The sequence below is a fragment of the Microplitis demolitor genome, chromosome 7, assembly GCF_026212275.2.
Source record: "Microplitis demolitor isolate Queensland-Clemson2020A chromosome 7, iyMicDemo2.1a, whole genome shotgun sequence".
Taxonomy (NCBI): domain Eukaryota; kingdom Metazoa; phylum Arthropoda; class Insecta; order Hymenoptera; family Braconidae; genus Microplitis; species Microplitis demolitor.
Window position 1 is genome coordinate 11,519,673 of NC_068551.1, and position 72,089 is coordinate 11,591,761.

Consider the following 72,089-nt stretch of genomic DNA (forward strand, 5'->3'; position numbering starts at 1 on the left):
GCTGATTTCAATTCTTTCAGATCTTTGATAACTTCACTTAATTTGGGCATGACTAAATCGCGAAGATTTCGGTGGTTTTGTTGTTCAAATTTATTGAGTAAATTTTCTTTATATGATTTATCAATAGTTGATTTTTGTTTACCTTCTTTTGAAATCAGACCTCTTGATGATCTAGTACCTGACAATGAAACCGGCTTTTTTCTAGGCATCAAAGGAGAAAAAGACAGTGAATCGTTTGCCTTTTTCTACCTCCAATAAAATTGAGAGAGCTCCTTGAAATCGAAATAGTACTCATATTTATTGATTACGTATGAATTATTTTCTTTGAGTTTCAAACACTGAATTAAATTGATTCATTCAATTTTCGTGATATTGTTTTCACTATATAATACTGTCAATAAAATAAAAAATTTTTAATTGTGAGCAACTATAAACGGAATGCCCGCATATACAACGAGTCATCAAGTGAATCAATACTGTTAATACACAAAGAAACGAACTTGTATAACGTAAACCGTTTTTCTTTTCACGACGGAGACGCAAATAAAAACCGGAGTCGTATGTGGTCACCTACGTATAATAAAAATAATAAATATAACTAAAAATAATAAATAATTATAAACAAAATATTGGCGTGCCTAAAACAGCTCCTCAGGCTGGGTTAGTGCACTAGGGCGCCAGCCCGTTTTTACAAAACGGACAAAAACAATAACAAATCAAGGGAGAGATTACGAGACAAACTCTTGAGCGAGAATGTATGCACCAAGCGGAATGACAACGAAATAAATATATAATGAACAAAAATAATAATAAGGAAAAATTACTACTAAAAATATCGAGGAAACAAATAAATAAATATTGGCGATCACTGGATTCTTTTTTCTAAATTATTTAACTAAAATATATTTATAATCGCAATAAATGATTACAATACCAAATATCAATTTACTATTATTAATTCTTCGTGATAAATTTTTATTAAATTAAAATATGCTCAATATAATTAATATAGATTGTAAACAAATAAAATAATACTAATCTTTTTCTTTATTTTATATTATTTACTCTGGGGAGAGAAAGACGCGGGTACTCAATACATATTTGGCAATACTGGGTTACATACCATTAAATTATAAAATAAATTTTACCCAGAGAAATAATATTTTAAATACTGTTGTTAGACAAGGAGCTACATACGTTATTCTTGTCTAATCTCCAGAAGAATTTACGCGACGCGTCTTAGTACATATGCACCCAACGCTGTGACGTACGCCAAATATATTCAACTTATCATAACAAAATAACTCAGGTTCAATTTTTTATCAAACAAATACCGCGATCAACTCTAATGAAGGACCAGAGATAGCCAAGGCAGACAATGATGACACAATTGACTTACCGACGTTGAAAACAATTTACTTCTGAAGTCTTTCAATAATAAATATCACATAAACTGTGTTTTTACTTTATAACAAAATACTAATTATTCAAATTAAAGAAACTGTAACTATTTTTATTATTTTATTATGGCAACTGGGCCAGAGCAACTTTTACTAGAAAAATAATGAACAACAACACGTCCTAACTTTACAAAATCCCGGTCCTCTCTGACTATATTTCACGTAATTTTTCCGAGGGATGGGTATCACTCACGTGTTATCCCTTCTCATGACCTCGGACTCGAAATTATCAATTAAAATAAAATATTTAAATTCATTAAACGACCTGAGTTATGTTATAATAATAAATTAAATAATATTTTCTATTTATAAACATGAACATAATGATTATTAACCGTTTAAACAATAAAATAATAATTATTTCAGTGCACAATGTGGCTGGAGATAAATATTAAATTTTATCCCCACTATATCGACTTACTCTCCCTTCGGTCGATATTTTTATCTATTCTCTACACTAGGGTGCTTCGTTTCCGGCGAAAGTATTTTTTTTGTTGCTCATCAAACAAAATATTGTTTTTTATGCTAAAACAAAAATTTCTGCCGAGTTTGAGCTCTTAATTCCAATTCTAAATACTTTCCATTTGATTTCCAAGAATTCCTATCCAAAATACACGTAAATTAAATTACTTATTTTTTCACTTTCTAATACTCAGCTGCGTTTTATGATATCGTTGCGGGTTTAGTCGCAAATTGTAGGACATTTGGTGTTCTTCAAAAGTGCCCATCATAACTTAGCTGTAATTCCAGCTGTTTCACTGATGTCCGCTGAGGAAGTCATTTTTCGTATCAAATTGACTTTTGTTATGTCCAAGTAATTTTTTTTTTATTCTAATAATTATTTAAAATAATTATTACAGAGCTCTTCTTTTCAAAAGCGCGCGAAAACCCAGCGTCAGCTTTTTTCACCTTTTTATGCGACGAAGAATAGTGGGAGGATAACTGCAATAAGTTGAACGAACAATTAATAAACTGTCGTCACCTTCCACCAATGACAATAATTAAAAATTCACCATCAATCACCAAATCATAGTTTATAAAAAGCCTGAGCACCCATAGCTCAGGGCTAGTCGGTTCTTTCAACTTACGGTCCGCGAATATTCGAACGTCGAACTTTCGTGCACTCTTATTGCAGGATTCCGCCTCAGGCGTCGAAAAGTCAATAAGAAGATCTTTAATATTTTTCTATTTAAACCTTATTGCAGGAATCCGCTTTGGCGTTGAAAAAGCAATAATCGACTTCTTTATCTATTAAAAATCCTCACAGATTAATAGAAACTTCCGGTCCGATTGAAATAGTGACGCAAATCACGTGTATTTGCGATCCCATCTCGGTCTGAGTTATTTTGTGCATAAAATCACTTTTAGGATGTGTAAAAAGGACTCATTAAATATAAAATAAAAATCTTATCTAAATACCCGCGAATAATTAATATTCTAAAAATATCAATTATTTGAAAATTGTGTAATGGATTCAGTGTACAAGTGAATTGTAGCTAAATCAGAAATAAAAAGCAGAAAAACCATAAGTTCAGCCTTCCAAGTTTCATTCGAGAGTAGCACATAAGTTTACATCCTACAACCCCAGCCGCGCCCATCCAACCAAATCCTACAGGAGGAAGCTGAGTGAGCTGCAACGTTCTGGAGGGATCTAACCTGTCGTGACTAGAAAGAAAGAAACATCGAAAGGTAGGTGAAAGATTTTAAATTCTATTCTTTCATAAGATAACTGGTTCAACACAAGATCACCAGTCTCTTCGGAAACGTTTGGGTTCTTACTTCGAAATAAAAGATCCACCATAAATAATAAATTATAGGAAGATACCTCTTCCTCGTATTCTTTAATGTTGTCCGCAACCTCCAAATCGCTCGTCTAAATTTTTCTATCGCTACCAAAGGGAGAAATCCCGGATAATTAATTTAAATTTAAGCGGCGGACATAACACCTTTATTGGCTTGCAGAACGTAAACCAATGAATGCACATCAAAAATGTGAATAGGAATTTTATAGGAAATTTCATTCCATTCAAAAAAAGTCCTATGAGTCAAGTCGCTAAAGTCAATAGTTTCCGAGTTATAGGAGTTTTAATAATTTAAAAAATAAAATAGCAATCGTCATTTTTTTTTTTATTATATTCTTTAAATTATTAATACTCCTATAACTCGGAAACTATTGACTTTAGCGACTTGACTCATAGGGCTTTTTTTGAAGGGAATAAAATTTCCTATAAAATTCCTATTCACATTTTTGGTGTGCATTCATTGGTTTACGTTCTGCAAGCCATTAAAGGTCAATTTGATACGAAAAATGACTTTCTCAGCGGACATCAGTGAAACAGCTGGAATTACAGCTAAGTTACTATGGGCACTTTTGAAGAACACCGAATGCCCTACAATTTGCGACCAAAGCTGCGTTGATATTATAAAATGCAGCTGAGTATTAGAAAATTAAAAAAAAAAAGTAATTTAATTTACGTGTATTTTAGATGGGAATTCTGGGAAATCAAATGGAAAGTATTTCGGATTGGAATTAAGAGCTCAAACTCGGCAGAAATTTTTGTTTTAGCACAAAAAACAATATTTTGCTTGATCCGCAACAAAAAAAATACTTTTGCCGGAAACGAAGCACCCTAGCTCTACACACACGTGTGCCACTGACTGAAATAAAAAATCGATTAAGTACATATCATTCAGAATAATTATCAAAACATAAATATAAATATAATAAACAATCATATCAATAATTCATAAAAATGATATAAATATTTAAATAATAATTATTATTACAAATCAATGCGCTTTCTATCAGCTAGGAGGTGTTGTTAAATTCACGGCGAGATAAAAAAGCGCGCGCAGCGATTCACGTTTGAATCGCTACGTGACACTTGAAATTACAAGTGCAAACATCGTCAAATGAGTTAACCCGGCAAAAAATGATTTTGCCTAATCATATATAACGAAAAAAGATTATGTACACGCATGCCATTAATTAAAGGAACAGAAAAATTATAACAGAGGGATTAACCTTGTCAAGTTTGGTCGCACCTCAGTATTATGGTTGAATATTAGGGCGCCACTGGAAGTTGGACTCAGCCTTCCTGAGAGCTCGATTCTAAAATGTTCGCCGTGGAGTGGGAAAATTCGGTACCTGCGATTCAATGAGATGGCTGTATTGAGAAGAGAGGAGTTAAAGCTAAAAGTTGGCCAATGAGAATTTTTGAGTGAGACGAGAGAAGCTAGATTTTGCAACTGCGATGCTTTTCAGTCTATGCTCAGTGAGAATTCGAGTCATTGCAGTCTTTCTCCAAAGCGCGATGTGAACCACTTACTTTTGAACACCTGCATATATACATATCTTTACTCCCAAGTTATTTTTCTCTTAGTTTAAGTATTTTTAACTTCCCGCTAAGGAAATCGATGATTTTCAAAAATTTTGGGAAGTTATTGTTTTCACCCCTATTTGCGAAAATCAAAATTTTATCAGATGTCGATATTTTGAGGTCTCAGGAAGCTATTCTGACTATTTTTAGAATGATGTTCGAGTGACTGGAACTTTTTAACTAATAAGACGATTTAGATGGTTAAGGCGGCAATACAAAGAGCTTTTTAGCGGGAAATAATTCCCCTCTTCCCTTTTTTTTATTATTCAGCTAATTAATTAAATATCTACATTACCTGTAAATAAAATAGCATTAGTCTTTTAGCTTAAATTAATTAATGAGTAGGGTGAATGGGTGAAATAGGTATTATTCAATAAAAGTCGTGATTTGGGTATCAAACCAAAAAAAATATTTTGACCAAAAAAATTAAGGAAAGCACTACGGCATAAAACCCTTTGAAGATGTTACAATGAGAAATACAAGAATATTGATATAAGAAGAATGATAATAACTCGGTGAACAATTGATGCAAAAACAATGTAGAGCGATGTATGTGTGTGTGTGTGTGTGTGTGTGTGTGTGTGTGTGTGTGTGTGTGTGTGTGTGTGTGTGTGTGTGTGTGTGTGTGTGTGGGTGTGTGTGTGTGTGTGTGTGTGTGTGTGTGTGTGTGTGTAATATAAATGTATGAGCGTACGCAGTTAGAGATTACGCGTTGCAAGATCGTCGTAATTAGTTCGCAATAATTGTATGAAAATATACACGTCTGTACATAAGTAAATGAGAACCCAACTGTCCGCTCCGGAACAATTAGATAGTACTTCATCGGATCGGTTTTACGATTTGAATCGTGCAGAATACTGATGCAATGAAATTCGCTCGAAAGAGATTAGAAGTCCAATTTTATTGCCCATATACAATATGGTGCGACTAGTCGTTAATTTGAGTGATATTTTTATTGAGTTTATTGAATTAGATTACTCGGTCATGTAGTGCGACAGAGGCGAATATTTAACTGCAGTTATATTTGAATCTGATAAATTGAAACTGATCGATTATTGATTGGCGACAAGGCCGTTAATTGAATGTATGTTGAATTTAGGTATTCGATCACGGCATGACAATTTAAGTATAATGATAATGAACGAACGCGGGCAAATATCAAATAAAATTATACTGAATGCTCAATAAGAATGAATGCTTCTGTTGAATCGAGTGAATCAATGTACGATATATAATTATTAAATATTTAATATCAATTTGTCCTGTTATTATCTAACATTAATATTAATATTAAGTACCAAACACAATTAAATCAATTATTTAATGAAACACGAATAAATCCCGTGTTGAATGGGTTAGACCCACGCGCAACAAGTTCCGACTTGTTAGTCTTGCGACGTAATAAACACGCGATCTGAATATTGACGAAATACGGGTCAAATTCAATGAAATGAATCCAAATAATACTTGGATGATAACAAGAAATACTTATCTTTCCACGATGGAATTAAATCATAGCGGATGATCAATTAATTAATGAATATGGAATTTTTGGCTTGAGAATTACAGGCAGAATGCTCACAGCGTTCGTTAGTATGACTCGTAGTCGACTGACTAAAAAGACGCTGTGACGCTGTTTCGTTGGTTCGATCGAACGGAAAAGTCAGACACCCGAGTGACAGAGATACGCTGAAGGCATAAATGCAACGAAGATGCACAACTAAACCGACGCTATAACAAGCGCGCGCGTTTGCGGTGCGACCCGAAGTGGTGATGAATTTAATTAAAGCACCGTTAGATGGTGACTCTATTAAATATTTAAATTTTTTACGTTAATATGATGACAACTAGCATAGGACTTCCGTTATCGACGGAACAGAGCTTATTGGCCATCAACTATTCTGAAAATTTAAGACCATTTGATCAGGTAGACTCGAAAATATTGGTGAATTACAAAAAAAAAATTTTTTTTTTAGTTTTTTATTGATTTCTCGGAAATGACTTATACGATCGACTTCAAAACCTAACTAGCCCTAGAACTTGATAAAACGCATCGATTGCCGCCTTAGCTATCTCAATCGGATAATTCGTTCGAGAGTTATCGCGGGAAATAGAAATGGTAAGAAACGGTTTTTTGTGAATATATTCAAAACAACTGATCTAAGCAATTCCAAAATCTGATCAGCTTCAGAGTTTATTCAAACGCGTTGATTGCCACCTCAACCTTCAAAATCAGGTCATTTTTCTAAGAAGTATCGTGAAAAAAAGAAATGGTAAAAAACGGTTTTTTGCAAATGTCTTTAAAATAACAGAACCAAACGATTTCAAAATTTGATCAGCTTTAGACTTTATCAAAACAGGACAATTGGCACTTCAAACATAAAAATCAAATCATTTGTCAATGAAATATCGTGGGAGAAAAAAATGGTAAAAAAACGTTGTTTTCTAAAACAACGGCATACAAATGTATTTTCGAGCTCGAAGAGCTCGAAAATGTATTCCTGACAATATTTACGAGCTCAAGGAGCTCGAAATGAGCGGGAAGTTTTGGGGCTGGCCCGCAGGGTCAACCGATAGACCGACTTTTTTTCTTGGTTGGAGATTACAAAAATTTTTGCGTTTAAATAATAGTACTTATTCCGAGAAAATGTATTGTCTTCAAACAAAAAATGTAATTTTGCTTTAAAAAACTAACACGTCTTTTTTAAGAAAAAATATCACTCATTTTCAGAAAAAAAAAATTCTTAAAACAAGTAAAAGTTTTTTCTGTTGAAGCATTAAAATATGTTGAATTAAGGAAAAAAAAATTTTGATTCAAAATAAGTATTTACTAGGAGGAAGAAAATTTTAATTTTCTGAATCATTAAAACCAATTTCTTGTATCAAGATTAATTTTTTTGGTTCAAGTAAACTGTATTACTTTGCGAAAAATAAGTTGTAGCAAGTGAAACGATGTACATCCCTGTTTAAAAATATTGATTGAAAAGAATTAAAAATGATGAAATTCGTAAACTTTTCAATAATTTCGATTGTTTTGTTTGTATATATAGGTATACAATTTGCATGCAGTGACCGCTTCGCAATTCTTTTCAATCAGTATTTTTAACCAAGGATAAAAGACTATCACATTTTAAGATAGTTTGATAGTTTCGCCAAAAAAGTCAAATAGTACTAACATTTACAATGAATCCAACTTTGACCTCAAATATTTTTCAAAAAATTAAATTTATCGAAAAATTATAGGAGTCCTATTTTGTAGAGCGTTCAATTTTGAACATAACTATTCATTGATTTTGCCGATACACTAATTTCCGGATCTATGATAAAATTCCCAATTGTAAAAATAATTTTTCTTATGTTATTTAAATCAAAAATCGAAAAATGCGACGGGCTACCTCTAAAACTTGAATTTAAGAGCCGATCTTCTGTATGAATTTGTATTTTGACATATTTCATCAATTTCTGGTGGTGCTAAAAAAGAAAATGTGGTTTTTCGGCACACCCTAATTTTCATATTATAAAATAATTCCAACTTTTAGTATTGATTACATAGTGTCTTAGATAAATAGTACCATCGAGTATTATACTCGATGTCACTAGTTGTCTACGATATTTTATATAATAAATGCTCAAAATGAAAACATCGTTAAATGCTTACCGTTGGCGTCATGTGGTCGCGATCATTTTAATAATTTGTCTTCGAAGAAATCAATGTTTTTTTTTGGTTCAGTTTATTTATTTATAAAAAAATACTTAAGTGTTTATTTATTTAATTATTAGAAAAGAAATCGAATACTTATTTATTTAATGAAAATTAAAATAATATTTTAATTTTATTGTTTTATTAATCGATAAAACTAACCTAATAAAGAGTCTTATACATGTATTATTTAATATAAAAAGTTGAACTTTTTTTTTCTAATTATAAAACTAGCAATTCTTAAAATTTCAGGTTAATTAATATCCTCCTTTGATTTCATTTTATCAAAATGTAGTATTTATTTTTACTTTCAATCACTTTTTAATAAAATTAGAGTTCAGGTTATAAATTTAAGGTGACATAAATTAATCAGTTAATGACGATCTGCAATCGTTAGCCAATCAATTTAATGCGCATGTGTAATCTAGAGAATTGTTTTCACTAGTGATGCAGCTTCAGGTAAAGGTGAGATCATCCCAGTAACCTATGTTGAACATTTTGATAACTTAGATAATAGAGTAGGAATATATCACGTCTATTTTCGTCGAATTTAGCGGTAGAAAGGATGCACAAACGCTTTCAGAAAGTTTAAACACTGCATTCGACCAATCAGAAGTAATGAGTGTTTAATGAAAAAGTTTATGAGGCCGAAGTTAAGCATTTAACGGCGTTTATTTTGAGCATGTATTATATAAAATACATTTTACAATTATCTGATGTATTTGTAAATTATAACTACATAGAAAAAACAGGTCACTCGAATCAAGAAAAATCCGGAAAATCAAAATTATCTTGATATTTTTATATTAAGTAAATTTTTTTTTTTTTTTCAAATCGACATATGCTTATGCTTAAATTAATAATTTTTTAATTGCTGAAAGTGTTTTTATTTGTTAGTATGAGAGATATTTTTTCAAAGATAATTTTTCGTCAAAAGCAAAAATAAATTGTATTTTTTAATTGAACAAAATTGAAAGCAGAACATAGGAAAATGACGATTCATTTAAAAATTTAAGTTGTAGTAAAACACATGTACCTATTGTAGAATTTGGAGATTGCTTGTGTCACGTAACGATTCAAAATTATTTAATTTTAATTAGTTGTAAGTTGAATATTTAAATTATACGTTTGAATTTAAATCGTTAAGCGGGCAATTCACCATTTCGCCGATGGAGACAGCAGTCCGTTCACAATGCTAGCGCATGCGCGCAGCTTATGAGAGAACACTTGGGTGAAATAATTTTATTTTGTAATTTAAAAATGCAAACAATTGATTTTTGTTAGTTTTAAGTATTTGTTTATGATTTCAAAACAGTTGGGATGCATAATCCAGGGTAACATTATGCCCCACATATTGTTTAACATATTATTTTTATTGAACTTGTCATCCGATTAGGGATGTTATTTGATGTTTTGGGGAAAAATATTGACCACTAGGTAGGGGAAAATCAATACCTAGGCTATATTCCCGACGTCAATTCTATGATTTTAAATAATTATTATTTAATTTATTAGATAAAATAAAAACATGCACATGATGTGAATAAATAGTTCATACATGAAATTAATTATCGGTGTATCATTCAAGCGTCGAAAAATTATCTTTATAATTTATACTTTTAATTTAAAACTAGGCCCAGGGCTAGAGTAAAATAACCATAATAGTAAATCAGGGCGACGCTTGCGCCACATGGGCGACGACCAACAGGTGGAAGATAGAGTAATTAACTCAGAAAGATACGAGGTATCCATGTGAACGGACGCAGTTTTTATTTGCATTATACATTAGCGATTAATTTATCATTATTATTGATAATAATTAAAGTTGTGGTGGTCAGTAGTTATCATTCGCCGGGTGAATTGATATTATTTTGGATCGGTGTATCTGGAGATTATTTTTTTGAGTAAGTACTTTGGATTTCCTTTGCCGTATATATTTTCATGTGATAACCTCCACCGGTAGTTGTTGGTCGCCGCGGCGAGTGAATTGAATTTATTTATAATTGCGAACTGAATGATACATTATAAATAATTATTGTTAATAATCATTGGAAATTTCTTTTGTTTATGTAGTTGAAAATATCCAGACATATATACATACATAACTATCTATGTACAACGTTTGTTAGACGATGCCGATAGGTATAGATATATCTATAGATATATATTTATCTATACTGCACCTACAATACTTGAGCGAATTCCTCAAGTACTGACATCATCGCTCGGGGGAAAATTCCCGACGTATTAAAAAATTTTTTTTTTTACTCAAAATATCTGTAGGATATTATTCATTATTATTTATATTTATTATTATTTAAAATAATTGAGTAATTTTACTTTTTCGCCTGATTTGTTTATATTCCCCAGCGGTCAAAATTATTATTGAATTTCTATTAAAATTATAAATTATTTTAACAGAGAAAAAATTTCTTATTTTGAGTGTGAGTGAAGAAAAATTCCGTATCTTTCTCTCTCTCACAAGTGCTGAGGGATAATAAGAAATAAAAATATTGTTATTATTTATTATTGTGGGGAAGTTTAAATGAAATAATTGTTTCTTTTATTTAATATTAAAAATCAATATTATTAATTAAATTCAATTATATTTATTTTTTTTTTGGTTTATTGAGTTTATATAATTTGTTTTAATATTGCGATAATTGTGCGATAAAAACCACCCCAGCGGTTGAAATTTATAACGAGTTTAATTGTATTGTTGGCCATCACTAGGTATTATTGTTATTACTTTAAACAAAACTAAATATTGTGTAAAACTGTTATTTATACTATTGTTTATATTATTAAAACTCGGAAACCAACAGCTGTCGGGGAAAATTTTATATTTATTTTCCTCTGAATCTTTTCATACTGGTTCACCTTATTTTTCCTAATCTTATTTATCATTTGTATGTAATTATCTATTATTTATTTACAATTTTTCATTATTTATTTAATTTCTTTCGTGTCGCTCGGGTGTTTATCCGGTTCGTCTCGAATCGCTTGCTCGGATCTATCCCTCTTAAGTTTTCCCGCTGAATAATTTTTGTCCGTTTTGGATAAATGGTCTGGCGCCAGCGTGCACTAACCCAGCCTGAGGAGCTGGTTCAGGCACACTAATTGTTTATTATTTATAATTTAACAATTATTTAAGTTCAATATTATATTATAATTTGATATCAGTATTTATTACCATTTAATATTATTTTTCTTATCATTTATTTATCACGTGGGTAGCTACATACGATATCGGACTGTTCCGCGTCTCCGTCGAGGAATTTTAGAACGGTATACGTTATACTTGTTAATTATATATAACCATATATAATTATGTAAAATTATATATAATCATCTATGATTTTTTCTCATTATATATAATCCTCGTTATAATTTTCGCGTCATATATAATTCTGTAAAGTTATATATTATATTATATAATTTCATAAAATTAATTATACATTACTGAAAAAAAATAAAGGATCGAGAATAAAAAATTCCAAATTTTTGGGCAATTTTCAACAGGCCGTAACTTCGAGAGAAATGGTCATACAAGAAATGAATAAACGGAAATTGTAGTTCCAAGTGTCTACTTTTTCCATTAGAAATTTAAAATTTTGTAGCGTCAGCGGTTTTTGCGTAATCTTAGAAAAACCAATGACAAAAAAATTTTCAAATTATTTCAATTGTTTTCTTTTGGTCTACGGACGTGGGACTAATTTTTTTCGCTTAACCACTATGAGGATCAGATACCTTTATTATTCAGCTTTAATTTTTTTTATGGGCCTTGATAGGTCCAATTCTCGCCGAGATATCGGTTTTCAAATGGACAAGGATCCTTTTGAAAATGCAACAAAAAAAAGACTTTTGGTGGTTTTTTGGAAAATCAAGCACTGAAAGGAAAATATTGTGGAAATCGATAATGTTAAGTGTGCAATTTACAGTTTAATAAGTCTACAAATACTCTACAAAGAGCCAGATTAATCCAACCAACCGTTTTATAGATTCACTCGATCAAATTTTTGAAAAAATTGAAGGATCACGTATTTTGCTCTGAAAAGATTATAATTTTTAACAAAATAAGAAAACAAATTTTCTTCTGAGCTTTGAACAGATTTTTATTGCAGACAGTGCTTAAATTTTCAAAAAAGAAAAAAATTCAAGAATTCCGTCTATTTTTTCGTTTTTCCAAGAAATCGTAAATGCATGAATTCTGAAGATTCTGGAATCGGAAATCTAAAACAGAATCTTTGTAATTTTCTGTTTTCATATGTGGCAAATAGATCGATAGAAAAAGGACCAAATTTTTGGGTTATCAAATTAAACGCATTCTGAAACAACTCCCATTCTGTATCTATATTAGTCGATTGAGAAGCTGCATCTGCATGAAATTGTTACGATCTCAACCCCTTCCAGATTTGTAAAAAACATGAGTTGCCCTGCTGACGAGTTTCCTTGTTACTCACTAGCGGGCTCAGAGTGTGGGAGCCCTCATTAAAAGAAACGATTTAAAACGATTAGAATACATACATATATATAACGTCAAAAATCTGTTATCCAAGCATACGTTAATACGCAAAGATTTTTGCGCTACAAACTTCGTTCTCTATCTTTAGCCTCCAGTCTCAGTACTAACAGGGTGCCAGGTAATTTTTATCACTGGAACCACCAAACCAGTAAATCTTAAGAATTAGATGAATTTTTGATCTGTGGAACTATCTCAAAACCACGCATAAATAAAACTGGATAATTTTTGATCTGTGGAATTATCACCAAAACCACGCAACAAACAGAAAAAACTATAACTAAAACTTAACAAAGTGCTCAGAACTTATAAGTAAAAACAAAAACAGAAACTGGAAAACTAAAAACAGAGTTACGGTATGCCATGGTGTCGCTCAGTGTGTAGGTTTATGGAGAAAGGGAGTGGTCCGGGTTACATCATTCCAAATTCATGTAGACCATCAGTGAATTTGCAATTTTTATGAAACAACAAATAATCTAACATCTCCATTTAACAATTAACAAAATACTGTAGCTTCGTACAAACAATTCTTCTTTATAACAAAATACTGAATCTAGTAATAATGAAGTTAATCTTAACAAAAAGGTAAATTGACACCTAAAGGATATGTACTGATACATTAAAACTAAATTAATTCATTATTAGAGCTAAGTAACTGTTCAGTCACGAGCTTGATTAATTTAAATCAAGCTTCGTGCATTTCCGCTCGGTTCGGGAGAAGCCGAGCTCGCTACTGACTGAAGGTCAGAATAGTGCCGGGTCACTCGCTATTTGGGCCCGGCACATACAATTTCTAACTCAGGATCGTGTCAAGACGTCCTGAGAACCCGCTACAAGCTGACCAATCACAAAATTCGTTTTATATTGGTCAGCCTATGAGAGAGCTCGCTATCAACTGCTACCTTTTGGCGCGCTTTTAAGCCAATAGGAAAATTCGTTATATGCAGCAAGGCTGCCACGTCGACACCAAGCTTCTCGACGACTCAACAACGCTACCAATATTCATTCTACAACGTGTCTTTGCTACGTGCAACCTCGTGCTTGAACCGCTTCAGTAAATAATTTGTGTAAAATTATAACTAAATCGCTACGCTAAATTATCCTCAATATTTAGACAGTACATCAAGGCTGCTATTTATTGAGAATAAATAAATTGTTCTTGTGACAAAAATTAATTGTTAATTAATTAGTATTGACTTAACCGCTATTGACCACGTGTCAATTTTATACGTGAATTATATCTTTGAGTTTGCATTCGCTATCGCGTATAATTTATCTAGTCGCATTAGCTATTAATCATAATTCTCATAATTTTTAAGTGTAAATAAGTGTAAATAAATCTATAATTTATTTATTGATAAAATCTGTGTAATTTTTAATTGTTTAATTCACCTCGCCTAAACCAGATCCAATTAGTTTATTCGCTCATTTCACATTTTGGTCCTTCGAGCCGGATCTGGCGAAAATTAAACAATTAAAAATTATTTAAAAAAAAAAATTGTGAGAAAAAGTGCAGTGCCAGTTTGCATCGTGAAAATCGCTAAGTGCCGTGGGCATTGCTGAGCACTGCTAGAGTGCTGCCCGGGGTGATCTATTTTACACACCGGTGTAAAAAGGACACTTAATCAAAAAAAAAGATCGAAAACTTAGCGTCGGGTTCACGTCATCGCGTCCATTTTGTGTGCCACGTCAAACCAAGATGGCCGCCGAAGCTCAAGTCGCTCTTCAAATGAACCGCATCGACACGATGCGCAATATGTCTGCTCGCTTAACTGACGCTGTACTAGCTAACCAAGGTGCCGCCGCTATTGATGCTGAACTCGCTATTCTCAATGATTTGTGGAATCGCTTCAACACAACTCATGAGAGACTATTCGATGATGTGCCTGAGATCGTCGAAAATGAATACCACACAGGTAATGCATACGGTACCGCTAATCTCGTATACACTGAGCTCAGAGTGAGACTCAGCGCTGCTAGACCTGCTCCAGAACCTGCTCATGAATTTTTGGTAACTTTTGTTTTGAATTCGCTAACTTAGTCTGCTTTCAGCTCATTCGCTCAATGTTTTACTCGCTACCGCTATTGTTAAGTTGAATTCGCTAACAGGAAGTACATGTACAGCCCGTGTACTTATTGACCAAGGATCGGAGTTATCCTTCGTGACGCATTCGCTAATCAAGAAGCTGGATATTCAACTCAGTAAAGCAGCTGTACCATTACGTGGAATTGGTAATGTGTCAGCTGGGCATTCGCTTGGGTCATGCAAGATGACGCTGCATTCGCTACACAACAACGCTTCTATTACCATCCAAGCTCATGTGCTTGCTCTATTGACTGTAAACTTACCGTCATTTACGCTAACTAAAAAGAAGAAATGGCCGCATATAACTGGGCTACAACTCGCTGATCCAGACTTCTTGACATCACGACCTATTGACATCATTCTGGGTGCAGCACCAGCTGCACATATAATCAACGCTAAAATACGAAAAGGAAGTGACAATGACCCAATCGCTCAGTCAACATCGCTTGGCTGGATCATATATGGATCTGTGGACACCGCTACATCAAAATTGACCGCTTATGGTCATCATGTCGCTGTTGATGATCAACTACAAGACTTGTTAAGCAAGTTTTGGTACCAAGAAGAGCCACAGACAGAATTCGCTACACGCTATACTGAAGAAGAAGAAGAGTGTGAACAACACTTTGTCAATACACACTACAGACAGTCTGATGGTCGATATGTCGTTCGCTTGCCGCTTAAATCTTCGCCAAGTCAACTGGGTGATTCGCTTAGAGCTGCATAATACGCCTTACTACGTCTGCGCAAACGATTGGAAGCTGATCCAGTCTACAAGAAGTTGTACTTCGACTTCCTGAAAGAATATGAAGACTTGGGACACATGAAACGCATTAAGTTAAAGGATTTACCACCGAACAGCTACCTGTTGCCTCATCATGGGGTTCTGAAAGAGCAGAGCACTACCACCAAGCTCAGGGTGGTATTCAATGGGTCCTGGAAAACTACATCTGGCGTATCTGTCAACGAGATACTTCATGTGGGCCCAAAGATTCAAGTTGACATCAGTGATGTACTTATTCGTATCCGCTGCCATCGCTATCTATTCGCTACTGACGTAACAAAAATGTTTCGTCAGATTGCAGTTGACAAGGAAGATCATCATCTACAGTGCATACTCTGGTTTGACGAAGATGACATCCCAATAGTATTTGCACTCGCTACTGTTACTTATGGAACAACATCGGCTCCATATCTCGCTGGAAGAGCACTATTACAACTCGCTGAAGACGAAGGGAATAAATTTCCGAAGGCTGTCGAACCGCTAACTAACACACGCTATGTTGATGACATCTATGGAGGTGCAGATGAACTCGCTGAGGCAATCCAAGTTGCTCTCGACACAAAAAATATGTGTGCCACAGGATGTTTTCCGCTTGCCAAGTGGGCAAGTAATTCAACTGAATTACTCTCTCAAGTCGCTCCAAGTGAAACCCAAGAAGATACACCAAGAGAGCTTGGGGATACTACAGTAAAAGTGCTCGGGCTAACCTGGAATTCAACACAGGATAAATTCCAGTTCGGCTATTCGCTTCCAGAAGCATCAACAACAACTAAACGCACAATTTTATCTAAAATTGCTCGCTTGTTTGACCCTCTGGGTTTCTTGGCAACGATCATCGTGAGAGCCAAGATGTTCATGCAGAAGCTCTGGCTGCAGAACTTTGACTGGGATGCTACGCTATCACCGTCGCTTCTTCAAGAATGGAATTTGTTTCGAGATGAACTACATCAGATTTCGAAGATTCAGATACCTCGCTGGAATCATGTAAAAAATGGTGTATCAATCGAATTACATGGATTCTCTGACGCTTCACAACTCGCTATGGCTGCTGTAGTCTATCTAAAAGTTACTGACGCTACTGGAAGTTCCAATATTTCGCTAGTGTGTGCCAAAACACAAGTTGCACCACTGAAGCCTATAACTATACCAAGAATGGAGCTCAATGCCGCTGTCTTACTCGCTCAACTGGTACTCTACGTCAGGAAGGTTTTGAAACTTGAAAACGTTCCAGTTTTCATGTGGACAGACTCCGCTGTATCCTTAACGTGGATACGAAACAACCCAGCTAGATGGAAAGTCTACATTCGCAATAGAGTCACCAAGATTCAAGAATCGCTACCAAGTGTCAACTGGGATTTTGTTCCTGGGAAACTTAACCCAGCTGACTGCGCTTCAAGAGGTCTAACAGCAGCCAAACTAGAACAGCATTCGCTATGGTGGACGGGACCAAAGTGGTTCAGTCAATCAAAGGATAACTGGCCATCTTTTGCTATCCCTACGCAGACGGTATCACATCTTGAAGAACGTCCAGGTCTGGTTTTTACCATCTTCAAGGCAGATTCACACCCGCTATACACGCTACTAGAAAAATTCTCTAAGTTGTCACCATTACTTCGCACGCTTGGAATCTGTCTTCGTGCCATCGCTAAATTTAAAAAAGTGCCACAGTCCTCACTGGACACACCACTCTCTACAGTTGACCTGGAACTCGCTAAGACTTTGCTGATCAAGTATACTCAAAGTCAGTACTATTCGCAGGAGCTGAAGCTATTGAAAGATGGTGATTCTCTACAGCGAAATCATCATCTCGCTAAATTGATTCCCTACGTCGACTACAACGGAGTACTCAGAGTCAGCGGTCGCTTGAAGAATTCGCTGCTGGATGATGAACAGAAAAATCCAGCCATTTTACCAAGGTCATCACGCTTAAGTACGCTATTGATAGATCATTCGCATCAAAGAACACTCCATGGGGGAACTCAATTGACTCTCGTTGATCTACGGAGATCTGTCTGGATAGAAGGTGGTCGAGTTCCAGTCAGATCACATATTCTTCGCTGCGTCGTGTGCACGAGACATAGAGGTGTTCGTGCACAACAATTAATGGGACAATTGCCATCCGCTCGTGTAAGACCATCTAAAGCATTCTTACACACTGGAATAGACTACGCTGGGCCAGTAACACTGAAGACTTTCCAAGGTCGAGATGCCAAAACCTATAAAGGATGGATCGCTGTGTTTGTATGTCTCGCTACGTCCGCTATACACATTGAAATTGTCACCGACTACTCTACTGACGCTTTCGTCGCAGCATTTAGAAGATTCACTAGTCGAAGAGGTGCCTGCAGTATCCTATACTCGGACTGTGGTACAAATTTTGTAGGAGCAGACGCCACGCTAAAGAAAGAATTCGCAGCAGGATCGAGGCAACTAAAGGAACTTCAGTATTTACTCGCTACAGATGGCACAGACTGGAAGTTCAACCCACCAAGCGCTCCTCACTTTGGTGGCAAGTGGGAAGCAGCCGTAAAGTCAATCAAGTTCCATCTCATACGAACTATTGGTGAATCGCTATTGACTTACGACCAACTCGCTACAGTCCTAACACAGATTGAGGCTGTGTTAAATTCAAGACCGATCGCTCCTCTATCTGAAGATCCTGCAGATTTATCCGCTCTAACTCCTTGACATTTTCTCATCGGTGAACCGCTTATCGCTGTACCTGGGCCCTCGCTACTGGAAAATAGTTTAGCTGCGTTGTCACGCTGGCAACAATTACAACAAATGTTCCAGAGATTTTGGAATAGATGGTCATCAGAGTACCTGCAACGTCATCAATCTATTTCGAAATGGCATAATCCGCAAAACAACATCAAAGTGGGTTCATTAGTCTTGTTGACTGATGAAAGATCCCCACCATCGAAATGGCCGCTTGCTCGAGTACTCGCATTACATCCGGGCAGAGATGGCCTGACTCGAGTAGTCACGCTGAAGACCGCTACCACGGAACTTGTACGACCAATCGCTAAGCTGTGTGTACTACCAGTGCACTCTCCAGAAGACAATCCAGTCGACACAGTCGCCAGCGCTGGGGAGAATGTTCAGTCACGAGCTTGATTAATTTAAATCAAGCTTCGTGCATTTCCGCTCGGTTCGGGAGAAGCCGAGCTCGCTACTGACTGAAGGTCAGAATAGTGCCGGGTCACTCGCTATTTGGGCCCGGCACATACAATTTCTAACTCAGGATCGTGTCAAGACGTCCTGAGAACCCGCTACAAGCTGACCAATCACAAAATTCGTTTTATATTGGTCAGCCTATGAGAGAGCTCGCTATCAACTGCTACCTTTTGGCGCGCTTTTAAGCCAATAGGAAAATTCGTTATATGCAGCAAAGCTGCCACGTCGACACCAAGCTCTTCGACGACTCAACGACGCTACCAATTTTCATTCTACAACGTGTCTTTTGCTACTTGCAACCTCGTGCTTGAACCGCTTCAGTAATTAATAACTTGTGATATTAAACTAAGCCGCTACGCTGAATTATCCTCAATATTTAGACAGTATACCAAGGCTGCTATTTATTGAGAATAAATAAATTGTTATTTCGCTAATAATTAATTGTTGATTAATGATGGCTGACTTAACCACTACTGACCACGTGTCAATTTTATACGTGAATTATATCTTTGAGTTTGCATTCGCTATCGCGTATAATTTATCTAGTCGCATTAGCTATTAATCATAATTCTCATAATTTTTAAGTGTAAATAAGTGTAAATAAATCTATAATTTATTTATTGATAAAATCTGTGTAATTTTTAATTGTTTAATTCACCTTGCCTAAACCAGATCCAATTAGTTTATTCGCTCATTTCACAGTAACAATCAACTAATATTCAGTAACTTAGAACAATAAATTATAAAACCGATATTTTAGAACATTCTCTAAACTGTAACAATATTCCCATAATTCTCTCAGCTCTTAAATATTTTCTTTAATCAAACCAGCATAATATCTCAAGACTCTGACTCGAACTCAATCAATTATTAATAATTATTTCATACCTAATTACTGCTGAATAAAATATCGAGTTACGTCTCACACTGTTTTAAATAATACTGCTGTAACAATAATCTTAATTTGTAGTTTTCCGCAATGCCATGAACTGTAACGCCATTTTTGGACACGTCTGCTCGCTTCGAGCGACCAGAGCTAAATGCTCACGTCCGTCCTCTTCGATGATCTTCCTTCGACTTGCCTTTTCTCAATAATCAAAATCCAAAACTAAATTTTATCATTATCTATAACTGACCTCTATATTCTAAATCCATAAATCAATTTTCAAACTCTACTATATCGGTAACTGGAGGCTTATACCTCACCAAACGTACTCACTAAACCTGACTTTGAGTATGGATATCCTTGGTAGTTGCTCTCCTGGAACAGACTTCAGCTGGGATCGTAAGACTTCAAGCTAAGTGACCTATGACTTCCTCAGTGGTACAAGTGGTCATGACTTGCCCTCTGAGGCCTGTCAGACAAAAACAATTAAAAATGACCAAACGGCTTCCACAACAGCAACGGTCACAAAATTACTGTTGAGGCCTGCCAAACCAAAACTCAAAAACTGATCCCAATCTGCATCCATCAGATTCCTTATATACTGGAGCGCTAGCATTTCAGCTAGACCTCTGCAATCTACCAAGAAGTCTCATAGGGATAGAACTAGGTTCTATCATCAGATGATACCGGGTGACTAATTCAAGTCCCGCTCCACGGTAACACTGACTTCTCCACATACTCAAAATTCCAAAACTGTAAACTAAAGCTCAAACTTTATCATTATCTCAACCTTTAAATCTCAAACCATATTCCATATTAAATTTCCATAATTCAGATTCTAATCCTTTACTTTAATTTTTCTTAATAAAATCCATAACTGTAGCTAAACGTTACTCCATATTTAATTCTTAAACTATAACTTAATTCAAAAATCTGTATCAAAATCGTTAATACTTGTACGCTAAATTCTAAGTCTTGAATTACCATGCTCGTAAATACAGTAAAAATCAGTTGGTGTTTGTAACGTTCACTTTGATTTGACTCCCATACGAAAAATAACGTCACAATATATATGTACATATATGGGTCATTTTCAGTTAAGACGTAAATCGCTTATTGATAAAACGCGGCTCTTTGGAAAAAAAAACAAAATTTAGAAATTTTTTGTTTCGCGGTATTTCTCATGTTAGCGTAATAACTAGACCTTTTAAAAAATTTTGATAAAAATGCACCAAAACTAGAGATTTCAAGCTAAAACACGCCTTTTTTGAAATCTCGATATGATTATTTTTTCACAAATTTACAGCCTTCCAAAAATTACTAAAAAATTTATAAAATTTTTCTGTTCCTTTAATTTTTTGCGTTAGTGTATAATTTAAATAATCTATTTGATTCCTGAGCACTTTAAATTACTAATACATAAATAGTATCAGCTCGGGGATTAGCTAGGAGAATTTTTTTTTTGACTTTAAGATAAAATTGTGACTAAATTAAATAAAATTAAGAAATGAATTTAAGTGCCCACTTACATGAACACGAGTTTTAAGAGATAATTACATCTTTTGTTCAAAAATTTTTTTAAAAAAGATGATTTTTTACCGTGGATTTCGAATTTACGTCTTAACTGAGAATGACCCATATATATATGTATATATATATATATATATATATATATATATATATATATATATATATATATATATATATATATATATATATATATATATATATATATATGCAGAGTTGTTAAACGTTGCCGGTAGATATAGATATATATATCTATAGTGAGCCTACAATACTTGAGCAAATTCACCAAGTACTGACATCATTACTTGGGTGGAAAAATTCCCAAAGTATTCAAATTATTGTTCACTCAGAATATCTATAGGGTATTATTTATTATTATTTATCTTTATTTCTTTTATTTAAAATAACTAAGCGATTTTATTTTTGTTCTAGTTTATTTATGTACCCCAGCGGTCAATAATATTATTGAATTTTTATTATAAATTATTTAAAAGGGAAAATTTTATTATTTTGAGTATGAGTGAGGAAAAATTCCGTATCTTTCTCTCTCTCATAAGTGTTGAGAGATAAATTAAAAATAAAATAGAGATATTTTTATTATTTATGATTTGGAAAATTTCAACTGGAATAATTAATTCTTTTATTTAATATTAAAATTAATAGTATCAATTAAATTAAATAATATTAGTTTTTATTAAATTGAGTATAAATAATTTTTTTTAGTCATATTATTATTTCTTGTGTTGAGTATGAATACTGTGTTTTGATACTGCGATTATTGTCTGCTAAATTAACCTTCAGTGGTAGAAATACAACGATTGTAAAGTGTATTTTTGGCAATATAGCCAAGTATTATTGTTAATGATTTAACAAAACTAAATATTGTGAAAAATTATTATTCTACTATTGTTTAAATTATTAAAACTCGGAAACCAACAGCTGTCGGGGAAATTTAATATTGATTATCCTTTGGATCTTTTCCTACTGTTTTATCTTATTTTTCCTAATCTTACTTATTATTTGTACGTAATTATCTACTAGTTATTTACAATTTTCCATTATTTATTTAATTTCTATTGTGTCTCTCGAGTGTTTGTCCGCTTCGCCACAAGTCGCTTGCTCGGATTTTCTCTCGTGAATTCCCCCTGAATAATTTTTGTCCGTTTTGAATAAATGGTCTGGCGCCAGCGTGCACTAACCCAGCCTGAGAAGCTGGTTCAGGCACACTAATTATTTATTATTTATAATTTAACAATTATTTAAATTTATTATTTTATTATAATTTGATCTCAGTATTAATTATCAGTTAATATTATTTTTCTTATAATTTATTTATCATGTGGGTAGCAACATACGATATCGGACTGTTCCGCGTCTCCGTCGAGGAATTTTAGCACGATATACGTTATATGTGATAAAAAGAATTGAAATAGTAGCTTTAAATGTTGTTTCTCTTGTTTTTACAGGTGAGATAGCATTGCATTTAATAGTTAGATAATTGTTAAATGTTTGTAAGACTTATAATAAAATAAAACTTATTTCTACAGAGAAACGCAATTTCGCCCTTATTTTTTAATGAACAATAAATATCATTATAAAACAATATTTTCTGTAAATATTTCCCCAAACATGGAAAAGTTGAGATTGGATTTTGCGGTGAAACCAACAGCAGATCGACAATCAAACGTCATATGTATAACCTCGACAGCTACGCCTGATGGACATATTTTTGGAATACCAACTGAGTACGAACCAGCACATTTACACCAAGAAATTACAAAAACTCCCAACTATACCAAGGTCAGAAAATCATTAAGTAAAAGACATCAAATAAGGAAAATATGGATAACCTTGATAGAGGATATATTAAAAATATATCTGGATGAAGATCGGAACTTACAGTTTAAGAATTTTTATCTAGAAGAAAATTCAAATAACAGTAAATCTATACCTGGTGGTTCAAATCAAACGTTGAAAACACTGTTAAAGAAATTACTGGAAGATGAACGAACAAAGTCTGAAACACAAAATTTGGGGATAATCGCTAAGGATTTCATGATTGAGAAATTCACTGGCAAAAACTCAAATGCTTGCCAGTGGTTTAAGGATTTTAATAAAGAATGTGAACGCTTCCAAATTGATGACGACAAAAAGAAAACTGAAATTTTTTTTAATTTTTTGGAGAATTCTGCTGTAGATTGGTATAATTGCATGCTAATAAAACTTACAGTGGACTCGGAATGGAACAGATGGGGAAAACTTTTCTGTGAAACGTTCGCAAACAAAGGATGGTCACCCATTAGCTATAGCCTTTAAATACCAAGCAGGTTCGTTTTTTGAGTATGCTTTGAAAAAAGAAAAATTGTTATTAGAAGTAAGAAGATCAATTGATATTGGGACCCTTATAGATATTATAGCATTCGGTTCACCTAATTATGTGTCTGACAAAATTGGTAGAGGAACTTTACAAAGAATGGACGATCTCTACAACAAAATAAGAAAACTGGAACATCTGTTTGAGAAGAATAAATACGATAAAAAAAGTACTATATATTCTGATACTAAACCCAGAAAAATTCAAGAAAAACAGCCATGCTAAATTTGTGTCAACGAGAATAAAGAAAAACGTTACCATCCTGAGGAAAATTGCTGGTTTAAAGAGAAAAATCAAAAGGCGGTCGTAAAAACAGTAAACAACTTAGAATTGGAAATTGAACTAAATGAAAAGAATCCAAGAAACTAGAGGTGTCGCCATTCATAGAAGTTGAGTTGGTATTAAATGATGTTTCAAAAATTTCTGAAATTTATGATTCAGGTTCAAACGTGTCATTAATCAATGCAAAGTTATTGAAAATACAGCGAACAGAAAATAAAAATGATATTTAAAGCGTAAACTTAAAGACTACTAATGGTGACGAGAAATCAAAAGGTATGGTAACATTAAAGATAAAAATCTACAATATTGAGAAAATTATGGATATTTTTGTAATAGATGATGGAAATTTCAATTACGATTTTCTAATTGGTTTGGATTGTATCAAAAAGTTCAAATTAATACAAAATGAAGAATTGAAAATCATACAATATAACAATCTAAGAGACAAGCAAGTAATTTCAAAGAAAGAGAATAATATGAAAATCAACGACTATTCAAAAAATGATAATTAAAATATAACAAACGTCAAAGCTCATGATGTACTAGGTGACGAAAATGAAGAAGAATATTTCTTAAACTCTGAGGTATCTCAACAAGAAACAAAACACATAAACAAATGTGAAATAAATTTCAATGAACACATGAACTTGAATGGATTTAAAATGGTAGTAAACCATCTAGATTTATGTCAACAATCAGAAATTGATAAGTTGATAGAAAATACAAACCAGTCTTCGCTAAGGATACATATGACATCAGTACTGTACGAGATTACGAAGCTCATATTGACTTAATGGTGGATAAATACTGTTACAAACGTCCATACAGATGTTACGTCCCAGCCTGCTCATCAGATGTCTCTGACTATTTTTAAATACTAATTATTAAGAGACCGATCTGGGACCTAACTAATTAACTAAGATGTATATTGATAATTTAGCAAGTTGCATAATTAATAAGTTACTCTATATTATAGGATATAATATAATATAATAATATAGCTTAACATAATAATATAAAATAATAGAACATAAAATAATATGATATTATTTAGAATATTTGAAACATATTGATAAAGTTATTTGTCTCTTAATATTTGTTATGTATAAATAAACGCTGACGCCTCGAGTAAATCCTCGAGACGTGCAGCTGCACAAACATCTATTTTGTTCTAAGATAACTTTTGTTCATCGATAAGTGACTCATTTGTTAATAACAAAAACGGAGAAAGCGTGAGAACGGAGAATGGATCATTCGAGAATATTGCTTATCACGATCCACCCCTCTATATCGAACGATGCGCGGGCCTGATGCCCAAGCGCCTCGTATTGATAAGAGACTTACTCTAGTTTTTCTCGATCAAGAGAAATCAGTCTGAAATATAGAATCATAGAGAGCAGTCAGGCTCAATACTAAATACTAAACTTCTTTCTCACCCTTTCGAAGTTATTGTTAGACGAACTTTAACAATTTATAAATTGATTCAATTGTATATTTTCACATTATTGAAATTATTCTTTTACAATTGAATAAATCGGATTGAGATATAAAATAATAATCAGTTTATTTTAACCACCGAATGGTGGTTGTTCAACCCCTACTAAATAATTATTTATAATTATATGTAAGTTCTCATTACGTCCAATTCAAATCGACCGCTCAACCACGCCAGCGCCAAAACATCAACCAGGACGTAACACAGATGTACAACTAAAGACCGAAAAGAAATAGAAAATCAAATCTTAAAACTTTTACGGAAGAATTGAATTGAGGGATCTTATAGCTCTTTTGCTGCTCCAGTAACTCTGGCATATAAAAAAGAAGATGAAAAAAAAAACAAGGTTATGCATAGATTTCAGAGAACTAAGCAAAATTATCGTCTCTTAATCACAACCTTTTCCGTTGATAGAGGATTTGATGATGAAAACAATAAGCTGTAAATACTTTTCCACTTTCGACATAAATTCAGCTTTTTGGTTAATCCCTTTGAAAATGGAAGATAGATATAAAACTGCATTTGTTACGCAATAAGGCCATTTTGAATAGACGTGTCTCCTATTTGGATTAAAGACTGCTTCAGCCATTTTCCAAAGAATATCAAGTAACATCATAAGAAAACACAAACTCTCGAGCTTTGCAGTAAATTTTATAGACTGCCACATTGGAAGAGCCCAGATAACAAATAAAATAACGCCATTCTACACAGCAACGAATATCATCGAAAACATTAAACGAATTTGTGTTGAATGTGAAATTTGTATAAAAAACAAATCAAGGAGGAAGCTAAAACATGGCTTAATATCACACTTAGGTCCAGCAACTCGCCCATTTGAAATTATATTTATCGATACTATCGGAGGCTTTGGAGGATCACGGTCGACAAAAAAATTCTTAGATCTTCTGGTTGATCATTTCACAAGATACGCTTACGTTCTCACATCAAGAAATCAACGCTCCAGTGATTTTATCAAACTAATAGGAAATGTAACACTAAGTTATAATATTGATATAGTTTTAACGGACCAATACTCTGGCACAAACTCCAAAGAATTTTGAAAATTTCTGAAAAAAGAAAACATAAAAATACTGTTCAGTGCTGCGGATACACCTTTTTCAAACGGACTTAATGAAAGGCTAAACCAACCTTTAATCAATAAGATAAAATGTAAAATAAATGAAAGTGATAAAAAAGTCTCATTCACTACTATTGCATAGGAATGCGTAGATAAAATTCAACGAAACAGAACACACAGTCACAAAGTTTGCTCCAAAATGCCTTTTAGAAGGAGAAAATGTGAAAATTCTACGACCAGAACTGAAATCAAAATATACAAAAGAAGATCTGCAAAGAGATAGAAAACTAACTTTTGAAAACACAATACAATCCCACAAGTATATTAAAAAAATATTCGACCTGCATAGGGAAGAATATAAATTGGTAATAGGGGACAGAGTCTATGGGGAAAATGGAAATCGACTAAACAGGAAGAAAATGGATGGATTGAGGATTAGACCGTATTATATTTTGAAAAAGATCTCCAATTCAATCTACGAAGTCGAGACCAGACACAAAAAAGCAGAGTCAAATCTCTACGACATTACAAAATTGTCCCCAGTTTTAGTTGATAAATGAACAATTACGCACAGTTCCAGTTGTAATTGTTTCTTTCTAAGGGGGGGAGATGTACAGAAAACCACCTCACTTATATACAAGTGCTTTTCTTCAGTTTGTACTCGCTGCGCAAATGCTTATTGTAGGTTGATAGAAGTCGGAAAGATGGCAGGACTGAAAATGGTGATGTGTAAGGAGAGAATTGAGAAGGGGTTAGAATTATAACACTTGGTGTATAGATAATCATTTATAATTGTTATAAAAAAATATAAAAAGAATTAAAATGGTGGCTTTAAATGTTGTTTCTCTTGTTTTTACAGGTGAGATAGCATTGCGTTTAATAGTTAGATAATAGTTCAATGCTTGTAAGACTTATAATAAAATAAAACTCTTGTTTGTACTGAGAAACGCAATTTCGCCCTTATTTCTTAATGAACTGTAAATATCATTATATATATTCATAATGTTTTTGTCTCCTCAAGCTCGAAAGAAGCGGAAAGTTTTCAGAGCTGGCTCACAGCCCTGATTAAAAAAAAGTATTTGACAGTATTAAAAAGAATTAAAATGTTAATACTTTCAAATCCTGCTGAATACTGTAAATCCTGTATCAAAATTCGCGGTTAAACATATTAAATACTTTTTAATACTAAAATGTTCGGAAGAAGTAGTAGGATATCACAGAATTAAAGTAGCATTTAAAATTTCCAATTCTATTGAATACTGTCTAATCCTGAAATGATGTTTTCATTTTATTACCTGTTTAGGATATAAAAGGATTCGACCAGTATTTAAAATTTCTGATTATATTGAATAATTTTTATTCCTGAAATAATGTTTTCATTTTAAGACCTTTTTAGGATATGAAAGGATTTAACCAGTATTTAAAATTTCTGATTATATTGAATAATTTTAAATCCTGAAATAATGTTTTCATTTTATTATCTTTTTAGGATATAAAAGAATTCCACTGCAGTAAAAAAATAATCGCTAGCTGCTAGTTATTATTTTCTTTAGCAGGTAGTGATTAAACATCACTTGCTGGAAGCGATTTTTTCGATAGTAGCTAACACGGTTAGAGATGTGGAATGACAGTCATTTTTATTTTCGGTCAGAAAACGGTCAAGACCGTCTTGATTTTTTAATAAAGCATTTTTTAAGAGTTGATGCAAAATTTACGGTCACATTAAAAATCGTCATGAATTTAGTCATTTGCATCTATAAAAGCGTTTGTAACGAAAATTTTCAATTACAGTTTTTTCTCAAATAAATACTACAAAAGAAATCGATAATTGTACTACCGAAATTTACCGAGGTATTTCAGTTTTAGCTTGTACAGGTAATCATTTTAAAGGGCTCCCTGCCTTTATATATCCAGAATAATTTCTCATACAAAAATTTCTCAGCAATAATTTCTCAGGCAAAAATTGATCCGACACAAAAATTTCTTGCTACAAAAAATTCGCATAACCAAAATTACGCACTACTAAAATTTCTCCACGTACCATATGTATCTAATTTTATATATGGGTGCTACACTCTCCATCTCTATTTTTTAAATAGAAATATAAATAATCATTGTTATAATAACATTAAAAATTGATAAATATGCCAATGCGTATAACATTTTCAGTTGTTGAGTATATTCACCATCTTTTGCGTATTTAGCCTGCAGCCCAAATTCTTGAATTTTACGCCATATACTTTGACCAAAGTGAAAATAACGTCCACGCATCTCAACGCCATTCAAGACTTTTTCAGCAGCACTAATGAAAGCTTGTTCGAAATCGGACATTATAAATTTAGGTTTTAATCGAGGCTCTATTAATTTCAGTTGCCTTGACATAGCACGATATAACTTTTTACTTTTACCAGTCAACAGGACAAAAACAAGCGGCACTATTTCATCATTAATAATGCCATGTATACTGTACAGTTGACGAAATATAGTAGGAACAATATAAAATGTTCCATCGCAATACATGACGTGGACGCATTACTTACTGCCGTAGCAACAATATTGCCTGTAGACTCCTTTGATGACTTAGCCTTAGCTCGCATCTTTGCCCGAATCTTAGCGGCTTCAATTTTTTCGGGCTCGGGAGCATGTTTATGCTCATATTCCATAATTATATTACCTACAATAATATTTATAATTATTCATTACTTATTGATAAATAATAAAATAATAAAAAAATAAAACTAAACTCACCATTTTTAGATTTTGAACTTCCGTAACAGCGACCACTACATTTCCCATTGGTATAGTACACCCAGCGCCATATTACTTTGTCAGCACTATAACGATAATAATTATAAATAAATCCTTTTTCATACAACGTTTTTTTATTTTTTTGATTTATAATAAAATGGAGTGGCATATTGTAAATATTGTAACACGTGAAAAATTCGACGTCGACCCGTGGTTTAAGAATTATTTGAACAAATGATTGGTTACCCGTTGAGCAATAGATTGGGTGACATCTATGTCGGGAATTGGAACTTTGATAAAAGAATTGAGGCAGAGCCGGTTGAGATGTTGAACGGAGCGACCGCGTTTTCGTTTTTTTTTTTTTTTTTTTTTTTTTTTTGGAAAAATTTCGATTTGTGAATAAGGGAAAAACAGATAAAAAAAGTGGAGTCTCGGACAGTGAAGAGTTTAAACAACGAACCAGTAATCGCGACAAATAAAGCTGGAGTGAACAATAAACCGCATTTTGTGATCAAGCCGAAGCATCGGCATGAACTAAATAAAGTGTCAGAACGTATTTATTGTGGAATAATTGAAATGAGTGAGGTAATTAAATACTAATTAATTTAATAATTAATTACGCGCAAGAGTTATGTGATAGTGAAATTAACGCGTTACCAAACTATAAAATATTATTTTATTTTATTTTATTTCATTCGAGTATTTCTGAGAATTGCGGATCATCTCTTTCTCATTCGTTGCGGCAGCCGAGTCTTGCCATGTAAAATACTCTGTCGTCACCGGTCGAGTATTTCGTTAAGAACTACGTCGTCTGTGTGTTTGTGAAGAAAAATAAGTTTGTTTTATTTCTACAACTGACTGTTATTTTTTTTTTTTTTTTGAGCAATGAACTGACTTTGGTTTTCGATCAACTACGTTTTTTTTATTTTGTTTACATCGAGTCAAGCCGACCACGGTATTTATAATTGGTTTGTAACCGATCAATTTTAATTGTGATACGGATCAATTATTTCTTCTGTAAATATACGAATATTTTTTTTTTGTTTACTTCTGATCAATCATTTATTGTAATCGTAAGTGCCTGACCTTTCCCCGATTCGCTACTCTGAGTCGTATAATATAAAAATTGTTTATTGGTGGTGATTAAATCACCTGGCGCCCAACTTTAACTAATTTGAACAAGGTTGCCAACTGGTAAGGGTATTCGGATCTCACTCCGGTAGATCCCAGATAGTGGAATTCCCGTTACAATATATTAATAATAATATTATCCAATTTAATTAATTTATATATGTATACATATATTATTTGAACAATAGTAATATATAAAATAAAAAATTCCATCTAACGAAATGGTCAACGACAGTGAAGATACTAAATATCTTTCAAATAATTTTCATTATCGTAGTAAAAGGATTATCAGATAGTAGAGGGTATGGGAAACTAGTAGAGGGGCTAGCATACAACAGAACGATGAAAAATCAACACCATATTAAATATGGCTCCTGGCTTTTATTAATCCAAATTTATTTTCAGAATTAAATATTTGACATCAAAAATTTCTCACCCAAGAAATTATGTCTAGATAAATTTTTACAGAAATATGAAATATTGTGCACCTAGGGAGGAAAGTAGGACATTTTCTCCCACATGTAAAATTGCCACCCGAGCCGTAGGTGAGGGTGGCAAATATGCGGGAAGAGATGTCCTTCTTTCCTCCCGTGTTGCACTTACTATTTGTTCTCGTACCGGGCCGAAAGTTCACGAAACGTACTAAAAAGAAGACAATTTAATATAAGCAATAACATTTAGTGCGTAAAGTCCCGGTAGGGGGCGGAGCCTCCTCAATCGTATATATATGTACATAAAATAGTATACTATTTTTCTTGATGCCCGGTCGAAAGTACGTCGACAAATCAAACTTGTATAGATTATATAACTATGTTCTAGCATATATTGATGCCTGTCCCGGCATTTGCGGCACGAGCGAAGCGAGTGCTGCTGGCTCGGGGGGCAGGCATCAAATACATTTACAAAATAAGTTACCATTACACATTCAATTAGTTCATAAAAAAAAAAATTACATTTCTGTGGGCGAAATTGGGTACCCCCTAAAAATGGTAAGAAAAGAAAAATTTTAGACATTAAATGAGTTAGATTAAATTGATTTGTTTTGTAAGTAATTTATATAAAAAACAATTATATTTTACACGATGCAAAGAAAAAAAATAAAAATTTGTACTAGTTTTTATCATAAATCAAAAGTCATTATTATTTTTCGACTAACACTTGATTTTTAAAAAAATTGAACAACAAAAATTCAAAATAATGCTCACCCAGTGAACACATGACCTTGTTTTGAAGTCATGCGTAGGTCATAGAAATGTCACGGCATCATACGTAAATTTGATGTCAATCTGACGTTCTACATGACTTTAATATGATGTAAAAACTTGACATCATATTGATGTAACCATGCCTCTTGTATGACGTCACAGTTATGACATGTATTACGTACGCTTGACATCAAATTTACATCACATTGTTACGTAGTAATAAAGTCATTATTGTATATTATAATGACGTAATTTTAAAATCATACATTTATGTCAGTAGCAAAGTCACGGTTATACGTAATATGGATGTCACTCTTAAATCATATCTTCACATCAGTGACAAGTCAGTATGTTATGCAATGCTGATGTAATTTCTGAGTCATAGTGTTTTTATCATCTATTTATCAAAATAAAACGATCATAGAATGAATTTTCAAAAATGTGTAAATGTGTAGAAAAACAACTAAATATCGAAAATTTTTGCGGCCAAAGTAATCGATAAACTCGATAATAAATTTCAGACGTTTTAGATTAAAACATTAGCGTGAGCATAAAAAAAGTAACTTTATTTTTTTAGATGATATACCGAAAATATCATTGAGGATGGAAAAGAAAATGTGAAGACAGTATGGAATTTTCTGATATTAAGATTGTAAAGTGTAGTATTGCAATTTTTCAATTGATTGAATTTCATAAAATTTTGTGAAATTATTTAATGTTTCGCAAAATTTCATATAAGATTTTTCAAATTTCACATCACTACAGAAAATTAAAAAATTTAAAGAAACTTAATAAATTTTTATATAATTTTTTATAATTATCATCGAGGCTGACAAATATTGTATTTATAAAATTTCATATAAGTTCGTGGTGTTTTTTTAATTTTGTAAAAATCCATCACGAAAACTTATGAACTCTGTCTTTACCGGGATTTCACTGTAGATACATTAATTAAGCACAAGACTTGAAATCTTCGAAAAACTCATTGTGTAAAAAAAAAAGAGAGTGCGTGTGACATTCACACGCGATTGAAGTAAAACTTCTTCGATATTGTACGAGATGGTGATTAAGTTAAAAATAAATACATCATATGAGAATTTAAAAAACCATTTATTGATGATGTAACACTAATAGTAATATATACATTTATATTAACGTCGACCACTATACATTTTAAAGCAATAATTTAATTACTATCATACTTCAAATATAATATGATTGGTTTATGATAACTAAAATGTAAAACATACTTTCTACTCTGCAAATTTTCTAAATTTCTTGAGAAAACTGCATCAATAGTCGTGCCATATCTTGTTGTTGATTGAACTGGAGAATTATTCATCGTTAAATTTAGTTTATCACCTAAGAAATCAATCAATGGTCGAGATTCTTCTAAACGAAAATTAATATTGAAATCTCCAGCAATAATTAATGGTATCTCATGGTAATTAGTATTTAAAAGACTTGAACCTTCATTAGTGAAGTGAAGTAATTGCTGATGAATAAATTTTATGATATTCGATACGGTTTTATTGAGAGAAATGTAAAAAACAACTACAATCAATGTTTGATTTTATTTATTACCATTTTTGAAATAAAAATTAGGAAAAAATTGAATAATTTTGTGGTAAACTTCATAAAATTCACCGAAAACCGCATAAAATTTACAGTAGACTACGGTAAAATTTGTTGAAAAAAAGTTAAAAATTAAAAATCTGACTTACCGACAAATGATTAAGTCGTGCACTTCGTCCCACGATTACAGTGAATTTAACGGTAACTTTTCAAGGAAATTTCTTTCCGTGTAGTAATTAAATAATTGTTTAAAAATGTATAGTGGTCGACGTTAATATAAATGACTATATTACTAGTGTTACATCGTCAATAAATGGTTTTTTAAATTCTCATATGATGTATTTATTTTTAACTTAATCGTCATCTCGTACAATATTAAAGAAGTTTTACTTCAATCGCGTGTGAATGTTACACGCATTCTCTTTTTTTTTATTATTTATTTATTATTATTTAATATAATATTTTTTATTTAATTTTTTTTATTAATTATTTTTTTTTCAAAAGCATTTGATTGATTTGTATATACACTATTTATTGACAAAATCAAAAATATTTAAAAACCGGATGGTATAGAAACGTGACGCCATAATGCCGTAACGGACTTCCGTTGCATTGTCATCCAGTTACCTCCTAGTCGCACCTAAAGAAGTTTTACTTCAAATTAAATTGCAAAAATTATTGGAAAAATAAAATCAAATTGAGGATACTTAGTTATAAAATTAATTCAGTTAGAAAAAATTAAATTTAAAAAATAATGGTCAGCCATCGCAAATGTGGGTTATTCTGACGGCAACGTTGTAAACGGTAGGCCACCCGGGAAATTTAAAGTACCAATGAAATGGTTCAGCGGAAAAGTCAAATAGGTAAAGGAAAGAATTTTAAAATTTTTATGATTTATTATAAAACATAATATAAGTATTAAAGTAGTTGAAAATAAAGTGGTTTTCATTACTCATTTTTTTTTTTTTCATTCAAAAATTTAGCAATGAACTAACACTCTGCATGAATAGCATTACTTGTTAACATAACACACACGTACGCATCACTAACATAAATAGAGCAGTCGACGCATGCGCACACTGAAAAAAAAATTTGTTATCTTAACAAAAGTCAAGATTACGCAGTTATTCGTTAAAATAACAAATCTATCTTGGTCAACACAACGAAGTAACATTTGTTATGGTAACTAAAGTGAAGTTGCCGTTTTAACAAATGACATGCGTTGAGTTAAATATTAAATTAGGTTTTACAAAGATTTCTTGACTCGAGAAAATTTTACTTCACCTAAGATATTGTCGCATCGCGATATATTTTCTTGAGTCAAGAAAATCACTTCTTCAAGGCGCCCGCTTTTAACTATACTTATACATATTGGTATACTTTTAAAAATAAATAGCTTTTTAATTTTAGCTATAATTTACAAACACAATTTATGTCCAAAATCGAAAACTCGTGATGAATTCTAAGTGATATTGTTCACCTAATTGAAGCACAAAATTCTATGCGTATTTAAAAAATTTTTCCTCAACACATATCATTTGTTACAACGGCAACTTCAATTCACTTACCACAACAAATGTCACTTCGTTGCGTAAACCAAGATAGTTTTGCTATCATAACAAATAGCTGCGTAATCTTGATTTTTGTTATGATAGCAAATTTTTTTTTCAGTGCAACCATGGTAAAATTTGCCGCACTGCCAAAATTTTTGAAAAAATATTTAAAATTAAATAACTTATTGTTAAATATAAATTTAAAATAAATTATCAATTACTTTATAATAATTAAGTTATTTAATGCATAAAAAATTATTTTGATAAGCCGAATGTCATTAAATCACCAGTTAAAGCTTGTTACTTTTTTTGAAGGTAGAGTCTCGAACTAAATTAATTCTGCTCAAGTATACATATATATATATATATATATATATATATATATATATATATATATATATATATATTAGGGTGGCGCAAAAAAATCGACTATTTTTTTCTTCGATCTCGCATGAGAATTTGTTGATTTACGCTGGTTTAAGAAGCCTTTGCAAAAATCAGCTCGACACAAAATTCTCAAGAGGTCGCTCACGAATTTTATAAATATCAAAAATGTTCGAAATTTGGATTTTTGATTTCTAATTTTTTTCTTTCTTGTAGCAGCAATAGTTTATACTTGTCAAATCAAGACTGTGCTGAAAATTTAAGCCCAAAATTCAAATATTTAAGCGGTGCTCAAGAATTTTGAATATTAACTGATAAAATGTAACTTCTTATGTCCGCCGCTTAAATTTAAATTAATTATCCGGGACTTCTCCCTTTGGTAGCGATAAAAAAATTTAGACAAACGATTTGGAGGTTGCGGACAACATTAAAGAATACGAGGAAGAGGTATCTTCCTATAATTTATTATTCATGGTGGATCATTTGCAAAGTAAGAACCCAAACGTCTTCGAAGAGACTGGTGATCTTGTGTTGAACCCGTTATCTTATGAAAGAATAGAACGTAAATCTTTCACCTACCTTTCGATGTTTCTTTCTTGCTAGTCACGGCAGGTTAGATCCCTCCAGAACGTTGCAGCTCACTCAGCTTCCTCCTGTAGGATTTGGTTGGATGGGCGCGGCTGGGGTAGTAGGATGTATACTTATGTGCTACTCTCGAATGAAATTCGAAAGGCTGAACTTATGTTTTTTGGCCTTTTATTACTGATTTAGCTACAATTCACTTGTACACTGAATCCTTTACACAAATTTTTAACAATTGATATTTTAAAAATATATATTATTCACGGATATTTTTATAAGATTTTTATTTTATGTTTAATGCATCCTTTTTACACACCCGGAAAGTGATTTTATGCACAAAATATCTCAACCCGAGATGGAATCGCAAATACACGTGATTTGCGTCACTATTTTTAATAGACAAAGAGATCGATTATCGCTTTTTCAACGTCTAAGCGAAATCCTGCAATAATTGACTGCAAGAAGATGTCAATTTTAAAATGCCTTATTGATTATTCAACGCCGAAGTGGATTCCTGCAATAAGGTTTAAATAGAAAATATTAAAGATCCTCTTATTGACCTTTCAACGCCTGGGGCGGAATCCTGCAATAAGAGTGCACGAAAGTTCGACGTTCGAATATTCGCGGACCGTAAGTTATATGAACCGACTAGCCATGAGCTATGGGTGATGAGGCTTTGTATAAACTTTGATTTAGCGATCGATGGGGAATTTTTAATTATTGTCATTAGTGGAAGGTGACGACAGTTTATTAATTGTTCGTTCGTCTTATTGCTGTCATTCTCCCACTATTCTTTGTCGCATAAAAAGGTGGAAAAAGCTGACGCTGCGTTTTCGCGCGCTTTTGAAAAGAGGGCTCTATAATAATTATTTTTAAATAATTATTGGAATAGGAAAAAAAAATTTTATTTGGACATAACAATCCCCCGGAAAGTAAGAGGGTTGCAAAACTCTCTTGCTTTCCTGAACATATGTCCCCTCTTTTACAAAAGCTCACAATAACGTTTACTATATATATATATATAGCAAATATTTATGATATGATTTTATATATTATTATAACATTTTATAAAGTTTTCCTTTAAAATCTAGTATTTTCCCATCACCAAAATAATAACTATTTTCGAATATAAGGATTACATAAAATATTCACCAAAAATTATGATGACAGAATTATTACATGTTTCCACATGCATATAGTGCGTACACATATGTGTATGTGTGTGTGTGTTTATGTTTTTTTTCTGTGACCTTGAGAAACTAAAAGGAGCTCAAATAAAGAAGTAAACCGGAGAGAATAATTTGCAGTTACCGTGGAAATCTGTATTTAGCCGACATCTAGCGATATTTAATTGTTAGTTAGATTTTGCTGCGTCTGCACGAGCGAATAAGATCTCCGGCTACCGTCTTATCACAGAACGCATTCCAGTTTGAAGGTTCCTTCATCACCTGGTTTTTTTTTTAAAAGGCGTTAATGTTTTATAATTTAAAGAAATGTATTTTTTTGTTTTTTTTTTAATTGAGTTTCAAAATGTTAAAAATTCAATTTTTAAAGTTTTTAAAAGTTGCTCTTATTATTTTATTCATAAATTTTTTTTCATGTGATTGAATAAACACTCTTACAGCTAGCGCGTCTTATTACTGATGACTGGGCGTTTATACGCAAAGTCGAGCATTCAGTCATCTGATTTGAAACTGACACAATGTGCACGTCTTTCGGTCAAAAGTACGACCTTGGGAATCCCATTTATTATTTTATAAGATCCTATGCCGAATTTACTTAATTTGGAGGATTTTTGCAATTTGGGATCCCAGGATTCATATTTGTGAGTGTTATTACTCGTGTGGTGCACGCAATAATCTGTTACACGTAAGTGTTTAAGTATTAAGTCAAGGTCAATTGTGTTTATAACGTTATGATTCTATTCGTTTGTCCAGTATTATTTAAGCTGTGGTTCTCTGCCCTACTGTCCTGACCGATTGAAGCCTGAGCTTTTCCTGGCCTGGAGTAAACATCTCTGGAGGGAAAAGGACGAGGATTTAGATGATTGGATGGAAGATTGGATACCGATCTCTTGGCTCTTTGAGGAGGATGGGAAAGATGAGCCAGAGGGGGAAAAATTCGAGGAATTGGACTAAAATTATGCATTTTGGTCATTACCAGCGTTTGCTGGGTGAATCAGGAAATGTTATCACTCTCGAGTCACTTTTAGCTGTCAATTTTCTCTTTTCAATAAAGAGGAAATGAGCTTGAAGATCGTTTGTTCCTTCTTTTAACCCAGAACCTACCCATCCTTTTTAATAACCGTATACAATCTCGGATATAATAAATATGCGAGTGTAAACGGAGAGAAAAAGCGGTTTTTATTTTCTTTTCCTCTTTTGTTTTAAATTTATTATTATTATTATTATTATTATTATTATTAAATGGCGCAATTCGCCAGGTAAGTTAATGAAAATTTTTCAGGAACATGTGACTATTATGAGGTGAGTAACGTCCTGATGTTCGTTTTTGAGAGAAAATATCTTTTCTATTTAGTGCTTCCATTTTTTTTATAGGAGGTAAAATAGGAGTTTTAAGGATGTTTTCCTGAAGTTCAGTTTTAAAAAAAGCGAATTTTAGTAGAGAATGGTGTTTCCTCAGGAGTTATGTCAACGGCTGTAAGAAGCGGCTGTTAATAATGTTTGGAGTTGCGCATGTGCTGTGAGAGGTAAGCACTTGTCTCTTGATTAGATTTTTAAAAATAATTTCTTTAGTTTTAACAGAAATTACTAATTCTCCTGTTTTCTCAAATGTCCAGGTGACTTAGAAATTTGTTATAATTTGAATGAATTTTGAATTGAGATATATAATTTTTTAAAACTTAATCTTATAAATTCGATTTTAAACATTCCTTAATTAGAATATAGTAATATAATTTTTCTTAAAATGTTATGCCGGTAAAATAGGAATCCTCTTTCAAGACGACGTAAAATGTCGGTAAATGTATAAGAATTTGTAAAGTCACAGAACGGCCCGAAAATTATTTTGGGTTTGGATTTAAGGTACTTTAAAAGAGAATTTTTTTTTCCGTGAAATTTTGATTTGGCTTATACATTATTCTTATCTTGTTTAGGATGATTAGATCGGAGCGTTGAAATCTGAGAGGCGAAGGCCTCTCGTGGTACGAGTTGGAGTTGCTGATTTACTTGCAGAGAAGACGACACGACTTAAAAGAGCTGGTGAAGTTTCCTGGAGCTTAATGACTTCTGGTTGGTCCTTGATTTGGACAGAGCTTGATTTGGAGTCTGAGGTACGTCTGGTTTCTTTTACTGTTTTGGGATGTACCTCGCCTGGCTGCTTGTTTTTCTTGTAGGTGAAGCAGCGCTTCTTGCTTGAGCATACGCAACATTTGAAGAATATTGGAACGACGAGGATGACACACAGGACAGCTAGGATGGTCATGTTTCCCACCGTCATCGTTCGATGGATATCGTCTTCTTCATGGTGTAACGATATTTCGGACATTCGATTTTCCGTATCTTCCAATCCTGCTCCCCAGAGTTGGACTTTGTCTACTGTTTTTAACGGATCGAAGTTTTTCTTGAAGAGAAATCCAGATATTTTGGGTTCAGCTGTTAAGTTCGTTGATAGCGTTTCCAAGGTTAAGTTTAACCTTGGCAAGGTGATATTCAGCTGAGTGATCTCTTCATCTATGCTTTTGATGATATATTTTCCGCTTCTAATTTCGCATCTACCGTGAACATGGACCATTCCTGTTCCGTTGATGTGATATTCTTTCTCAACCGGATTTAAGCACTTGAAGATTAGCTTTTCTTCCTTACAAGTCGAATACGCCCAAGAATTTGGTTGATTGAGCTTGATCCAAGTGGTTTTACACTCTGGGATGATGCAAACATTGCACGTTCTTAAGATATCTTCAGTTGACTTCAAAAGCAGCTTCATTTCGCAGTCTTCTTCTTCTTGGACTACCGCAGACTGGAATGGTATGTCTGGTCGACAAGACAAATCGTCCCCGATAGATTTGCAATTGTTGATATGTTCAGAATCTGCTAGGTAGAATCTCCTCAAGCCTGGATCAGTAACTAGGAACCTTTTGGATGGTAGTATCGTCAGTGTTTGAATTTTTCCGTTGAGATTTTCTGGCTTTGGCAGTGGTCTCATTTCGTATGACAATAACGGAATTTTATGGAACAGGGGTAAGGTTACTATGATAAGTAGGTAACCTTTCGCCCTTTCTACCTTTACTGTAGACACAGCTGACAAGATTGAAATATCCATTCATGATTACGGTCAAAAGGCGGAGTTTTGAATGTTGTTTCTTCAAGGAGCTGGTCGAAACGGCTTTTAGCTTGGTTTATGAAGGTTTGTATTTCAGTTATCAGGTCCATCTTCAGGTAGTGCATGCAAGACCCAGAGCCGATAATTTTGGTACAGCCTAACATGGTTGAGTGGAGATGGTCCCACTCAGAGGGATACATATTAACCAATCCTCGGACGTTAATGGAAGAAATGATGCACCAGTTTTCTTCTACCAGGTAAATCTTCTTAAACGGGTCTTACAGTAGACCTGGGTTGTCTGCCAGTGGCTGGATGGTCAGGACGTCCTTGGATTGACCCCTTTGGATGATGATGACCAGGAATATCAATAATTGTCTCATGATGGTAGAGATTTGAGGATCTGCATCAGAGAACTTTATAAAGGTTTAGCCTTATGGTCAAAAGCAGGTTTAGCTTTATTAGGGTTTACCAATTTGCGGTTCCCTTTGTCGTTCAGGTAAATCAGGCTCCCAAATTCGTTAATTTCGGCGATTTCATAGGGCCCGGTACAATAAACATCGAGTTTATTTTTCCGTGGTTGCTTTAGAACATAAATAAAGTCGCCTACCTTGAAGGTTTTGGCGTGTATGTGTCGATCGTAACGAATTTTGGAATCTTGTTTTGCTTTATTGAGACAATCGGCAGCGATTTCTCTGACTTCTGACAGTCTACTCATAAGATCGGCGAGGTAGTCGGAATAAGTTTCGATTCTGGAATAATCTGGGAAGTGGGTTGGTAACCGAGCTCTTCGACCAAACATCAGCTCAAATGGAGTGAATTTGGTTGAAGTATGCACATTGGTATTGTAACTCAACGCCGCAAGACTCACATATCGATCCCAGTCCGGATACTTATCCGAGATTACTCTTAAGAAATCTATCAGTGGCTGATGGCTCCTTTCTAGAGAACCATTTGATTAAGGTACCTAACCCAAAGTCGTTAATCTTTGGATTTTTAGAGCTTTCGCAAGTTGTATTATTTTATAGGTAAATGAAGTACCTTTATCTGAGAGGATAACTCGCGGACAACCATAATAGCACTTATAACGATCTACAAGAGCTTCTGCCACTGTTGTCGATCGGATATCAGGTATCGGGATTGCTGTTACGGGTTTCGAAAAATTATCCTGAATAGTCAATATGTGGACACTCCCACTCCTAGTCATAGAAAGTGGTCCAACAGTATTAATAGAGATTTTCTCGAAGGGTTCGAAGGGAGTATCGGTTATTATCATTGGTTGTTTTGTTTTGATTCGGGTGAGTTTATTTTTCTGTGCAAATTTCGCATTTTCGGATGAATCTATAGATTCTTTCCTACATGCCTGGCCAGTAGAATCTCTCTCGAATACGCCAATAAGTTTTCACGACACTCTTGTGGCCCGCAATAGGGCTGCAGTGGTTTTCTTCAATGATTTCATCGCGTAACTCTTCGGTAAGAACTTCTATATTTCCTTCGCAAAGTGTTACCTCGATAGGACAGTAGCCCAATCCTTTTATAAGATAAGGCTTAATGTTTATATCATCGAATTCATTCCCCTGTTTCGCCATGCAGGATGTATAGATTTCGTGTTTGAACATGGGCACTCTTACATTTCGTAATCCTTCAATTAAATTATTTAAATCGATTTTTTCGAAATGATTCTTTTTAACAAAGACCGTGAAGATAAATCACTGACCCAATTTTGTGATTAATACATCGCCCATTTTTGGTTTGGCTGTCTTCAGGTCTTCCTGATCGATTAAAGTGAGATCTCTTAACAATCGTGAAACTGGTTTCACCAACTCACAATCTAGAGACAGGAAATGTACCATGTGGTCTCTCACATAAGTAATTCCGTCTCGACTGTCCTTGAATTTGATTCGATTTTCAGGTAATTTCCGAGGTCTATCAGACTCGGAGCTCGAGGAAGACGAAACTTCCGGTGGTGAATAGCGTTGATTACTCAAATCCTCCACTATATCTGAGGAAGGAGAATCAAATACGTACCACGAAGCTTGATTCGGAAGTTTAGGAGGTAAATCAACATTTATCTCCGGCTCACCCCCCAGTTGTTCGTCAACAACTTCCGGTGGAGTCGTGTGGAGAGGGTCAGATTTATTTACCTGAGCATTTCCGTCGTCTTGTTCTCGATGTACTTCCACTTGAATCACTGTGATTTCATCAGATTGGCTGGCATCTGATTGGTCTGATTGAGAAGATCTTTCCGCTATGATTATACGATCCTTTGCAGAGTTCCGATTTGGTGAACTAGGCTGCTGATTTTCGTTCAGCAAGGTCTTTTCTTGTCCTAGATTTTTACTTGTGGATGTCACTTTGCGTTTGGGCGTTTCCACGTGTACCATACTGGATGAGGCTGCAGGAACATCTTCGACGTTCAGAGTTTGGCAGGTAGAAGGCCTCGCGATGACTGGAGATGTATTGTCATCAGAACTTCCGGTGTCCTTCCAATAAAAGCTTTTTGTATGATCGTCGTAGTCAAGTTCCTTGCAATTTGCCTGTGCAGCTTTCAGCACCGTGTTCTTCCACATAGGAGTCGAAGGACTTCTACCTGCGGTGAGATATTTCTGTCGAATCTCATCAGCTCGCGGTGTCTGTGGAGTTGCAGGGGTTATTTCCACTTGGAATTCCGGTTCAGAGCACCTGGCTTCACTTGAATCTTCATTTGCTTCTATATCTTGATTTTCACGAAGTCATTCTTCTTCTCCTTCTTCGCCGGACTCATCCGAGTCTTCAGATTCGTCGTGTTCGTCTGATAAATAGCACCGTTCAAGATATTTTCTGACTTTCTTAGCTACTTGAGGGCTGACTACAGGCAGTGGATTGTAATAATCATCTGGACGAACAGTACGTTCTGCTTCTTTATCTAAAACGGTAATTGCTCGTTTTTCTAGGACCTTATGAAAGCGTTCAAATGATTTTCTCAAATCTTCGAGCATTTGTTGTCGATTTATCGCTTCAGGAGAATTTTCATCCCCTTGATCGCTGGAACTTTTCTCCAATTCGTTGAACAGATGTTCTTCATTCATTAGTCGGACTGCTTCTTCTTCCTCCTCATCTGTTTCTTCTAGTTCTCGTCCAGGCCCTTGCCCAATCTCCACTTCCGGGTGAGCTGAAGCATGAGGTGCTGAGGATAGCCCTGGTTGATTTACTTCATAAACGTCATCTTCGATACTTTTTGAGACGTCGGGTTCAGTCGTACTTATTTCACAATAGTTTACCTTTTTCCGATTTTGTGACAGTTCTGTAGCCCGTCTCATTCGTAATCGGGATGCAATTGTGTCACGAGGTTGTGGAGCGCTGTTGACCCGAGGTTTGTTTTTACTTCCAGGTTTTCTTCCTCGTTTTACAGCTGCTATAACTTCTGCATCAGGACAAGAAGTTTTCTTGAGTGGGAGCATCACTGCTTCCTCGACCGATTTTTGGGTTGAAGCCATTTCCTCTGGAGATCTACCTTCAGAGTTGTAGGACAACCCTTCGGCATACTGTTCTGAGATTTTATGTCGAACGATAGCCGAAAATTTTTGCTTAGTTTAGATCTCCACTTAATTTGTCGTTCGGTGACAGTTTGGCTGTCTTTCAATCAAGATATACAAGGGCTGCTTGTATACAAGGTGAAAGGCTTACCATAAAGGTAAGGCCGAAATTGTTGTACTGCGTACAAAACTGCCAAACACTCTTTTTCACTGTGTGTGTATCTGGTCTCAGTCTCTTGCAAGACTCGTGACGTACAGGAGACAATTTTCTCAACATTTTCATCGGGGTTTCCAGGCGTACGAACTTCGTTCTCCAGTTCCTGTCTCAAGATGCCTAAAATACCGACATCGGAGGAACTGGTTGCCAATATCAAAGATCGATTGAAGTTTGGATAGGCAAGGAATGAGTTTTCGTATAACGCGTTCTTAATATCCTCGAAAGCCTTTTGCGAATCAACCGACCAGACAAACGGTTTGGTTTTTCTGGTAAGGTCAGTGATCGGTTTTGCTCTTTCAGCGAAGTTTTCAATGAATCGTCGGTAGTAATTTGCTAATCCCATAAATTTTCGCGCTTCCGTATGGTTACGGGGGTGCGGAGCGTTTTTAAGGGATGAGATTATCTTTGGGTCGGGTTTCACACCATCTTTAGTGATAATGTGACCCAAATATTCCACCTCGGGGCAGAGAAATTTGCATTTCTCAGGCTGAAGAGCTAGCCCAGCCTCTCGAAGGCGGTTGAAGAGTCTTTGGACCCGTACCTCATGTTCTTCAAGCGAAGATGCATAACTTACGCAGTCGTCGCGATAGATGAATAGTTCTGTACCTTTTAAACCACTCAACGTGGAAGCCATCATACGTTGAAAAATTGCTGGAGCACACTCAAGCCCAAAAGGCATACAGCAATATTCCCCATGACCGTCAGTGGTGGAAAACGCCGTTTTTTCAGCGACTCTGGGGCCCATTGGTACTTGGTGAAACCCACTGGCAAGGTCAAATACACTGAAGTACTTGGCCCCGCCGAGTTGGTCTAAAATATCGATTATGAGTGGGAGGGGGTAAGCATCCGCAATGGTTATCTTATTCAGATTTCGAAAATCGATAACCATTCTCCAATTTTTGTTTCCTTGAGCGTCAGATTTCTTAGAGACAATCCATAAAGGAGAATTATACGGAGATTTTGATTTCCGAATAATTCCTCGTTTAAGTAGATTATCCACTTGTTTCTTAATTTCGTCGCGGTGTTCTCGAGGAAACCGATATTGCTTGATTCGAACCGGTTTGTCACTCGTGGTTTCGATTTTGCAGGTGAACTTTTTAGAACGTCCCAGGTGATCACCAGGGAGGTGAAATATGTCATGATTTTTCTGAATAAGTCGGAAAATTTGCTTCCTTTCGGTGTGACTGAGATGATTGGTACGAAATTTATCAAAGATTGCTTGGATACGATCTCGCTTAGAGAGTGAGTGTGTTCCAGATGTAGTTTCCGCTGAGTCGGAAAATTCATCGGATGGATCAAGGTGATCAAATTCAAATTCCTCAAGCATTTGAGGTTCAATTTCGATTTCTGCTGGATCTGATGAGGTATTGATGACCATATACATCGTTTGATCGTCATCAACTGAGACAACGGCTTCGCCCATTAGGAGTCCCTCTTTGAGAGGAATCTTACGGAGATAGCCCTGTTTGATCTCAGGATTTACAACAGGTACCAACACGGACATTCGCATACGGGGTGGAATTACGTATGAATGGGATGGTTTTATTCTGAGATTGAAAGGTAAAGGTCGGGAAGGTCGAGATGATAAATTCAGAGATTGATGATGATATGAAATCTTCGCTATTTCATTTTTCAGGAAGTTGTTTCCCAAAATTCCGATACCATGGAAGGGTAAATTCCCATCACAAACATGGAATCGGATTTTTGAACCCAAAACCTTTAATTCTACAGTATACAATTGTTTCCATGGACTGTCCGTTCAAATCACGGAGTAGCATCGTATTACCACGATCCACTCTAATTTAGGGTTTAAGGGCGGAAGAATTTATCAAACACACACCCCCTCCCCTGTATCTGTGAGAAAGCATTGTAATTCTCCATAAAGCGAATTACATGGGTCGAAAATTTTGGGCCCTGTCCCTAGGGACAGGATATATCTCATATCAAGGTTGTTATCCATTGAAAAAGGAATAGGACGAGTAGGTTCATTTTTGAGGACCAGCGTATTCCAATAAAAGGAAATGCCAGCTTGTTCTTTGATGAAAAATTCATTTCCAAGGATGTCCAGATAACCACCTGGTGGTCGAGGTACAACCTGGAAACAAACATCTACGTCAAAGATCTTGAGGGTCACAGTTCCAATTATTGGCATAATGCTGGTCGCTATGCCGCCCACCACACCGCCATTTTCAGGGTAAAAGGTGGTTTCATCCCCCCGAGCATCGATGCAACGGAGATTCAAGTCAGAACCTGTATCCAACAAAACTTCGCATCCGTCCTGGAAGAGGTCTGGAGATGTGATCCAGACTCGTGGACCTTTACCGATGATTAGTGTAAGGGTTTCGGACGTTGAAGAATTCTGAACTCCTTTACCGCCTGAGTTTTCTGATGAAGATTCGTAGGAGGGCGAGATTCTCGGGGCATACTCGCAGTCGCCTCGGTCTGTCGAGCGCCCGTTGAGTTTAAATGTTCGTCGTTGTCTTTTGAAGAGACAGATTTCCTTGCCTCGCGATGAGGGCAGAAGGGACAGTTACAGCAAGGAGCCTCTAGTTTCAGATAATCAAGTTTTTCTGTCTCAATGTCTGCAGAGTCTAAGGTCACAACCTTTTTCTTCGTTGAAGAAGGTTTTTCTGTTCGTGAACGTGATGAACTTTTCTTTAACATTTGTGATGTCGAGTCGTCGTCGTAGGTCCGTCCACGTCCCCCTTTACTTGAGGTGTAAGTGTACGTTCGGTAGTCAGCTGACGCTGAGCTATCGTCGGAGTCCACACTGTCTTCGCTGTCTGTAGCGTATTTACTTGGTCTATAAGGCTTTTTAGAGTAAGAGAACGTTCGTCTTCTGGTTTCTCGAAGGTCGTTGTAATCGTCATAATCCTTGCGAGGTCTCTGATAGTCGTCTTTCGAGTAACGTCTGTTATAGTCTCGGTCGTAGCCTCTGTCTCTCTGAAATTGACGCTGATAGTCGTTAGATTCAGGTTTACGCCTTGGTCGTATGCATTCGCCAGTTCGTTCTTCTTTTACGGCCTTATAAAGATCTTCGAGCGTCTTTGGATCTTTTAGACTCGCAAGACATTTTGGAAGGTCAGGCAAAGCAGAATAAAGAGTATCGAATGCAACCTTCTCTTGTTGCGACATGATGGCTTCCCGATTCTCCTCTGGTAACGCGGCTTCCAGGCCTCTGATCATTTTGCGCAACCTGAAAAAGAAATCTTCGATAGTTTCGCCCTCTCTCGGGCTAGCTGAAGCTAAACGTTTGTGCCAAACAAAAGCTGGATCGCCGTCTCGATAACTTTCTCCCAGTATCTCGAGAAGTTCTACGACGCTGTGAATCGGAGTGTATTCAATTTGATCTCTAGCACGACCGGAAATTCTCTTTACGATTAGTGCAACGAACATGTCCTGATGTTCCGGGATGATACAAGGTAACCAACTCCGTACGATTGCGTCAAATTCCTTGAAATCTTGTTCGCAATTTGGACCTTCTCCGTTAAATTTACGGAGCTCTCGATAGAGCTCCTTGGCCATGTCATACTGAGAATGTGGAGTGTTTGCATCGTGCAAAGTAGAATCTAGCCGGATAACAGGTCTTTCCTCGTTATTGACCATTTCGCCCCTTAGACCACCGACTGGAGGAGGCGTTAAATCTCTTCGCCTCTTGTTTTTATTGGTACGGGTAATGGTGATCACACACCCTAAGGTAAAGTGTAAGACAAGGATGTCAAACGTCTCTGAACTCTGAGCAAAATTGCTGACTTGGTCAGAAAGAGAAAGAAAGAATTAATAAAAATTTTTTTCCAACAGCTCAAAGCTGTACAGTAAGGTCGATGTGCGACTTGTTGCTGACTTTGCGATTTGGTCGCGAAGTCGCGGACGGTGAACTCAGGCATTTCGCAACTCAAAGCGAGGGGCGAAAAATGCTGAATTTACAATACGTGAAATTGCTACCTGTTAAGGTGTGGCAAGTCCACGAAAGCAGGGTGTGGCACTCTCAGGAAAATGCCACGAAACTCGAAATTCTAAGATGTAGAAATTTCGAGAAGAGAAAAAAAGAATAACCACAAAAATCTACCTTTTCTCAAAAATGGTAGAAGAATTATAACTGTGGCTCAACAAGAAGGATTTTTACTTCGAATCCTACCGTTGCCACCAGTGCTCTTTATGTTATGTCCGCCGCTTAAATTTAAATTAATTATCCGGGATTTCTCCCTTTGGTAGCGATAGAAAAATTTAGACGAACGATTTGGAGGTTGCGGAAAACAATAAAGAATACGAGGAAAAGGTATCTTCCTATAATTTATTATTTATGGTGGATCTTTTGCAAAGTAAGAACCCAAACGTCTCCGAAGAGACTGGTGATCTTGTGTTGAACCCGTTATCTTATGAAAGAATAGAACGTAAATCTTTCACCTACCTTTCGATGTTTCTTTCTTTCTAGTCACGGCAGGTTAGATCCCTCCAAAACGTTGCAGCTCACTCAGCTTCCTCATGTAGGATTTGGTTGGATGGTCGCGGCTGGGGTAGTAGGATGTAATCTTATGTGCTACTCTCGAATGAAACTCGGAAGGCTGAACTTATGATTTTTGGCCTTTTATTACTGATTTAGCTACAATTCACTTGTACACTGAATCTTTCACACAAATTTTAAACAATTGATATTTTTAGAATATTTATTATTCACGGATATTTTTATAAGATTTTTATTTTATGTTTAATGCGTCCTTTTTACACACCCGAAAAGTGATTTTATGCGCAAAATAACACAGCCCGAGATGGAATCACAAATTCGCGTGATTTGCGTCACTATTTCAATCGGACCGGAAGTTTCTATTAATCTTTGAGGATTTTCAAAAGATAAAAGGGTCGATTATTGCTTTTTCAACGCCTAAGCGGATTCAAGCAATAATTGACTTCAAAAAGATGTCAATTTTAGAATGCCTTATTGATTATTCAAAGCCGAAGCGGATTCCTGCAATAAGGTTTAAATAGAAAATATTAAAAATCCTCTTATTGACCTCTTAACGCCTGGGGCGGAATCCTGCAATAGGGTGCACGAAAGTTCGACGTTCGAATATTCGCGGACCGTAAGTTATCTGAACCGACTTGCCATGAGCTATGGGTGCTCAGGCTTTGTATAAACTTTGATTGAGCGATTGATAGGGAATTTTTAATTATTGTCATTGGTGGAAGGTGACGACAGTTTATTAATTGTTCGTTCGTCTTATTGCAGTTATCCTCCCACTATTCTTTGTCGCATAGAAAGGTGGAAAAAGCTGACGCTGCGTTTTCGCGCGCTTATGAAAAGAGGAGCTCTGTAATAATTATTTTTAAATAATTATTAGAATAGGAAAAACCATTCTATTTGAACATAACAAACTAATAGTTCAAATTTGTTGTTGTATTTTTTTTATAACCCAATTATTGTCATTTCAGTAAAATATAACTTCTTCATATTGATAGACACAGCAAATTTACACCAAAAACTCAGCAGAAAGAATAAAAAGCGAAACAAGTTTAAAAACTCACATTATAACAATTTTGGGGGGTCAATTTTACCTCAGTGAACCATTTTGCCTCAGTGTCTTATTTTGCTCCTCCCCTCCGCCTCAAATACTTTTCATGTTAAAATTTTTGGGGGTCTATTTTGCCTCAGTGCCCAATTTTGCCTCAATGTCCCACTTTGCCCCTCCACTCACCCCAAATACTTTCGAAGTTTGAAATTTTGGGGGATCCACTTTGCCCCCATATATTTCAAGGCATCCAAAATTTTAGGGGGCCCATATCCCCCCTCCCTACTAGCCCTACAGATCTTATGATTGGACTATGTATAAGTTTTGAGCAAATAACACCGAACGGTGTGGGAGATAACACTTAAACTGAGTTAAAACTACACCGTGCTAGCTACTGTCGGAAAAATCGTTAGCAGCTAGCGAAAAAATTGCTTCCAGCAAGCGATTTTTAATCACTACCTGCTAACGAAAAAATCGCTAGCTGCTAAAGAAAATAATCGCTAGCAGCGAGCTATTTTTTTTTCAGTGTAGCATGTAAAATTTCTGTTTCTATCGGATACTTTTTAATCATGAAATTATGTTTTCATTTCATTATCTTTTTAGGGTATACAAGGATTTGACCAGCATTTAAAATTTTTGTTTCTGTTGAATACTTTTAAATCCTGAAATAATATTTTCATTTCATTATCTTTTTAGGATATAAAAGGATTCGACAGTATTTAACAGTTTAAATCATTTTAAATCCCGTTGAATCATTGTTTTAGAATTAAAAAGTATTCAACAGAATTAAAAAATTGGAATCATGTTGAATCCTTCTGAATCATACTTTCAGGATTTGATAGCATTCAAGAGGATATAAATTTTTTTAATACTGTCAAATACTTTTTTAATCAGGGAGGGCCGACCGTTGCCCAGATTTTTAAATCATTTATTTATAAGAATTAATATATTTGTCATAATAATCTCACAAATAATGCGTTAAGATTTTACATTGAAAACCGCATACGTGCGTATAATGTGTGCATATTCACAAAGAGGATTGTTCATAAAAGGTAGGTGGTGAGAGCAACAGCTGCAAAGGATATGCGTGATCTTCTTTCCTTTACGAAAAAGTTTAACCCATCAATACGTTCCTTGTGTACTTCTTTTATTTGAGTTCTTTCTCTTTTCTTTTGTCATTTTTTTCATTTTATCCCACTAATTTCACATATACAATCACGACATAGATGATGCAGACAACAAATTGGTGTCTTTTGCCTAAAAATATGAATACTTATTAGACTGGGCCAAAAAAATCGACTTATTTTTTTTTTTTAACGGCACTGTGAAGATATTATTTAAAATATTAGTTGAAATATTATTTTTTTATAACTCTCAAACAATTGAGATAAACAAAATAGACTTGAATACATATCTTGTAATAAATTGAATGCTCTACAAAAAAAAGCCGAATCAAAATTTTTGGTCAAATGAACCGTTTGCTTATAATCATGCTTTGAACATTAATATGATTTCACAATTTGATTGTTCAACTTTGAAATTTTGTAATTAATGTAAAAATCATTTTCCAAAAAAAATCCAATGAATTTTCTCAAAGGAAATAGAATGCTCTACGAAAAAAGTGTCTTAACAAATTTTGGTGAATTCCCTACTCGGGTGAAAATATTTCAAACTAAAAAAGAAATATTTTTTTTCTCGGCTGAAAATTAACCGAAAAAAGGCCTAGGTAGTGAACACGAGGCCGAAACTCGCTGGGCCGAAAAACAGCCGACAATGAAGCTTAAAAATGGTTGACGTCAGAGACGAGGATTTAAACTATTATTATTATTGTTATGATTAGTATTATTATTATTATTAGTATTATTATTATTCTATTTGATTGAATAGAATAGAAATAATTGTATTCATCAAATAGTTTTTTAATTGTCTGGGAAAATGCATTATATATCACCACATATTAAAATTTCTAATATATACGGATCATTCCACCAAATAAAGTTATTTTTACGGGGTGACCCTCGTCGATTTGGTTCCAATTTCGTGGAGCCGTTCTATATATTTAAAAGAAAAAATCTCTGAAAATTTGAGCTCTTAAAATGACGCTGTTTCATAGTTATCATATTTTGAATATTTAAAAAATTTTTGTTTTCAACTGTTTCATTAATTTTTTTGAAGCAGAAAAAATTATTCAAACAATGAGCACATAACAGTTTTTTGTAGGAAAAATTCTCAGCTCTTCAATGAAAATATCCATTTTTTATTTAAAGTTACAAAATACCTTTTAAAATTCGATTACAGTAGAAAAAACAATTTTTATGATTATGCGGCGGTTGATACACCTAATTTGATACTTTTTTCTAAAAGCTGAGACTTTTGATCACAAGATATGTAATTTTCACGATGTGCATATTTTTTGTTTGAACAATATCATTAATTATTCAAATAAAAGGCATTGATTTATCGGTTTATCGAACTGGAATAGTACATTATATGACAAGAGATAAAACAAAATAATATCAGACGAGAGTGATGTAGGCTGCCTGGGCCGTCGGAAATAGCTGACAACAGCTGCAGCCTGAAGTCATGTTTCATCCTGTGTTACACATTATTTTTTTCATGATTACCTGCATTGTGAATTAGTTTCAGTGTCAGCAGACAGTTAGAATCAAGTTAATTTATTACCAATGGTGTGATCAACCATTAGTTTACGCGTAACTTATGATTTGCAATTTATAATTAAGCAATTACTATAAATACTATTTATTATTTACATAAATTTCCATAAAACCTTATTACAATGTCAGAACTGTCATTAATGCAGATAACATTAATAGCCTGAATTCACTATCAAACAAATCACTAGAATCAGAGCTCAAATTACTAATGCCCAGACTTGAAGCTTTGATGCTGGTATCATGAAAAATAATTTTATAATTTTTGTTAGCAGAGGTTTACTGCAGATACATACCAGGAATCATATCCTTACACTGCAAGATTTATATATCCAGGCTATTCAAATATTTACTGGCGATAATTTCACTTTCATAACCAATGATGAATGACGGATGACTCTACAGAATATGAATGTTTCAGGCGTATGATACTTGGGTCAAATACGGTGTAAGGCACACAAGTATTGCACACTTTCTCACCTATTATTGATAGTCTAGGATATATTTGTGTTAAAAATGTATCAACATCCTCAAAAAAGTTAAAAATTGAAGTTTCTTAATTACGAAGAGTCTACGTTATACTTAATTTTGTTCAAACAAAAAATACGCACATCGTGAAAATTACATATCTTGTGATCAAAAGTCTCAGCTTTCAAAAAAAAATCAAATTTGGTGTATCAAACACCGCACAGTCATAAAAAATGTTTTTTCTACTTTAATCGAATTTTAAAGGGTCTTTATATTAAATGGATATTTTTATTAAAAAGTTGAGAATTTTTCCTACAAAAAACTGTTATGTGCTCATTTTTTGAAAATTTTTTTTTGCTTCAAAGAAATTAATAGAAAAGTTAAGGACAAAAATTTTTAAAATGTTCAAAAAATGATAACTCTGAAACAGCTTCATATTAAAGACTCAAAGGGCATAGCTGGATTAATATAGGAATTTTGCCCCCATGGCTTTTTTGACTCATACTTAGGGGATCGATTTGCTGTCGAATGGAAATAATTTACCTCAATTTTAAGCTCTTTAACTCAAACGGTATTCGAGCATTTCAAGAAAACCTGTTTTTTCGAAATTATTTTTATTTTTATAATAAAATTCGGAATTAATGATCGATGATTTTTTTTCTGATTCTTGCGTGTCTTGCGTGACATGAAAAATTCATATGATTATGATTCTCAAACGGAAAGCCGATATTTAACAGCGAAAAGAAAATTATAATCTTTTTATTTTAACTTTTTTGAAATATGTCACTCATCAAAATTCTTTAAAGAATGTCTTTTATACTGCTCTATATTCAGGAATTTTTTTTTAATTTTTTGAAGTGGTGGAACAATTCAAAAAAAATTAAAAACTCATTTTTTTCCTCAAATCTTGCGTTTTAACAAACTTAATTTTTGTTTTTAGGACAACTAACCTGACTAGAATTTACTTAGGGATCAGCCAGTGTATGTATCTCGACCTCATTGGGTCCCGATAGGGCATTCCCAATAGAGAAGTCTTTATGAGGGCCCAAACAGAATCTAATCGGGAAATTCCAAACAAATGTTATGTCCAATTAATTTCTTTTATTAGTTTATTTTATTTCATAAATAAATTTACGAAACTTCTCTTTACAAAAGCACGCGAAAACGCAGCGTCAGTTTTACCACCATTTATGCGTTTAAAAGTAGAACGACGATTCTTGCAATAACGATGGACGAATGAATAAGAACTTGTCAGTTTCCACCAATGACAACCATTTAATTACTCCCATCAAACACCAATCGAAGTTTTTAAATAACCTGAGCACCATGGCTCAGGGCCTTAGATGTTGATAAAATTTTCAGATCTCGAGTCCTACGGTCCGCGTAAAACGGTGGTGTGGTTGTTGATCAGATCTTTAAATTTCAAGTCCTACGGTCCGCGTAAACAGCGTCAATAGCCCGTAATCTTATTGCAAAAATCTGTCCTAGATAAGCCAATAAGTAACCGTCCTTAATAAAAAGTACTTGGCCGATATTTTCATATCGTGTAGCGGTATTATTTTATTAACAGCGGTTTATCTTACATTTTAATTCAATTAAGTTGTAAATTGATAAAGGTACTCGGCCGATATTTTCGTATCGTGTAGCGGTATTATTTTGTTATTTACAATTATTATAAAAATCATTCCGGCTCGATCGAAAAGTGACACAAAAATGAAGTGTAATTATATTCTGATCTCGGGTCGAGATAATCTACGCATAAAAGCCATAAGGCTACATAAGGACGCTACATAAGATAATAATCGTCAAATTAAATGGTTTTACATCTTTCATAAGTGCAATCCATTGTAATAATTGTAGTGTATAAGTGCTGTAATCGAAAAGTTAAATAAAAATACAAATGATCATAATCTTAACTTAGTGAGTTCATTCGAAATTACCAGCCGCGCCTATCCAACCGAATCCATCAGGACGAGGCCAGGTGAGCTGGAAAGTTCTGGAGGAGTACTGTCTGCCTTGCTAGAAGAACAGACTTATCTCAAGGTAAGTGAGAGACATTTTTAATATTTTTTCTCTCTGTTGATCGATTAATAAATGCAACGTGACCAAGCTCGAAGGCGTTTGGGATCACTCTCTTCGAAAAATCCACAATAAATAATAAATATAGGAAGAGAAAACCTTCCTCGTATTCTTTATAATTGTCCGCATTCTCCAAATCGTTCGTTAAATTTTACTATCGCTACCAAAGGGAGAAATCCCAGATAATTAATTTAAATTAAAGCGGCGGACATAAAATAAAAATAATTTATGGTCATAATTATTGAACAGGGTCCTAAGTGGGGCTTAAGTAGGAAATCCAACGTGAAAATTTAAAAAATTATTGTCATTTTTTCAATTTGGTTCAAAGTGGGACCTAAGTGGGAAATCCCAACGTGAAAATAAAACATTTATTACCATTTTTCCTAATTGGGTTCTGAGTGAGACCTAAGTGAGAAAACCCGACGTTAAAATAAAAAAAAAAATTTCACCTTTTTAAGGGGGTATCCCATTTTGGCCGCCAAAAATAAATATTTTTTTTTTAACGGTAGCTTTTTTATTTTTCTATACACTTCGAATATCATTTTTTGTTTCTTTATCTGTTATTCTTTGGATCATAATAAATATATTATCTACACACGGACGTCCACATACGTAGGTCAGCGCAGTGAATAGCATCAAAGACTTTGAATCGGAAGGATGCAAGTTTGAGTTCAGCAGTTACCGAAATTTTTCATCAATAGAAATCATGTATACTCCTTCTAAGTAATTTTCCTAGTACATTGAATTACATTTCCGATTTAATAAGAATTTTCTTATTTTTTTTCGCATTTTAATATTTTTTTCAACAGGGGTTCCCTAGTGGGACGTCTTGGGGATTTCCCTATTAGAGCTCAGCTGGGACGGCCGAATAAGGGCCCAATAGGTCTCAACTAAAATTTTCTAGTCAGGAAATATATAGAAAATTTTTTTTTTCTACTTAAAATTCACAATTACATTACTTATCAAATATTTTCAACCGTTTTACTAAACAAGGATCACGTAAATAAAACTATGTTTTTCAAAATTTTTTAAAACCTTTAAGTGTCTTTTGAATCATTTCAGAAACCTTCTAATTATTTTAGGCTACTGATTCTTTATGCTTATCTTTTGCAAAGATATATTTTTAATAAAAAAAAAACTTTTAGACATATTAACTTATACTAAAAACAAAAAATAAGTTTGTTAAAACGCAAGATTTGAAGAAAAAAATGAGTTTTTAATTTTTTTTGAATTGTTCCACCACTTTAAAAGATTCAAAAAAATTCCTGAGTATGGAGCAGTATAAAAGACATTTTCTGACGAAATTTGGTGACTGAGATATTTCAAAAAGGCTAAAAAAAAAGATTATAATTTTCTTTTCTCCGTTAAAAATCGGCTTTCCGTTTGAAAATCATGATCATATTTTATCATGTTTTGGACTCCTAGGAATTAGGGAAAAAATCAGTATTGATTAATTTCGAATTTTACTATAAAAATAAAAATAATTTCGGAAAAACAGGTTTTTTTTGAAATTCTCGAATACCGTTTGAGTTAAAGAGCTAAAAATTAAAGTGAATTATTTTCATTCGACACCAAATTGACCCCCTGAGTATGAGGCAAAAAAGCCATGGGACAGAATTCGCATATTAATCCGGCTATACCCTTATCAGATAATTTTTTTTTTAATATATATACCGGTTCCACAAAGTTTGAAAAAAATCGACTAGGATTACCCGGTAAAATAACTTTATCGGGTGGAATGACCCATACATAGCTATGTATAGAAATTCCAACTAAATTAGAAAAAAAATCACTCAATTTCAGTATTTATTCATTTTTTCTTTTCTTTTTTTTTTTTTTTTTTTTTTTTTGTTCTATCATTTTAGTTATGCGGGAATCATCAGAAATTCGATTAATTCAAATTCTAATCTAGTAGAAATTCTCTATTTCGAGAAAAAACGCTAGAATCATCAACTAACCGTTCACGCTTTAGTGGGATTCCAACCCGGGACCTAACAAACGAAAGACCGACGCATTAACGACTAGGCTACGCTACCGACAGTGACTACTAAGTTTACTTGTGCTATATGAGATCGAAAGAATACATCGTTACGTTCTGGCTTTAATTATATTAAAAAAAAATTTTTAATATCTTTTGGTGATATGGAATAAATCTTCGGTCGCTTTGATGAAGAAAAATTTTTCAACAGAGCAACTACAGCAGATAAGCGATTTCCGCGAACACCGTCGTGGCCCGTAGTCTAAACTCATGACGAGGCATGAGACCCGGGCCTCGACGACGTTTGCTAGAGTAACCTGAGATGCAACCTTGGACGATTTATAGTTCTATATTTTTTTGTATTGGATCTGCGGAGACAGAAGAGGCAGTCAGCCGACGAACACCTAAGTCACTGGACCTTGGTCCGGTGACTGACTGACTCAATACTTAATTTTATTCATTAAAATTTACCTAAATGTAGTAAATGTGGTGTACCATTCATTATATAATCCTAATCAAATATTGTGAAAATTCATAATCACTAATAATCGACGACGGACACACCTGGGGTCGATAGATACCCTAATAATGTCAAACCTGAACATTTAAATTATTAATGTAAATTTATTCATATTTTTAGTTATTCTCGGGTAATACCCCAGAATGTAACATTGGTGCTGTGACCAGGATCAGTGACGTTTATAAACACTAAAAATAATTTTTTAATAATTAAATCAAACTGAAAATTTTCCAGTATGTAACATTGGTGCTGTGGCCAGGATGTCATCGGTTATAGTGAAGGTGAATTTTATCTGAACAATTTATTACTGAGAAAAATTAATTAATTGAAATTTCTAATGAAACGAAAACATTTAATAATTTTAATTTAATCAGTGATTTTAAGATAAACTTTATTGATCTGTGCTGTGCTTTTGTACTAAGAAGATCTTATATTCCGCATTACCAGTGCAGTGATAACTTTTATTTGGAATAACCACTGGACTTTGAAAAGTAAGAATATACCAACATTGATTTTGAATTTTCCCATACATGCGAGTGACAGTTTTCCGTCGGAAGGTGCACATAAATTAATAACAGTTTATAACGTTCTCTACTATTTGACACCATCCACGACGGAGTGTAGTTAGTGTCAAATAGCTGTTATGGCCCTCCGATGGTGAAAACTCTGAAATAAATAATAAACAAAACAAAAATCCCGTTTGGAGATGCTTCAAATCTCTACTGGACACACCTTTTCTCAGGCTCGGTTAGAAAACCGAATTGGGCGCCAGTTTGTACATCTCCACGAACAATAAACTCGAATAAAATGAAATTTAAAATAAAATAAAATAAATAAAATGATCAGGGAGCAGTTTCAGTTTAGGAAAAGGATTACCAAGAAAGAGATAGCAATTCATTCAACAAATAAAAGTTAAATAACTACCGGGTTGGCGACCATGTGTCTCTCAGTTATATTTTAAGTAATAAAATTAAATGTTATATAAGATGAATAACTTTACAATTGCAAAAACCGTATTTGCCAATTGTTTATAATATCTTCATAATCACAAACAATAACTACTTGTACTGAACAACACCATAAATACAAATAATATCGATTGTTACAAAAAATGGTATGCGTAATGTCGCAAATCGCAAAGGAGACAATAATAACAATAGTAAATTGTGAATAATGCTCATAATTAAATAATACTCGCAAATAATAATAATTTTTAAATACTACGCATAAACAAATAATAATTTCTTGTAAATAATGCTCGTAAGTAAATAATAATCGCAAATAATAATTATTAATTACTGAGGAAATAAATCATAGATAATTTATGTGTGGAACATTTCTTACGCAATAATAATAATGATAACGTGTAAATAATAACGAATAATAATCAAGAATAAACCATAATCAATTGAATATGTTTCGCTTATCATAACCAATACTAAGATATAATACAATAAAATCATAAGTAATTATTGAAACCCAGTCAACTAGTTGTCGCATATACCTCGGTATAATAATGAGATAACAATTAATACGTAAAAAAACAATGAAACATAAACAAATATCTATCATAATTAATACTGGATAATTAAATAATACTGGATGATTTCATTTATTGATTCACTATTCACTGGGATCAATAATTATGCATTTCATCACATGCTTATGAAAAATATTAATACTTAAATTTCGCTATCTCTCTCACATTTATGAGACGGACAAATGGCCACCAACGCGGGAAATAAACTACATGCCAATGTATATAGCCCACAGTGCTTATAGTTTACGTAATCAATTAACTCCCTTGGTTGAAATTTAATACGGTGTAACGGGGCAGCTAGAGGTTCGACTGCTCAAATCGGTCGCGTCATTTCGGGGAGCCTCTCAGTTCACACACCACCCTTATCAACGCATATTCGCTACCCGGTTCACCGAGACTCCGAAAGAGGCCCATGGGTCAGTGTGCCAAACATCCTAGACGGAAGTTCAGGTGAGGTCACGTGGATGACCCCTCCTCGGATTTTATAGCTATATAAGGGCAAGCAATCAGCGATGAGCTCAGTTAATACGCAGTTAGCATACACTTAGCATCTAGCAATCAGCTGGGAGATGTAGTGAAGGGTTGAGGACGCCTAGCGAGGTCCTTACTCTACACTCTCCAGCTCATTAAGCACACATTGCTGTCTACCTTTTGTACTAGTCAAGTCTAGTCAATTCGTTGTATTGTAAAGTCCGTTAATTAATTGCTAAGTCCGTTTATTTACTGAAAAAGTCTAGTCAGTTTATTTGTTGTAAAAGTCTAGTCAGTTAATTTCATTTTAATTCATGTAATAAAATCTGTGCCATAATATCAAGTCGTCGCCAATAGTCTTGCAAAAGGGTCAATCAAGTATCTTGCAGTCCACGTCCAGAATGTCCTACGTAATTTGAAGATCATCGATATAAGCCTACATGCAGTTAATTATAAGTTTGCCAAACGCGAAGTTATTTATATTTAGAATTTTATTAAATTTCAATCTTTTAATTTTGTTGAAAATTGTATATAAATCTCGGAATTTCATTTTGGCTTGTTGATAAAAATGATTAAGATAAATTATTTAAGTTGTTACATCTTATTACAAGAAATAGTCATTATGTATGAAATAAATTCTTCAAACCGATTATGTTACTGATGAGATCAGACCCAGGATCTCCTACTTACGCATATTAACACAATAATTCTTTTGGTTTTCCCTTATAATCTAAATGTCCATATATTCAGTAAATCACGTTTGAAAATAATCAGAACATTAATAAAATCAATAAAATAATATTATAATAAAGAGAATGACACTATAAAATAAATTCATTACACCATTCCCTCTATCCTGTAATCAGGCTGCGTACTCAGTCATACTAGGTATTTCAGAACCCAGTTGCTTATAATCGAAGCAGCCGGACAAGGAGGATTGCTCGAACTTCCTGGTACGGGGAAGCAAGGGCAGACCCTTACAACGGTAAGTGTATTTTCCTTTGTGCTTTTTACCACAATACTTGAAATGCCAAATGGTGCAAAAACAGAATCACCAACATAAAACCTGATTTGAGCTGTATAATTTAACCCGTTCCCGACGTCAAATGACCAATTGTCCCTTTCATAATTACTTATTATCTCGATTTAATAAATCAGCCAGTGATTTATTCACAAACAAATAAATTTATATATAATAAATAAATTTATTACTGCCAACTGTTGCGTCGACGCGCATGCGTCAACCAACCAAAATAATATTAAGCATATAAATAGAATGCGTAATTATTTCCCCAGAACTCTAAAAATCCAATTGTATACTTAAATTAATCAGTAAATTTTCCTAAGTTCAACACAATTTATACCTAAGAAATCAATCAAGCAGTATTAACGAAATAATTTTAACAAAATCTTACATATAAATAATATAATCATAATAATTTATTGGATGAGACGTGTGAGCAGTGTGTGCTGCTCTCTGTTGCTCGCCGACCCGATGCGATAGTGCCGCGATATTTAAATATCGTGACAACTTTTAACCGACTACTAATAGTGTTGTCGGTTAACTATCTGATTACTAAAAATCAGTAACGGTCATTACTGATTTAATATTTAAGTTAAAATATTTTATTTTTTTTTTTAAATTAAATAAAAGTGTTGCTACGGACTAAAATAACTTAGAGTTATGATTTTATTTAAACGATCATAAATTACAATTGTTGCTACGGACTATAGGCTATATTGTGATCGTGTTGCGTAATTGAACTATATTTGAATTCAAATATAGTCGCACTTCCGGCAGGTAGAGGCAGCACCTACTCATCTCGAGTAATTAATTAAAAATAATAATTCAAATCAATCCAGCAATCAATAAGCTCATTAAAAATATAATTATTTTTGTGCTTGTGGGTATTAGAACTCATAAATAAATCATCTAAAAAACTCAAGAATTCCAGTGATCAGCGACCACGTTTCTCAAGAGGTTATTAAAATGGGAGCTATCACAGGTGCAATTTATTCAATAAATAATTATATCAAGTGTTCATAAATATAAAAAACTCAAATTATAATTAATTAATTATCATTATGCTCAATAATTTAATTAAAATCAAAGTGAATTCTCGCTCGGTAGCCTCTGCAATCATGCTACTACGTGTTCAGCAAATAAATTCAATTCAGTGTAATTTGTTACGAGCTCATTTAACAATATTAAATTAAGTGATCAATAATATTACAATTCAATGAACTTCATTATTTTCGCATTGTGTACTATTAAAAAATAATCATTAAGTGTTTAATTATTAACTTTCGCTCGGTAACCTCTGAATTTATGTTACTTATTATCATGACACTTTCGTAATCTACTCAGCGTTTAAATGTATTTATATTAATTATTTAAATCAATTCAATTAATTACTCGAGCTCAATTTTATGATTTGCATTCAGTTAATTACGTATTTAGGAGTTCAGACAATTAACAGTATTAATAAATTAAATCAACGATTTAATTGTGTAACCCAGTGATATTATGTGCTGTGAGAAATAAAAATATTGTTATATTTTTTAATATGTGTATTTTTCCAATATCCCAACCACCAACCAGTTCTGGCATGTATTTATGAAATTATTATTACAACAGATCGTATTGTGAAAATTAACGCGTTATGGTGACATACAAATCTTTTTGAATAATTTACTGAAGATGATTGAAATTAACTGTTTTTTTGAAGTAGATTTGAACGTCTATGTTTAATGAAAAATTATTTTTATTTTTGCGCCTTAAATTGTTGCTACGGACATATAAATGTTGTTTAAAGACAATGTAAATAAAGTTAAGTTAAAGAAATAATTAATGAAATTTCATTATAATAATAAAATTTTGAGATAAATAATTTAATTAAACATTTCATAAGTTCATCAAGCGACAAATGTCGATTAATATTTAAAACGTCTGTCACCGATTTTGAATAATATAACTACGATATTTCTATAAAACACAAATTTTAAATACCATAAGCCGATCCTTGAGTCATATTAATATTAAGGGGTTTTGTTGAAGATAACTCATAGTTTTCAGAGTGGTCAAAATTGACCTCCTGATGATTTTGAAAGGAAATTTGAAAAATATTTTATTCTTTCAAATTTATTACGGAAATAATTAACTCTTACAAATATGTAAAATTAAACTTTATCATTTCCGTCATCGCAATAATTGTGGAAAGATAACTGATTGATGTGCTTATAAAATCGAAAACGGAGTCAAAACTAAAATTTTAATTGAAACTTAAAACGTTAGCATTCAATTTTTTTATTATTAATTATAGTCAAGATTAATAACCGATTTGTTTAGTTAATATTAAGGACATGTCACTGGTATAAAAGAGTAGATTTAAATTCACGCGCGTTAACCCGGAGTTGCCGAAACTTATAATGTCCGGAACTCATTTTGAAAATTCGATCTTTTCAAAATAAGTCGATCAATGTCTCGCGTTAAGGCTGCTCTTACAGCCAGTTGAAAATATAGATAAATTCACGCGCGTTGACCTGCGAATTTCCTAGACATGTAATGTCCGGAACTCATTTTGAAAATTCGGTCTTTTCGAGATAAGTCGAACACCGAATAGCGTTATATAACCGGGTTGACGAGCAGATAGTTCTCGCAGTGGCGGAAGGCAAAGTAATGTCCTGCGTCAAGGCTGCTCTTGCGGCCACTTGAAAATATAAAGCTAAGCTATTCAACAGTCGGTAGGTTTTCAATGTTACAATCGTTTTAATGATCCGTCTCGATTTAATTTTCACCATTAAGAGTATTTTAAAGTGATAAAACTCTATAAAAAGAAATGGCTATGGTAAATATATTCTTCGATAATATATTTTAAATGTAAGTAGAGTTCTAATTTGGCACTCGTAGGAGAAAGTTGTGTCAAAACGACTCAACGAGTATTTTCCCACAGTGTTAGTGTTTAATACGCTTAGTGCGACCTTTTAGGTCTCTTCCTATTAACTGTTTAGCATTTAATGTGTGATATCAGCAAGTCAAACTATTCAGTGTCCACTCGGATAGTTTCCCTGGTCCTCAGGGAATCTTCCTGAGATAAAACCATGAATAAAATGTCAGATTCCAACAGAAGTTTTGCATCAGCTGCGAATACAGTAATGTTTCCGTCAAAAGAAGGAACTAAGGAATTAGCTGGTGAGCTCCTTGAGAAACATAAACAGATATTGATAAATGGCCAATTCCTTCCCATTAGGCCCTTGTTTACCCGTAATAAGCGGATTATCATTTCTAACATACAACTATTTATATCTCACTTTGAACTCGAACGCATACTTCTGGCAGATTATAACATTAAGCCGGTGTCAAATATTACATTCCTACGAGCAGGTATTGATAAACAAGCATACTCGCATTGTCTTAGTTTTCGTAGACAGATGTTTGTAACTCCAGAAGATGCCGATTCATTACCTGATTCAATACAAATAAATTACAAAGGTATCACAAATTGGGTAAACCTATCCGGCGACAGTATGAAATGTTTCCTATGCAAGGAAGCTGGTCATCAGGATCAAAATTGTCCAAAGACCGACATCAATTCAAAAGAAGATAAAACCCAAACACACATCCCACAGACATCATCGTCACTCCAAATAAACAAACCACATTCAGCCACGGAATCAACTAAACCTACAACACTGACAACTAATGATATCTCCAAAATAACTACAAATTAACTTATCTACAATTCGCTAACTTCTTAGAGAAAGCAATGAAGAGTACAAATACCCTAGAAACTACGAAAGAATTCACAAATGATCCTTCAGTAATCACAGCATTGTTACGTCAACTTTATTCGATAGTCGAAGATCAAGGACTAAAAAACCGTTTCACTAGGCTAATTAAAAGATTCGGTGATATCATTAATACCGATGATGAGTCATCCCTTGCAGCGGATATTAGTACTGAACACTAAATTTCTCTAAATATGATATAATTAATTATGGAATCTCATCCATCACCATCAAGTAAATCCTACAATCTATTACAGTGGAATCTAAATGGTTTTCATACGAGAAATGAGAATTTAAAATTATTATTAAACCGTTATCAATCAGAAGTAGTATGCCTCCAGGAAACGCACCTAAAAAGTAATAATACAATCAAAACGTTCAAAGGATTTAATATTTTTACAAAAAACCGAGTTGATTGTCTCCACGCTAATGGTGGAGTAGCTGTACTTATTAAAATACATATCCAAAGCATGGAGATCTCGCTATGCACTACACTAGAAGCTATTGCAATTAACACCGGACCCCCACTACATACCACTATCTGTAACATATACATCCCCAATAGACAGTCGTTTGACATAAAAATGCTAAATGAATTACTCGAACAATTACTTAAACCTTTTATTCTAGTAAAACATTCTCCAATCACTCCAGCAACAAAAATTACTCAAGTGAATTTTCGAAACATAAAAATGAAACAGAAGGCAATATAAATCTAACAGAATTAATCAACACAAACATAATAGATAACACAAGCACTATCTTTCAAATAAATTCCCCATTTAGTATATATGAACTCAAGACCTCAGTAGAAGCTAGCAAAAGCACAAGCCTTGGTCCGAATAACTTACCTGCCATATTAATAAAAAAATTGCCTCACTCTAGCCTCGTTTACTTGCTGCGCCTTTACAACCGAATATGGCTATCGCACCAGTTCCCATCAGTATGGAAAAAAGCCATAGTCATGCCATTAGCCAAACCAAACAAAGACCATACATTAGCAGAAAACTTCAGGCCTATATCCTTAACCTGAAATTTATGCGATATTAGAAAAAATGGTAAATAAAAGGCTAAAATGGTACCTGGAAAGCATAAATTGGATATCACCCCATCAGTTTGGTTTCAGAGAGCTCAGATCAACAACTGATCATGTAAACCTTTTACAATCAGACATATGTGAGGCATTTGCAGAGGATCAGCAATGCATAGTTGTCTCACTTGACTTGAAAAAAGCATTTGACATGGCATGGACACATAGAATTATATGTATACTATGGAGACTGGGGCTCAGTGGGCACACTCTATTCTTTGTGTTTAACTTCTTAACTGGTCGCTCAATTCAGGTACGTGTTCATGGAGTGCTATCAGCAGCTGAATTAACAGAAGATGGTCTTCCTCAAGCAGCAATCTTAAGTGTCACGCTATTCCTTATAGCGATAAATGAGCTACTCACTATTCTACCAAAGCCTATTAGAGTAAGGGCTTTCGCAGATGATATAACGTTAACATGCTCTGGAAAAATAGGTACAATAGCAAAAATTATTCAAGATGGACTGAACAAGTTAAATGGATCACTGTAAAAAAGTAGGCTTCAAAATCTCTGCATCTAAAAGCGAATATATGATCTGCTCTAAAAAGCCCATGGATGCAACCACTAAACTGTTTCTCGATAATATCGAAATTATAAGAAAAAATTAAATAAAAATATTAGGACTTATCTTTGATGCTACACTCTCATGGAAAACACACATAAATATTCGTATTTGTCAATGCAAACGTAGAATAAATGCGTTGAAAGCCCTATAGTCAAAGAATTGGGGAGCCAATAAAGATATATTAATAATTACCTACGAAGCAATCATCAGATCGAAGTTAGAGTTTGGTGCTTCGGTCTACAGCTCTGCTTGCAAGTCTACATTAGCCCTGCTCGATCAAATACAGAATACATCACTCAGACTAGCTATCGGAGCTTTTCGAACGAGCCCCACATCAAGTGTACTTGCTGAAGCACATGTACTCCCACTCGATCTAAAAAGAATGGAACTATCCCTCAAATATACAGCATCAAGCATCTGTTTCGGTAGAAATCCCTTACAACAACACTTAGAATTCACAGAAATGGACAGTAAATACCAATGGCACCAACGTTTACCCAAACCACTAGCACAGAGTAAACATCATGAAACAGGATGCGTTGTTAAAAAATATCATAGTTTTTCCTAGACAAATACATCCGGTATCTCCATGAGAGGACCTAAATTTTTCTATAGACCTTTACATGTTAGAAGAAACTGATGGTAAGAACAATACCCCAACTATTGTCTATAAAAATCTATTTTGTGAATTACTAGATAAGTATAAGTGCTGCAACCATATATACACTGATGGGTCTACGCTGAAAGGAAATAAAGGCTGTGCAGTTATTTGGAATGACCGTGAACTGCTATTCAAGCTTCTTGATGCTTTTACGATCTTCTCCAATGAAGTTTTCGCCTTAAATAAAGCCATTGATACAATAATTGAAAACAAACTAGCTAAAAGTGTGATCTTCACTGACTCCAAGTCAACATTAGAAGCATTAAAAGATAGATTGAACAAAAATACTAGATTCCATAATCTATTACGTAAAATCCAGATGATAGCAAATCAAGGCAATGACATAGTACTAGGTTGGATCCCCTCTCACCAGGGCCTTGCAGGAAACGAAAGAGCCGATAAAGCAGCGAAAAAAGCAACATCAGAAGGTTCTGACCATTCAACCGAACCTATTACAATTGATGAATTTAAGATCCTCATAACTCAGTACATGTGGAGCATGTGCGACAGTAGATGGAAACAAAAAACCTCTGTTCTACATTGTGTGAGGCAAGATGTATAAGAAACAACACCCAAAGTATGGAATTGAAAATTGCAGTGCATCCTCACAAGACGCAGAATCGGCCACTCATCTTTAACCCATTCTCACGTACTGAATGAATCAGCGCCAAATAATTGTACGTGTGGAAAGCTCTTATCGATTAAACACATACTTATGGAATGTAAGGACACAGAATCGAAAAGGAAAAACTTGCCAAAGGACATCAAGAACTGCCTGAGTAATTCCACTCATATATCAACAGTATTTAACTTTCTAAAAAAACTGAAATTATTCGACAGTATATAATTATGTAAACTTTATTATTGCTAATTATGTAAACTTTATTATTATTAATTATGTAAACCTTTGTCACGTAACGATTCAAGATGATTTAATTTAAATTAGTCGTAAGTTAAATGTTTGAATTATATGTTTAAATTTGAATCGTTGCGCGGGCATTCCGCCATTTCACCGATGGAGACAGCAGTCCTTTCACAGTGCTAGCGCATACGCACAGCGTGTGAGTGAGCACATGTATGCAATTCTTTTATTTTATAATTTAAAAATATAAACAATTGATTTTTAGTAGTTTTAAGTGTTTGTTGATAATTTTCAAATATCGGGGATGCATAATCCAGCGTAACATTATGCCCCACATATTGTTTAATTATGATTTTTACTAAACTTATCATCCGATTAGGGTTGACATTTAATGTTTGGAAAAAATATTGACCGCCGGGTAGAGGAAAATCAATACCTAGGCTATATTCCCGACATCAATTCTATGATTTTAAGTGATTATTATTCGAAGTACTAGATGAGATAAAAATATGCATAGGATAAATAAATAGTTCATGCATTCAAATGATTATATATGTATCATTCAGGTGTCGCAAAATTATCTTTATAATTTATATTTTTAATTTAAAACTAGGTCCAGGGCTAGGAAGAAAAACTATCCTAATAGTAAATAAGGGCGACGATTGCGCCACGTGGGCGACGATCAACAGGTGAAGGATAGAGTAATTAACTCAGAAAAGATACGGACTAGTAATGGGTACGGACGCTGTCCTAGTAAAAAGAAAAGAACATTTGTTAATAAGTTTGTGGACTGTTAGTAATTAAAGCTATTGTTGTAGTCATGATTCACCGGGTGAATTAATTTATAGTGGTTGACTTTATCTTGCTGAGTTGGAGATTTACGAGTAAGTCAATTGCGAACTGCATGATACATTGTAAATTAGTATTGTTAATTATCATTGGATATTTCTTTTTTTATATAGTTGAAAATATCCAGATATATATATATATATATATATATATATATATATATATAAATATATATATATATATATATAAATACATGTGCAACATTGTTAAACGTTGCCGGTAGATATAGATATATCTATATATATATATATATATATATATATATATGCAGAGTTGTTAAACGTTGCCGGTAGATATAGATATATATATATATCTATAGTGAGCCTACAATACTTGAGCAAATTCACCAAGTACTGACATCATTACTTGGGTGGAAAAATTCCCAAAGTATTCAAATTATTGTTTACTCAGAATATCTATAGGGTATTATTTATTATTATTTATCTTTATTTCTTTTATTTAAAATGACTAAGCTATTTTATTTTTGTTTAAGTTTATTTATGTACCCCAGCGGTCAATAATATTATTGAATTTTTATTATAAATTATTTAAAAGAGAAAAATTTATTATTTTGAGTATGAGTGAGGAAAAATTCCGTATCTTTCTCTCTCTCATAAGTGTTGAGAGATAAATTAAAAATAAAATAGAGATATTGTTATTATTTATGATTTGGAAAATTTCAACTGGAATAATTAATTCTTTTATTTAATATTATAATTAATAGTATCAATTAAATTAAATAATATTAGTTTTTATTAAATTGAGTATAAATAATTTTTTTTAGTCATATTATTATTTCTTGTGTTGAGTATGAATACTGTGTTTTGATACTGCGATTATTGTCTGCTAAATTAACCTTCAGTGGTAGAAATACAACGATTGTAAAGTGTATTTTTGGCAATATAGCCAAGTATTATTGTTAATGATTTAACAAACCTAATTTTGTGAAAAATTATTATTCTACTATTGTTTAAATTATTAAAACTCGGAAACCAACAGCTGTCGGGGAAATTTAATATTGATTATCCTTTGGATCTTTTCCTACTGTTTCATCTTATTTTTCCTAATCTTATTTATTATTTGTACGTAATTATCTACTAGTTATTTACAATTTTCCATTATTTATTTAATTTCTATTGTGTCTCTCGAGTGTTTGTCCGCTTCGCCACAAGTCGCTTGCTCGGATTTTCTCTCGTGAATTCCCCCTGAATAATTTTTGTCCGTTTTGAATAAATGGTCTGGCGCCAGCGTGCACTAACCCAGCCTGAGAAGCTGGTTCAGGCACACTAATTATTTATTATTTATAATTTAACAATTATTTAAATTTATTATTTTATTATAATTTGATCTCAGTATTAATTATCAGTTAATATTATTTTTCTTATAATTTATTTATCATGTGGGTAGCAACATACGATATCGGACTGTTCCGCGTCTCCGTCGAAGAATTTTAGCACGGTATACGTTATACCTTATTGTTATTAATTATGTAAACTCCATTATTCAAATGTAAATACTTTCTGAGGTCGCTAATAACTATGTAGTTGTTGAGACCATAAATAAATTAAAAAAAAAAAAAAAATTAAGTAAAACCAATAATTTAAGATTATTGGTAAATTAAAAAAGATTTTACCAGCACAATTAACGCTTAACTAGTAATTAGTAATTTCGCTTGCATAGACTCTGGGCTATACATGCTGAGATGTATATTTATGTGTTTAAAAAAAAAATGAATGCGAAATACGAATAAAAAAATCGGTCTGTCAGTTGACCCTGCGGGCCAGCCCAAAACTTCCCGCTGTTTTCGAGCTCTTTGAGCTCGAAAAAATCGTAATACATAAATTTTCCAGCTCTTTAAGCTTGGAAATTCTTTTGGATATCTTTGTTTTCGTAAAAAAAAAAACGTTTTTTACTACTTTTTTTGCAACGATATCTTTCGAATGAATCAATCGACTGAGACGGTTAAGGTGGCAATCGACGCGTTTTATTAAATCCAACAGCTGATCAGATTTTGTCATTGATTTTTCTAGTCGTTTTTGAGAAATTTCAAAAATACTAAAAAAAAAATTTTTTTTCAATTCTTTCGACAACAGTTTCTCTTGATCGAATGAACTTATTTTGATGGTTGAGGCAGCATTCGACGCAGCTTATGAAGCTTCAGAGCCCAGTTAATTTCGGAATCAATCCATTGAGCATATTACAAGTTGTTGGAAAGAAACATTTTTGAAAAAATTTTATTTTCGAAACATCTCTGAACGAGCCCTACCCGTCAAGCTCAATTTTTTTTAGATTTTAGATATTAATAAGCCGCGCCGAATGACATCTTGACGATCATGATCGGTTCATCCGTTCAAAAGTTACAGATATTTACATACATACATACATACATACTGTAATGACTGGTATCTTTGATTAAAATTACTTATGCACTACAATAATAACACACTTATATTAGAAATGATAACACTACAATTAACAGCAGTAAAAGAAAGGCAAACAAAGATATAGTTTATTGATATACAGATGTATGCTGTTATGCTGTAAATATATGACTGACTGACTCTAGTCGCGCTTCTATAAAACAAGAGAAAAAGGCATTTTAAAACATCAGTTTCGCATTCGTTACACTACCCCCTTCTTAATAAATTACCGTCCCGATCGAAATTGTGTTGGAAGAATCGAACTTAATTAAAATTAAAATCATTTACAATTTTGGTTCGATTTCGCTATGGTCCTAACACACCCTATTATCACCCTAAAGGGAAAAACACCATAGCTTAAAAACAACCCTATAGGCTAATGCAAAGATAATTAAAAAATAAAAAAAATAGTATATAATTTAATTGAGCTAAGAATAGATAAAAAAAATAAAATATTCTGCTAAGAAGTTAATCGATAAGCGTGACTCTATTTTCCTAATCAACGAATCAAAATAATTAAAATTAAAAATGTAACCCTCCTCTTGATTAATGGATCTGTAATTGGAATGGGAACAGGTACGGGATGGGAACAGGAACTCCTTCCTCTCCTTATTGAAAGACTAGGAATGGACTCCTTCTCTCCTTCCTCAATGAAATTGAAAATATTATCTGCACATAATAAAGACAACAAAACGATTATCTTCAACATTTTATTGAACTTTATACTTAAACGTATTTCATCGTTACATCTTATTATTTGTCAGTTGTTAATTTATAAACTTTCATTATGATCAATTCAATAATTTTCGATCTTACAGGCTCAATGTTTTACTGCTCGATTCATTCAGCTCATATGCTGATTTGTTATCTCTAGCTAACATATCAATGATTACTGAATAATACACGTTGCAACGAATTTCAATTTTTTCCCCTAAAAGTTTCTTGGGAATTCTCCTGGGTATCCACCTATCTTCCAGAAGTCGTGCACTACTTAAGAAAAATGCTGACTATGTCAACTCCAAATGGATCCCAAAGCTCCGGCGAACATACTGTTGACCAATGATAAGTCCTAAAAATTTAAACTTTTGATTTGAGCTGAGCTCACTTAAACCAAAAGAAATATCCAGTCTCTCATCAAAGGCCCAGGGATCCCGGGAACCCCTTGCAACGACCAATCGTTCAGGACCCTCAGACAGATTTCCCTCAGCTAATAATCGAACCTAGAACATTCCCAGTCCTAATAGAATCCCGGGAATCCCTCGAACAACGTTACTACTGAGATCGTTCAGAGCCTTCTGCCAGACTTCTTTCAGAATCTCGGGAACTCTTCAGCAACGTCTACAGTGTGGTTATTCAGGGTCCACTGCCAGACTTCTTTCAAGGACTATACCAGTCTTTAGTAAGTCGTCCAGACAAATCTTTCAATTCTATCAGTTTGAAAGAGATATATCCTAGTCTTACCAATTGACTATAGAATCCCGGGAACCCTTTACTACGTCTACGCTGAGATCGTTCAGGGCCTCAGTCGGACTTCTCTTTTATTTTTCTTATTGATCACAATATGGTGCAAGACGATTTACATGCACGATTTTATATTTTTCATTTGGTATTTTCCTAATTCTGTAAACTATGTTATTTGATTTATTTTCAATTTCATAAGGACCTTCCCAATCGCATTGA